General features: G+C 40.3%; 2 protein-coding genes and 1 non-coding gene across 3 annotated transcripts in view; 2 read left to right on the top strand and 1 right to left on the bottom strand.

Moving 5' to 3' along the window:
* Positions 1 to 24,222: 24,222 nt before the first annotated feature.
* Positions 24,223 to 38,477, bottom strand: LOC139668121 (sodium/hydrogen exchanger 2-like). The gene is made up of 13 exons (XM_071511980.1): positions 37,888 to 38,477; positions 36,837 to 37,162; positions 36,015 to 36,152; positions 34,505 to 34,755; positions 32,157 to 32,374; positions 31,446 to 31,645; positions 30,756 to 30,845; positions 30,339 to 30,409; positions 29,320 to 29,487; positions 28,146 to 28,251; positions 27,380 to 27,496; positions 26,799 to 26,883; positions 24,223 to 26,279 (listed from the first exon to the last, which is right to left on the bottom strand). Exons 1-13 carry the CDS (start codon positions 38,171 to 38,173, stop codon positions 25,825 to 25,827), a joined length of 2,511 nt encoding a protein of 836 aa, XP_071368081.1. The 5' UTR covers positions 38,174 to 38,477; the 3' UTR covers positions 24,223 to 25,824.
* Positions 30,466 to 30,539, top strand: trnat-agu (transfer RNA threonine (anticodon AGU)). The gene has a single exon. It is a non-coding gene; the product is annotated as a tRNA-Thr (tRNA).
* A 16,555-nt stretch (positions 38,478 to 55,032) lies between the features above and the next one.
* LOC139668089 (inositol polyphosphate-4-phosphatase type I A-like) overlaps positions 55,033 to 67,488 on the top strand; it is a 60,543-nt gene continuing 48,087 nt past the window's right edge. Inside the window, exon 1 of the mRNA XM_071547556.1 lies at positions 55,033 to 55,131. The gene's annotated coding sequence lies outside the window, so the exon portion shown is untranslated. The remainder of the gene's footprint in view (positions 55,132 to 67,488) is intronic.

Genomic DNA, 67,488 nt, shown 5'->3' with positions numbered 1-67,488 from the left:
CACACTCTACATACTGCTGCTGTCAAACCAAAACTACAAATCTAAAAAAAAAAAACAACTCAACTTTCCAGGAATAAAGTAACGACTGCAGATTTCCCCGCTGACTCAAATGGGCCCAAATGTCATGACACTCACTCAGCACACAGCACACAGCCACGCTCAAGAACCCCCCCCCCCACCCCCACCTCCCCCCCCAAAAAAATAAACACTGAAAAATCACCGGTGTTTTCTAAGAATAGCAGCAGTATTGACTCCTCACCTCCAGGAACCTGAGCTCTGGGTCCATCATGCTGACAGCCAGACGGCTCCCCGGTCACAGCAGCCAGGCAGAGCGCGACACTGAAGAGACGCTGCACCACAGCACCAAAAAACCCCCCCTCTCTGCTCCATGTCCTGCCTCTGTCACATCCAACTGTCTCAGCAGAGTACACAAGTTCAAACATGGAGCGGGGGGGGGGGGAGAAGGAGTCCAAAAAAATAGAAAAAATACATGTATGGCAGCAGTGGGAAAAAGGAATAAAACAAAACACTGAAACACACAAAAAATAGTAGGATTCACTTGTTCAGTATCTGGCTGTACTTTCTGTTCAGAGTAAACAGCCATCTGGCTAAAAAAAAAAAAAACCTTCTGTTCCGCTTTTTACTTAAAAACGGTGTCATTCATAAGTAAAACCAGTCAACCCAGTTTCGCTTGGCAGAGGCATCATCCCACATCGTTAGTCTGCTAATCTAATTATGTCTGCTGCTGACACTGTGGCCTGCTGAGCTGGATCCACCCGGGTTCTGTGTTAAAAGGCCGAGGAGACCAAAGGAGCGAGGAAGAAAATCCTCTTAACCCCCTGAACCCTGATTTTCCCCCCTTAAAAAGTAGCTTCAAACTTAGAAGAAACATTATTTTTCCATATTGTAGGACAGTCTCACAAACATATTCTGTATCGGCTCGTTTCAACGCTTCATTGAGAGAAATATTCAAATCCAAGATGCCGTTTTTTATGGCTGCAGCATCACATCAAACGGAAAAAATCTAGATGTTTGTGCATCATTTTATACACATTTCCCTGTAATTCAGCCTGACATGTTTGGTATCTTTGGAAATCTTGTGATCTTGACTAGAATTTGAAATAAAGTTCATGTGGGTTTGAACAAAGCTTGGCAACGCAACATGTATTTGTAATGAAAGTGCTTTTTTTCTCCTTATTTTTGTCTTAAGAATAAGTCATTAAGTAGTTTCTTGACTTTCTTTTCATTTTGCTCACTAAGAAATAAAAAAAAATAAATGGGATTCTCGAAATTCTCAAATTAGTTTTTCACTTTTCTCTTAACTTTAAGATAACCTCCCACCTGTCTTAAAACTGTTGCAGTGAAAAGTTAAGCCTCTACATTCATTCAATTAAACACTCACTTCAGACAATTAACCTCTTCAGCCCTAGCTGCCGCTCCCACCGGTGGCTCCATCGTACACACATGTTGCGCCGCCAAGCTTCGTTCAAACCCACAGAACTTTATTTAAAACTCTAGTCAAGATCCCAAGGTGTCCAAAGATACCAAATATGCCAGGCTGAATTATAGGGAAATGTGTAGAAAATGATGCATAAGATATCAAGAATCTTTCTATTTGATGTAATGGTGCTTCATTCAATATAAGCTTTAATGAAGTGTTGGAATGAGCAGATATAGAATATTTATGTGACACTGTAATACAGTTTATGGGAAAAAATATGTTTTTCTCTAATTTTGAAGCTGCTTAAGGGGAAATCGAAGGGGGGAAATCCAAGTCCAAGGGGGTTACAGTGTTTTAGGGTGGATTTTTCCTTTAAAAAGCCCAATCTCCACCATGAAAGTCTGGTGTTCAAAGCCCTTAGTGCTCAGTCTAAGAAGATTAAAAGTAGCATTTTGCTGATATCTATACATTAGCGCATGATTGAGGCAGCGGGAAGTCTGACACACAGTCTGGAGGGGGTTTCGATCCGGAGGGAGCGATCTTACCCACAACACCGTCTCTGCATCCCGAACAGGAGTTCAAAGCGGAGCCGCCCCGCTTAGACAGATTATAGAAATTAAAGGAAGAGCTTGCTGCTGCGCTTGAGGAGGAGAGAAGCACACTTGTGTCGATGTCAGACAGTCAGTCTCAGTGATAAAGTCCAGACTCAAGACCCTTTTATTTAGTCCCACCTCGCCCCTTTTGTTGCACTCCAAAAAACCTCCATCTTATCCAGTCATTTTAGTCTCATATTCAGCCTTTAAATCTCATTTTTCTTAAACCAAGAGAAACATTCTGTTGTTTCCAATGTCCACCGTTTCCAATGCAGCTTCACTTGTTTCAGGAATTTTCTAGAAATGAGTGTCAGTATGTTGAAACCAGTCAGAATAAGGCAGATTACTGAAAATGACACTTAATTCTATAAAATTCTTGAAACAAGTTGATTTGTATTGGAAACAAGTGGAATTATCTAACGCCACTGGCAGATGTTTTCACTTATTTTAAGAAAATTACAAATTTAGGACTCAATAATAGACTAAATGACTTGTTAAAATGGAGATTTGCATGTCACTCTTGTATCAACTCACACACACGTATCTTAAAATTCATAATCAGCTTGTTCTTTCTTCTTTTATCGTTTGTTTTTATCTGTATTTAAGAACTTTGTGATGAAGCCGCAGGCCAAAGCCCACCAAACTAAACTTTATAAATAATTTGACTTGCCTTGACACTGCTAAGAATCTCAGTGTGCGCCTGATGAAAAGCCCCTACAGGCTCCAAACACTGTGCTTTTTTCTCAATAGATATCACTGGGAGCATAAGCTAGTGTGCGAGTGCTATACTCTCTTTCTTGTTTTCAACCAGAGGCGGTAGAAGTTCACAAATTCCCTGCTCAAGTAAAAGTGCAAATACTCATCTAGAAATATACTCTGGTAAAAGCTGAAGTGCCATTTCAAATCCTTAACTCAAGTCAAAGTAGAAAAGTACATAGTCTTAAATTTACTTAAAAGTGTATCAAAGTAAAAGTAGTCTACTAACCCACTGAGCAAAAGACGTGATTTCAACGTTGCGTCTATGCTTTAGCTCTCATATAGCCCAGGATCATTACGGCTATGTATAGACCTATTTTAGACCAAGCAGTAAATACATTATTACAATGAATAAACATCTGTAAATACTAAAAATATGCACCAGAGAAGTCCTGTAGACTAGCCTACAAGATAATTATCTGAGCACATGAAGTAATTTCAACATTGCGTCTATGCGTAGCTCTCATATAGTCCAGGATAATTTTGTCTATGTATAGACATCTAATAAACTTTCACTTTTCAACCCCATCTGATTTCTACCAAGTCTGTTTTGAGAATGTAGTGAGTAGAAAGTACAGATTTTTCTTTTGAAATGTAGTGAGTAAAAGTGAAGTTTTAAATGACAGTAAAGTACAGATACTTGAAAATTTTAAGTATAGCAACAAAGTAAAAAATACTTCCCACCTCTGTCTTCAACTCAACACCCAGAAAACTTATGATGTGACTGTGTATGTCTACCTGAAACTAAGAATTTCTGTGTAGCTGTGTAGCCACAGCTCTCTTTCCTGTCTAACATCACTGTGAGATCTGTAGAGGTCACCCCAAAAAAAAAAAAAAAAGTAAGAGGTGGACTTGTCTAGAGCTTGACATTTCTGTCCAAACCCAGTGAGACCCAACTGGTCCCAGTGGGCTTTGAGTCGGGCTGAATTTCTCTCTTAATTTGGGTCAGGAACATTTTTTTTTTTTAGGGGTTTTTGGTCCAGCCGACTTGAAATTTTCAGGCCCAGTTGAATCTCAACACCGCCCACGCTTTAAAAACTGTCTTTAAAAATGATTTTTTTTTCAAAGAGAGACTCTCTCCTCTTTCTTTATCTTGCCCTTCCCCCACATCTCCACACACACACACACACACACACACTTTTCTCCTTTAACTCTCTCTAACCTTCCCATATTACCACCTGGAGAGAAGCCATGGATCACAGAGTTCATTACTGATTAAGAGAAAAGCTTTAATAGTCAGAGGCGTTACAGAGCTGCTCTGCCCTTCCTTATCTCTCTCTCTCTCTCTCTCACTCTCTCTCTCTCTCAATTCAATTCAATTCAAGGAGCTTTATTGGCATGACGTACATGTGCATGTTGCCAAAGCATAGATTCAAACATAAATGAGATAGAAATAAAGTAAAATAAAATGAAATAAACTGCATATTAAATATATAGATTCATCACATCGACTCATACATACATTACATACACAACATCACATATATTCATCACCTCTCTCTCTCTCTTTCTCTCTCTCTCTCTCTGCGTTTTTCCACTCAGTTCCACAACTGCAACCAGTGGCCATTAACATGAGATCCGTCTTGTTTTTGTCTGCATTTATTTCCTTATATATTTAATTTGTGATGTTGAATGCATTCCAGGAGTCCTTTTGTGATGAAGTTGGGAGGAAAAACGTCTAATTATCTCATCCTATTAACATTTGTTTCACTCCATTTATTTAAAAATCAGATTCTAAATCCTCAATTCTGGATTAAATGGCTCACTAAGATGAACAGCAGCCATGAGAGTGAGAGATGAGGGTGAAAAAATCACCATAATAATGATAACTTAAGCTTGACATCCAATAATGAGGGAGAAGGTACCATTACATAACAGTATTTGGCTGGTTGAGCAGGTAGCGTCATTGGAGAATTTAGGTAATGCGCATATTTTGTGGTGATGAAGACGAGCCATACTGACTGCAGTGAAAATGGGGATTGACACATGGGAGAAATTGGATGGACCTGTTGATTTCAGTGAGGAATGCTAACGATGCTAACAAGCCACGGTAGAATAGCTGAATGAAAAATATTAAATATCCGTTTAGGGGGGAAAGCGTCATCACCTGAAGTTCACCATTCACTATCTCCAAAAAGTACCATTAAGGTTATTTTCATTTAATGCTATCAGTCATTTTGTCATTTTTCGAAGGCTGGATGCCTCGTTTTAAACATTCAGTCAGAGACGGTGGATTCAGTGGCTAACGATGCTAACAAGCCGCACTAGAGGAGCTGCAGCACACTTCTGTTCCAAAATTAGATAGACACTATATAACAGGACACTGATGCTGGCAAAACGATTGCGGGCATGAAAGTGAAGCACATTATATGGCACTGTTTAAGATTTTTATGGTTTTATGGATAGAATCATCTCTGGTTTCTCCGGTTGCACAACTTTTCCAAAATGTATATATATCATTTTGGAATGAAACCCTTCAAATTTAGAAACTTTTCCTCCTCAACTTTTTCCTCATTATGAGAGCAGCCTGGTGAGGAGAAATAACCAAAAATCTAATTGTCAAGGTGTTCCTCAGTTAGTTAAACACTAAAGAGCCAAAAACTACATTCACATTTACATTTTAGGCATTTAGCTAACGCTCAGGTTGGGGTTCAGTGTCTTGCTCAGGGACATGGATGGAAAGACTGAACATATATATACTCATGTTCAACAACACCCTACTTTGCACTCATAGTTTACTCACTCACCATGTGCTTTGAGGTGAAGTACTGTAACACCCTCTGGCGGCCATATTGGAGGTCCTGGGCATCAATGGCTGTGAACAGCTGATTGCGTTCTGTCTCAACAATAGACATGGTTAATTTATTTGCTGTTTTTGACTAGGAACTGATTTTTCCACTGATCTGATCAATTCTGTGTTTATTTAATAGCTTGCTACCCATAGTATCTGGTCAGCGAACCATCACTGAACCATCATTGTTGTAAACGCATCTGATATGTGCAGATTAGCTAACATATCCAGCAGAAGCTAGCGTTAGTAGTGGCTTAGTAGCATGTTAACATTAGTTGCTTTGCTAAATGATCCTGCTGGCTAGTTAGCTAGCTAGGAGTAGAGACTAGGGCTAAAGAAAAGACTAGAGAGTCTTTTGAGAGTCAATCTTTGTCGGCTAGCTCTCTTTCTATAACCCAGTTGTTATCCTATTTAGCCATTTGCACACAACTAATTCTCCGATGGACCTCCATGATGGCACCAAATGTGGTTGCTAGGAGATGTGACCCAACTGTAAAGCCTGTATATACTTACATTATCTGTGAATACAACCCCCGTTTCCACATCTGGTGCTTGACATGATGGAGAGTGGCTAACTCTTGGCCCCTGACCAGCTCCACTGACACAGCTAGGTGTTAAGTGCCTTGCTAAAAGGCAGTATAGCAACAGTTGCTAAGGGAGAGCAGATAGTTTCTCCTTCTCTCTCCTCCTGCAGATTTTCTCAGCCAGCCTGGGATTTAACACACTCTAGCCTCTGGCCTCCTGCCTTCACAGCAGTGACCTTGGTTCGGGCAATTATATTTTGGGGCCGTCTAACCTGAGATGATTCCTCGTGGTTCAAGGCGCTCTGTGAGCCAGAGTCTGACTCACTGCCAGCTTATCACCCAAAAATAAAACACACCAAAAGCAAACCAAGGGCAGGAAAATTTAAAATAAAAAATCAGCTGATACTGAAGCTATTTCCTCATGACTACTGACAGTGCTAAGTAGGTCTACAACTGCCAGCTGTGTTTTGTCAAAGAGAGCATACATATGGTTTGGATGGCTCCAGGGATGCAGTGAGTAACTCACCTTGATTCACCTGTTTATTTGCAGAATAGAGTTCATCTGTTAAGACTGACTTAAATCTTTATGGGATAAATTCATAAAATACATCATAGTCAGTAGTATCCAAATAATGTAACTTATATGCGTATAGGGTCTTTTAATGGGGGGGAAAAACATGATTTAATGCTTTTCTGCACATAACTTAGATTTTGTTATTATTGACTATATAACTGATTATATAATTGGAGGTCATAGTTCAACCGCCCTTTTTTTCCCTCACTCCAGTAGAAATCTACCCACCAGCCCTGGCAGTGTTAGTGCAGCACGTGTGTCTTGTGTGCTGCTGCCCTCTACTGACAAAAAATAGACTTGCATTCATTCATAGATCACTGTATGCTCTATTTATAAATGAATGGAGTGACAATGCCACCAGGCGTTGTTCTGGGGTCAGTTATGCTATCATTATTATTAGCAGTAGTAGTAGTAGCTGTTGTAGAATGAAAAGAGGGATAACTGGCAGTAAGTGACACTGTATTTTTGTGGAAGTTCAGGTTATTTGTTCACAGGAATTTGCTCCTCTCTGTCATGCAGCAGGTATCTGTCATGGTTTACATGGTCTGTAATGTGGCAGTGGATCCTCCAGCCCCCAGCTCTCTTGGCCTTTCACATGATACAAATGCAAATAAGTCACTCAAAGTGAAGAGATGAAGAGATTTTAAAAGTAGGGGACCACTAGTTTATTTTTTTCATTTTAATCTTTATGCTTTTTTCCATCTTTTATGTTGTAGAGGCCGGAAATCTTTGATTTTTATTATGGGCACTAGCTCCAGGTTATAAGCATGCCTCTAGTATAAATAGATTAGCTATAGTATAAATCTATACTATATTCGGCTTACGTTAGTAAGTACACAAGTTGAACCATCTTATATACCATTTGCAAGGGCCAGTAATGACACACTAAACTATGTCTTAAATAATTGATTTGATGGTCAGTAATTTTATTTACAAATCAATACATACTTTACAATAGCAGAGTTTGTATTTATAGTGTAAGATGTACTCCTACTACACATGACCCTATCTGTACTTTAAAACTTTACATACAACAATCAAACAACCCAAAAAAATCAAACAAGCAATGAAAACAACTCAATACACATGATGTGAAGTCATTTTCCTAAATTTCAGCCATTGCAGTATTTCTATTGTCACCTTTTCTCTTTGAAGCTCAGCAGACAGAAATGATACCAGCCAGGAAGTCTCAGTGTCCTGCAAACTCCAACAGTCTGCCAGCCTGCCATAAAAATGTCTGCCTGCATAGTAATGAAGCCAGGAGACAGTCGCAACAACATGCTGGAGGCCCGTCTGACACGCCACTGACAGCCAGCTGTTTTACAATAGCTGGTGGTTGTTCTGCAGGAGGATCGAGGACCGGCTCCTCAGAGCTGTTCCACAACACTTTGCATATCCACATGCCGACCTGTCTGCTCTACTGTGGTGGAAAGAGCACTAGACTGTCCTGCTCAAGTAGAAGCACTGTTACTTTGCTGTTATTTTACTGAAGTAGAAGTTAAAGGACTGGTGTAAAAATCTAAGTAAAAGTAGAAAAGTAGCTAATTTAAAATGTTCTCAGAGGTAAAAGTTACTGAGTTAGAAAAGAGAATGTGTCAGCTGTGATCTGTTCCATGTGATTCTAACAGGAGAGAGGACAGAGTTCAAACTAGATTTTTTCAATTGGAAAAAAAAAAGTTGAAATTACAAAATAAAGTGCAGAACCAAAGTAAAACCAGATTCCTCTTCTCACTGTGAATGGCTCCACAAGTTGTCAATTTATATCGATCCAGTTTCTGATGCTTATGGAGAGACACAAAGTCTGTCCTCTGTAATGGATCGGCTTTAAAATGTAGCTAAGTACAATACTTCAGTACAAACATAACTAAGTAAAAGTAAAATTACTGACTTTAAAAAACTCAAACTCAAAAAGATACAAGTCCACAAAAAAGCTACTCAATTACATTAATGTGTGTAAAATAAATTAATTACTTCTTGGTTAACAGTTTATCCAGATCACTGTGGTGAAAGGGAGACAGTGGCTGTACTGTGTGTTCATCTTCTGAGGAGTTTTTCAGATGACACCTGAACATCAGGTTTCACATACACAGTCCCAACCTGTTGTCCCTTCTAACATTCTGGCAAAATCAGCACCGTAATCACATGGCCGCATGGTATTAAGCTGCCGGCTTTGCTGAAACTGCCTGGCTAATCTGAACCTCAATTGTCCTGTTGTTGTTGTGGTATTTTCCCAGCATTCCATTCAAACCGCTCAAATGAGAAACACCAGAGCGAACACACTGGCCCATAGTCCGGCACGCATTCTTCCAAATGAAGGGCTGCAGTGTGACGGTCCAAACAGAGCGGATCCACAAACTTGGAGAGAAACGCCTGCAGGAACCCATCTGCTGTTTCTGCAGCAGAGAGTAAAACCAGCCTGCACACAGTCACTCCACACATCACAGTGTCGGACATCAATACGTCCTTTCAGGCAGAACAAGAGAGGAAATATTGGATCTGTTACTGCAAATCCGATGGCATCATAGTAGAAGTTCTGGCCATCTTATCTTACTCCATACTTTCTCTTCTCTTCTCTTCTCTTCTCTTCTCTTCTCTTCTCTTCTCTTCTCTTCTCTTCTCTTCTCTTCTCTTCTCTTCTCTTGTGAGCTGCCTGTCTTGATCCTCGGAGGCATGTGGGCTGCTGGGCCGGGATGAAAGGCTCAGATCGGCCCAACAGCATCCAGTCCAGCCGTTCTGCCTTCTCTTGCCCAAACTCTGCTTTTAAAATATAGTTTTTTTTATATGGTCATAGTACTGCGTGTACTTCTTGCTTGTCTGGTTTATGATGCAACTTTCTTTGGAGTTTTATGGTATTTGGCAAACAACTTTTTGGTGCATTACCACCACCAGCACCATTAGGTCTGAATTATAAATTCTTAGTAATAAAAAGGGTGTAACTAAATAGTGAAATAAAAAGCCTCAGATTCTTTTAATCACTTCTGTGTTTCTCAGAAAGTATCATTGTTTAGACCTTATTATTATTTTTTTAACGATTCTCAATGTTGTGCACCAATCCTGAATAAAATAAAAATAGTAAAACAAATCAATAAGAAAAAATAGAGTACAATAAAATGAACTGGGATATATTATATAGCAAATTCAATTCAAAATTTAATTAAAATACATCTTTTTTCAGCAAAAAAAAAAGTGTTTTGGGGGGTTTAGTTACTCTTTAAACAAATTAGAGTATGCTGATTTCTTTTTGGTGACGTAAACGGCTCCGCCAACTGCACGGTGCGTCACGGATATTGTTCATCCAATCGTAGCCAAATGCGAAAACATCTACGCCCAGTGTGTTTATACTGTATATCCCCACGCACGTCTTCTATCTTTGATTTTCACTTTGGCAACATATTTGGAGACGACTGACAATGGCTGGACGAGAACTGCAATTTTCTTCCAAGGAGACACAGACGAGTAGCGGGGAGAGGCAGCCGTTCAGCCCGGCAACTCCTTCAGAAAACAGTAACCCACGACCAAGACCTGTTCATTATTTCACGAATTAAATCATGAGTGCTTTTGTTAAAATGTTCAATCTTTCTCCTCTAAATGGAAACTGACTTGTTGCAATATGTTAAGTTACAAAGACATATTGAAACCAGGGGTCCCCAAACTTTTTCAAGGATCCCTAGATAGATAATGTTACGTTTTAGAGCACAGACCCCCATTTGATAAAGGGTTTGTTCTAGGGCTGGGCGATAATTCAATATTAACGTTTATCGTCTTTCAGTGGAATCATATCGTGATGATATGAAGATATTTTAATATCGTGACACATTTCTGCTGTCTAAATTGATGATGACAAGTAAATTTTACTTAAAAACTCTCATAATGAGGAGGAATATTATTTGAAAATTTCAGTTTTGTTTGACATCACACCTAACATCACCATTCAGTTCAATGAGATGAACATTAATTTGATTATTTAATGTGATTTTGCATACATGAACCATATCGTGATATATATCGATATCGAGAAAAATCCTTATGATTATCATGATATTGATTTCAACCATATCGCCCAGCCCTAGTTTGTTCCATTTGAGAAGTTGTCTGTCTCTACTTACATGTTATGACATTTAAATCAGCTACTACTTATCATTCACTAGTCTGAATTATTACTAAATTAATTATGGAATTCAAATATTTAAACTCCCTTTGATGAAGCAACCTAACCCTTACGCCAGTGATTCTCAACCTTTTTCATATCAAAGACACCTAATTTAGTCCACATTAGGGCCACCGACCCCCATTGAGATTGTGTCTCTTGATCTGAGAATATTTTTATTGATATGATTTTGTCCAGAATTCCATTTCTTGTAGTAGAGTCAAAATAGTCATTCTTCTTCTACATTATCTAAATATGTTAACTTCTTGTAAATGAAATAATGGAAGTTGAACAATTTCACCTCTCTTTCCTTTCTTTCTTTTCTCTTCTGATGCCAGATTATGAACTTTTTAAGGATTTCTGCTCTAAGATTTTACATTTCTGATGTGACAGAGTTGCTGCACCCACCAGAAAGACACTGCCGTGTCTTAAAAAAAAAAAACACTGCTGACAACGTGGGTTGGCTTTATATAACTGGGTGGCGAGGTTAGAAGTCATGGATATTTTGGGCATGATTATTATGTTACATAGACGGCATTTTAGCCCTTTGAGACATAATTTCACTGCAATTAAAATTGTGCATCCTGCATCAGTGGCAGAGGCTCATTTCGTGCAAAGACAGCAAGCGATCACCTGGAAAGCAGAGAACAGTTGCAGCAGAGAACAAAAACAGGATAAATTTAGAGACAGATTATTGCTAGAGGCCTCCTCAAAGAGGAGGTTCTTCTCTAGACATGGAGCGGAAACAACAACTCCACGATGAGGAGACCATGGATCCCATCGAGCTAGCCAGGAAGCTGAAGGTGTGTGAGGCAGAGAAGGCGGGAATTCAGCGGAACTATAAGGAGCTGGCCTCCGAACACGAGGACCAAATCCACGCAAATATGGGTCTGCAGCATCAACTGAAGGCACTCAAGAAAGAGATGGCCAAAAGCAGACGAGGTGGGGGTAAGGCAGACAAGGACTACGAGTTCCTCTGCCAAGAGAACAAAGACCTCCGCAGGAACCTGAAGGAGCAGGCCGTTAAACTGGAGGCCTGCGAGAACTACAATATCGCCGTCCAGAAAGAAAAGGAGAGGCTCAGGGAGCAGGCCACGAACATTCACGCAGCGGAGGAATGCCTCCGCCGGGTGAACGAAGAGCTCCGCAAAGACATGAAGGATCAGGCCATGAAGCTCTGGGCTTGTGAGAGGGAGAATATGGCCCTCCAGAAGGAATGTGAGCAGGCCACTAACCCTCAGAGAGAGAAGGAGGAATTCCTCTCCAGAGAAAACGAGGACCTCCGCAAATAAATAGAGGAACTCACAGAAAGGCTCCATAACACCGACGAGCTGGCCGCGAAACTTGAGACATATCAGTTGAAGACGATTGACCAACACCAGGTGATACTGGATAAGGGACGTCTCCTGAGAAAGATGGGCCACTGCAGAAAGCAGCTTTCCACCGAGCTGATGGCAAAGAAGGAGGAGAAGCAGTTCCTGAGCCAACAGAACGAGGACCTCCGCAAAGAACTGAAATGCCAAGAAAATCTCCACAGTGCCTATGAGCTGGCAATGAAAAACAGGATCTGTGAGATGAAGCATGCAAACTGGCAGGAAATCCAAAATCTTGAGAAAGAGATTGCCACGCAGAAGGATGCCATCCACCTGAAGGAGGAAGCCCTCAAACGAAAAATGGAGGAAATGGTCAAGAAAGACCATGAGCAGACCATGAGGCTCAAGGCGGTGGAGGAGCTGGTGATCAGGCTGAAGCAACAGAATGAGGAGGAGAAGGAGAAGGTAGAGGAGGCCTTGAGCAGCCACAATCTTTCTGGAGAGAAAGATGGAAAAGAGGTGGGAGAAGAACTCCACAAAAATTCCAGGAAGCCTTCCATGATGAGGAGATTTATCAAACTCATTACCCCAAAGAGGAAGGAGAAGAAAAAGAACAAAAAGGACAAGATGGAGTCTGCTTGAGTTGCTTCAAGCCAAGGACCTTAGCACACTGACACCTGTGCTCACTCCCTCTCCTCACCCCATCACCCATTTGCAACCCACCACCTGACACCCCCTCCCCCCTTTACCTTGTATTTCCCCTTAATATATGATATCACCAATGATATCTTTAAAATAATGCACCGCCTGTATTGTTTTAATTCTGTAAGTGGCTCTACAGCCGACATTGTATTTAAGACAGCTGGACATACAATGTTGTAGAGAAAATATCAAAGCAGTGTTGGATCTATAGTTGTTTTTATGTTTTTATTTTATCAACTGTTTGTGTGGTTTTGCAATTTAAATGCTGTTGTCAAATGAAAGTGGAACTGCTGTAGCACATTTACCTCATCCTGATGTCACATCATGACCCTGGAATAATAAGGTCCCATCTGACATTTTAGTCAAAAATAAGTTATTTATATAATGCAGCTCTAAAACATGTCTTAACATATTGCTGAATATAGATAGGATAAGTATGTGATTGAGACAGATTGAGACTTGATTTATACAGAGGATGGTATCGTTCCTACACTACTGTTACTCTTGCCACCCAGGTAAATACAGTGAAATGAGCAGTTTATTTCACATCAGCTAAATACTTGGGTAGCGGTATTACTGGGTGTTGTTACAGTCCGTGGCCACTAGATGACAGCCCTGTTCCAGAGATCCAAGCCCCGGTCGCTCGCCGTTCGCCGGACACCCGATGACGTATCGGCGTCGGGACCCCCGCCGAAATCTCGGCCGGATCACTGGGAACAAATCAGCTACCGGTACTGGCTGGCACCGTGCCCCCGGGAAACTCCTGTCAGGGCTGTCAGGTGGACTGAGCTCGCGCATATGCATCGTAATAAACGCCGATATGATATAATTGTATAGATTCTACTTTAGCTTCAGTTAGCTTCAGCTTACATGCATGATATTGGTCAGCCTGCTTACTGTGTGGGAGAAACGGGCTCCCGATCTCAGCGGAGAAACAAGATGGCGGAGAAAACAAAACTTAAATTTCTGGCTCTGTGATCCTTTGATGTGCCATGTGCCACGGCCGACCAATGGTGTAACTTCATCACTCAGTCAGTCAGTCAGTCAGTGAGTGAGTGAGTGACAAACATTTGCGTTTATAGGGCTGGCCCCGCTGTTGCGGTCCAGCCAAAAAAAATAGTGTCTTGGTTACCATGGTTACGTTATTAGTTCAGTGGGTTGGAATGAACCGGTGAAAAAGAAATGGAGAGTTTGAAGATAACCGTTTCTGTACTACATTTTTACTGTTGTTGAATCATAACAATAGGCTACACACTCACCAGAATGCAGGAAATATCGTGTCTCTTTGGTTTGGTTTGCTGTGGCAGAGGAGGCCAAAGCAAATCAAGTGGCGTCTTCGTGTCCTTGCTAAATCCGCATCAATATGATCCAGAGCAAGGGTAAGTTTATTATAGCAGCCTGTTTTCAAAATCTTTGGTGTGCAAAAGTACAAAAAAAAAAAAAAAAAGTCACTGATTAAACTCTTCTTCCCACAGACTCGGCTCTGAGCACAGTGGAGTTGTTTATTGATCCGGACCTGACTGTACAGACTGGAAGCCTCCTAAAAGTTACGACCTAATCCTTTCAAAAGACATTATATACCTCAGGCCAACATTTGTTTGTTGAGGACAGACTGGAAAACTCTTTTTGTTTGATTTTCAGTGAACTTTATTTTTTGTTTTTTTTCCTCCTGATACTTTTTTACTAGTATTAGGAGTTTTTACTTTTTATATGATTTTCTGACTTTTTAGGAGGCTAATAAAAGTGTTTGATTTCAATTTGTGTCTTGATTTATAGAATGCTGTTGTTTAGGCTATCATATGAGAAAGCTATATATAATTTGGTATAAATATATTTTGTACAATATGAAGAGGAGTTGTTTACATTACCCAGTGAACCAGTGCTCAAAGGGAAGGGCTAACCATTTTTGTGCAAATCAGAAGTGACTTTATTTGAAATGTTTATGAGTCCAGACAGGATTAGTCATGGCGTTCCTGAGAGCATTTCTCACCTCTCTGCTGCACATCCATCTCCATGGTAACAGGTGGCTGTGACGACATGGGTGTAAATGATTCGTAATCAGTGATTTGACAGTGAATGGGAACAGTGCAGGCTGTAAAGTCCTGTTCTCTGCTAACAATCTGTTTAGTTTCACAAGCTTGAAAGTTGAGCTCTCCGCCCATATGGTTCTTTCTGAGTTTTATGAAGTTTGAGTTTTCCACATATTCATAATCTTTGAATATCACTTTATGCTTACCGTGTTTGAAGAAAGACAAACAATAAACAAACATGGACGTCCTACAGCTTAACAAGCTAATTCAACAAACTCAATTCAAACAAATGTTAGTCTTGGCTAACTTCAGACTTGCAGTAAAGGAGCATCTATGTGTTTTCTTACTGTTGACTGACACAAAACTTTATTTTTTTCCTTGTTGAGAAGGTTAAAGGTCATCATTTCATAATAACTCGGAAACGCAGGTAGCAGAATTTTCTCTAAGTTTCCGACTTAATCATTCGACTTTGGAGGGAGCTCATGTAAAATTTCCAAGTGAGAACTTGAACAAGTGTAACACTGAAATTCTTCCGGCCAGATTTTGGTCCAAACTGAAAGGATTAATAACCATAAAGACAGAGATTCACTTGAGCGACTACTAGTTCTTCTATGTATTGTCAGAATCTGCTTCGTTCACGTTTGTTTATGTGCCAAAAGTGTAATTTGGCAGTGAATGGAGAGAGAAAAAAAAAACACAATTCTCCAACACATTCTCCAATTGTCTCTACTGGAGCAACAGATAACAGAGAATCACTGATTATTTGTTACATCATGTCCAGGAAGCTACGCAAACCAAGGTACTGGCAAAGTTCAACATCACTTTATAGAGTTGAACTAAAGTAAGACAGTCATGATCCAGTCCTACACCCTCATAATGCAATGAAACATCCCTCTAAATGAGTTGAAAACATAATAAAAACTGTTCAGAACATCTTCAAACTGATACTGTAATAATTATAAAGTGACACAATTCTTATAACTGCTGGGAGATTTTACTCCATTTTGACAAGTTTTTACATTATCCAGCAGTTATTACATTATCAGTTGTTCTGGATAAGAGTGTCGGCTAAATGTATAAGGCTCAGTGTGTTGCTCAAAGGCACTTCAGCAGGACACACGGCTGTTGATGGACACAGTGACTGTTGCAGGGCTTTTGCTTCCATTTCCCTCCCGGCAGAATGTAAATTCCTACACAAATGAAATCTCAGCTTCGTCTGAGTTCCGACTTTTCTGAGTCAGACTTTTCAAAAGCTAATTTAATCTGCTTTCAATCATGAATTTATTGAATTGGCAAAATAAATAAGCAAGACGCACACACTTCAAATACACACTTCATAGTCAGTGTCATTGGGTCACTGCCAGGGATGTCAACATAAGTTTTAATAGATGAAGATGTTATAAATATTACAGGGAAGTGATGCTCGGCCCTCCTGAATCACTGCAAACTGCAGTGTATGAACACACTCCCACTCTTCCGACCTTGTGCAAATGGGATTTGACTGATGTATATGATAAAATGTCTTGGAATAACAAGTTACTTAGCAACAACCAGTGTGATGAATTTCCATAGCAGCAACTAAAAATGAGAAGAGAGAGAGGGAGAGAGAGAGGTGGAGATAGAGAAACGCTTATTGTAATGACAATGTACAAGTAAGAAAAATGTATCTTCCTGAACTCAAAATAATAATTGTAATAATAGTAATTGTGAGAAGCTTTCCCCAGATGAAAAACTACAATAGGGGAAATCGGAGTGAAATGAGACGCTTTTGTGTGTATTTCTTTTGAATGATATTTCTGTGTCACCTATACTTCAGGTTGTTGGGTATTGATGGAAAATCTAGAGCTAAATACAGTTTTAGAAGTACGACCCATTAAAAAAAGTCAGTCTTTTGGCTGCTTCATGCAGCTAATCAGGCCCACAGTTACGCTAAGTTTATGACTTCATATTGTAACTTAAAAACCCATAAACTAGTACATAATAAAGCCTCAAACATATCTGCTTCCATTTAGATACAAGAAAAATCAAATTTTTTAACTGGCTCACCACTTTTTGCATGTGCTCTCTATTACACATTCAGGAAAAAAATATGAATTATTCTTCCTAAATCTGTGATCACATGACTTATTTTGTGTGTGATTGCTTGGATACAAGGGGCGGCTCATCTTACCCACTGGCTGAATGTACCCCTACCTCCCCTATAGTCTAGGAGAAGAAAAGAGTGAGTGTGCCACACTCGCAGCAAAATATGTTTTCACCTGCCACAGCTTCACACATAAGGGCCAGAAAATGTTAGCAATGCATATTTTATGTCCCTAGTTAAATTTGTACATTGATGAATTGATGGCCAATGGTTGCTAACTCAATCTGTTTATTTGTTATTGTGCTCTGGCAGTGAGTTTGTATTTCATGCCACTAAAGCACCTTTGAATTGAAGTTGAGAGGGAGATGACTGACATTGCAGTAAATCTGTTTAGAGGCTTTTTTTTTTTTGTTCTAATGCAGTTATGACTTATGAACTGAAGGCCACTGCAACCGCTCTGTTAGGCTTCAGTTTACAGCGTTTACAGGCAATGAATGACATGCAGTACAGTATGTTGTTCCAGAGTGCATTGCTATTAATCAGATTTAGACTGATATATCAGACCGATATTGGTCTTTTATTAAATATCAGACATCAGTCAGTCATGTTGAGGCTCCTCCTGACTCAGCTACGGAAAAACAGTCTGTAAAACCTGCAATAAACTATTTTCTTTTCACATTTTACTTTTTTTCTTTTAAATTAATTCCTCAGTTAAAGGCAGTAATGTCTCCCAGAGTTTCTGTACCATTGAATAGGTGTGGTGGGTCTTCCTGCCTTAAACAGCTGCTAACACTAAAAGAAATTCATCAGTCTGGGTTTCAGTGGAGAGTTTTAGTGTCCCATGATGGTCTAAATGCTGTTTCCACCATGACAAGAAGAAAATAGCTGTGATTTTGTGGCATGAAGATGGTCAAATTTAAAGATATTGAATATCAGCTCAAAATATTGTCTAAAAATATCAGTATCGGCCTTCAAAAGCCCATATCGGTTCAACCCTATTGACATGTGTTGCATCACGGGTGTGGTGGGTGCACTCAGCATTTTTGAGGTAGGCACAAATACACACCAATCAAGTAGAGAACATAAATCTGAACGGGTATCAGCAGCTTGGCGGTGGCTTGGCTTCTCATAAACAGCTGCTGTGTCTCTGCTGGCACCAAATTATTTTGTGGAAGAAGCTAAAACCGCGAGGCAGGAGGAGGGCCGATTACTGAGCTGTGATTTACGACACGGTTAAAAACACCCAGACTAAATAATACATACCACAAGCATTGAAAACACGAAAATTATTGGTATTATTTTATATATCACTGTCATGTGCAAACCGCCAATCTTCATCCAGACTTTTCATTTTTTAACGTCAGCTGAAGGATTACATGTTCCTCTATGAGTGGAGAAAATTCTTCCGCTCTTGGTTCTTAAGAAACCGTTTCAAATCCCATTGGATAGACTCAAAAAAATCATGGTGGTCGAGCTTTAAAGGCTGTTTTTCTCCTAAAAAAGTCCTAAAAAGTTTGGCGATACAAGCTTTTCACTGAGAGATTTTAGATATCAAAAATATCTGAAGAGAAACAGACCTAAATGTACGTTATCCCAGCCAGATGTGTTAAAACTGACACATCCTTTTGAGCGTGTAATGCAGCTCCTTCTTTGCATAAATTGAACCTAATATCGCCGCTCCCTCCTGCCAGATTATTCCCATCATCCCGCTGTGGTGCGACAACAGCATAGGATTGTATGGGATTATGCTCAGACTGTTCGGCTCCCTGTCTGCAGGATCTGCTGGCAGCTAAGAACTAACTGCTTTGCATAAATTGTGAGCAATAATGAAGTTCTTTACTGTTGGAGCCTTTATTCCGCAGTGTGTCTCTGCCTTGTTCTTTACTGTGGAAATCAGCGGCAAAACATGAAGAGGTCATTTATACTGTACTCCATCTATTCATAGTATTCTGTTACATCACCACACGGCCATCTTGGTAGGAAGATAACAGGCGATTGTAATAAATTAACAGCTAATTACAAATACAGCCAATGAGCTGTGTGTATTGTAAAGCGCCATCTTGGTAGGAAATGCATGTGACATCATGGGAATACTATGAATACTTAAAAAAAATGATTGGCCATTCCGTATCACTGAAATATAGAGGGTCCAGTTTGTAAAAGTGGTATTATTTTTGTCAAAGACTTGAGTCACCTACCATCCTTCCAAATATACAATGCACTTTAATTTCCTTTGTCTCAGTCTTGCGTTATGAGTCATTTTTCAAATGGTGGATATCTGATTTGGAAAACAAAATCACATAAACACCTGCTTTAGGGTCTCAGTCCATTGCTTTTCCCATGAGCACTTTAGAGACTTTAGCACTTTAAAGATTTAGACCTTTAATTTGTTGTCAATGGGCAAACATGATAGATAGCTTCATTTAGCTTCATTTATTAGGATATTAAAATGATAAAACACAGAAAGAAGAGAGAGGAAGAAGAAGAAAAATGAAATTGACCACGCAAAGGAAAGGTTTATAACAACATCTCTCCCTCAAAAAAAACACCAACATCTAAGGTCCGTCTGCAGTATGTAGTTTTGGGTTTCAGTGTTGAGGAAATTCTCTTATACTGATATCTTATTATTGTTTAATATCGGCTATATAATATACCGATATCAGGCTGGAATACCGATACCCAGTATCAGTATCGGTGCTCCCTACTGACAGCATGGTTTCTTTTATATGTCACACCACTCATACCCCACACACACACACGCACACACACACACACACACACACACACACACACACACACCACGCTGTAGAGTCAAGCACAGTGTCTGAAATGTGCAGTTAGTCACGACTCGGATTTACATTTACATTCACTTTCAGGCGTTTATCCAGAGCGACTCTGATCCGTTTACGCTGCTTGATCAGCGACATTACAGGCAAAACAACAGCAAGGAGCGCAGCGCTCAAAGACTCGCTGTAATTGCTTGTCTTATCTGAGTCAAAAGGGCAATTTTGCAACCGGTGTTGACGGAATACACAAAGGCAATTTGGGAATGAAGCAGTTCGATGATGAAAGAGAGATATGACGAGTCTAATTCAAAAACAAAACGGCCACTTATCTTAGAATATGATTTCTGGCATGAGAAACTCATAATGGAATACTATTGAAGTTACCAGACAGCCGAAGACTTTTTATCACAAAATAACTAACACTTTCCACCATGAAATCAACATTACTCTTCTAATACTAACTATGGAATTACAGGCAGCAGTTAGTATTTTCAAAATGGGTATACACAGCATTTTGGAGTCAAACCCTTCAAGATCAATCACAAAAACAGCACTTTTATGATTTTATCTCCAACTACACTCCCAGTACTGACAGAATATAGTGCAAAACAAACTGTCCGGCTGCGTAAAAGTACATTGAAACTTAGGCGACTGTTTAGTATTCATACGCTGTCCTTCTATACTGTCAGTCAGCTGAGATGAGAGTGGTGCAATGATGAGAACGAGTGTGAGTAAGAATTAGAGCGAGAGTGAGAACGAAGCCATTTTGAAGATGAAAAAAAAAACAAAAAAAAAAAACAAAATATAAATCCGTCCCACCTTGCCATCCTTGACCGGCTGACACTCGATCTGATGAGACACGGACGCTGTTTGGTTCATCTTCGCTCCTCTGGGGTTTTTTTTTCACAGAACGTCCCTTTTTTTTTATCTGAGCTGAGGGATGCAAAGCTCTCACTAGAATCCCTTTCTGATAAAAAAAAATAAAACGGCTAAACACTGATTCACAGATAGTTGTAGACTTCTCGCTGTGGTCCCAGCGGCTCAGTTTTAGTTTCCTCCGACTCCGGAGCTGACCGAAGCAGAAACTCTTGCTGATGCTGATGATGCTGTGAACTGTTGGACTGCAGTGCTACTGTAAGTCTGAGATTGAAATCGTCCTCCTCGTCCGTCCGTGTCGCAGCTTCACTTTATTACCCCGGCTTCACCAGCAGCAACACATTTGCACATATAGGATGATTTTCTCTCTCTCTGTCTCTCTCTCTCTCTCTCTCTCTCTCTCTCTCTGTGTGCCTCTCTGTTTCTCTTTCTGCCAGTAAATGATTCAAACTCCACGTCTGAATGCAGTCTCTCCCTCCCTCTCCTCTCCTCTCTCTCTCTCTGTCCTCTCTCTCTCTCTCTTCTCTCTTCTCTTAGTGTAGCTGGTGCTTTCTTCATATGCCGCCTCATATGGAGCATCATGCCACAGGAGCGGCTGATAGACAGTTTGTAAACTAGGATGTTTGCCAGAGCCTCCCACATGGAGACGCTTCTTGGTCAGAATGCAAATTTCCTTGAGGCAGTGATATTGCAGGCGTTTGGTTTTGGTTTGAGCATTTTACATCTTAGGCATTTCTCCGATGCTGCGATGCAGGGAGACTTACAGTGAGCAGAGAGGGGTTTAGCGTTTGGATCAGTCGAAGGACAATGTTTGGGCTCCAACCTGTGAACGTTCAGTAAACTGTAAAATTAGCCTGACCAGGTGAATCCAGCTGAAAACTAGGATTGCTTATTGATTTTAGCTTTCAAATCCACTTCAGTCATAAAGAGGAGATGTAGATGAAGAGGAGGAAACAGGGAAAGAAGGGATTGAGTCTGGAGACAATAGAGAGAGGTGTACCTGTATATATACTGTTCACTCAGTGTATGTTGGTGCTTCTTTGTCTTATGGTGACAGGAGTTCAGTTTATTGTCAGTTACCTCTGCTAAGTAGAATATGTTTTCATTCCTGTCTGTCTGTCTGTCAGCAGGACGTGTCAAAAACCTCTTAACTGATTTCCAAGTAATTTGGTGGACAGATCGGCCTTGGACCAAGGAACAGTTGATTAGATTTTGGTGGTGATTAAAATCTGTGATTTCCACCGTTAGATGACTATTGTTGTTTAGCCATAACTATGAAACTAACAGAGATAGAGACTTGATTGTAAATCCTAAGTGTATTTTTGCAGGGCCAAGAAATCAATTTAATGTAAAATTGAAGTGATAAGAAAGATGTGTTTGGGTGCAACGGCAAGTTGGTGAATTGTTCAGTGCCTTCTAGTTTATAACATTTTCCCCACATGACAAAGGTAAAATCCCATATGGTTTTTCCACTGCACACATTTCCCGTGCTCTACCCATACTGCCATAGTACAATATGTTTTTCCTTTGTTTTTTGTGCAATGTTTGCAGCAGATCTCCCTCCAAATCCAACCCGGTGGCTCACAAAGTAAACTGCAGAGTAGAGACTGACAGTCTTCTCCATCATGGTCTCTTTTGCTCACGGAAATTGTTTACTAATGTCTCTAAATTAACGCGGTAATGATTTATTGATTTTTAAAATGCAACCTGCTGCAGCTTTAAAATAAAGAGGATGCAGCATATGAAAGTGTTGACATTTTGTCAGCCAAGGACTTATCAACTATCCTTTAAATTGCTCTCACTTTGTGCCATCAATCATCCTGCAGGAATAAGTGAGACTTTTTTCCAAATGGTGGATGTCTCTCTTTATAATGAAACGCCTCGCACGCCGCTCGTACATCAGCTGCTGACAGGATGTGAAGCGTTGATGAATGCCTTTCGTACCCGTATGTATGTGTATGTGTTGGATCTGCATCACCTCTTCCCAGATTTGTCGTTATATATTACAGTAAATTGTTGTTCCCATTAAAAATGCAAGACCTCCACGATACATATTTTATGAACCGGCCATTTTCCATACCACTAATCATATTTATTGTAGTCTATGATCGCTTTCATTGGGCACATGCAGCTTTTAACCCTATAAACCCTCATTGGCTCCATTCCCTTTTACTTTCCATTTGCTTTATGTGCAGCTTTAATACTTTATCCATATATTAGCTCAAACTGCAGCTCATATTCTATATCTGTGGATTTATATTGCTTCAGCTGATCCACAATATATGGAGTCATTAACTGTGAGACATCATTTTTTTATGGCAGTGCAATTACTATATACACAGCAGTTCAAAAGTGATGTTTTGGTGAGGGTTTGACCGATATGGATTATAAAAGGCTGATACCGAAAGCAATATTTTGTGCCGATATTCAATATCTTCAAATTTGACCATTCTTATGCCCAAAATCTACAAGTATTCAGTGTTTCACAGATAATTTATTTACTTTTACAGGATGGAAAAGCCTCTGAAACAGCATTTAGACCATCATGGGACACTAAAACTCTCACTGAAACCAGTTATTTTATTTTGTTTAGCAGCTCTTCAAAGCAAGGTGTCCCACTGCACCGATTAAATGGCAGGGAATGTCTGGGATACACTACTGAATTAATAAAAACAATTATCCCTACTGCCTTAAAATTAGCAATTAACAGCAATGAACTGAATTCATAAAATGTGCAAATCAAATTAAATTTTCAGATTATTTCAGATAAAAGGTTTTACAGATTATTTTTATGTAGCAGTAGTCAGAGAGGAACCTCCATTATTTCAGAGGTGGACTATATTAACTAGCCAATATCTGATATTTAAAAAAGCCCAATATCGGCCTGATATATCAGTCTAACCCTCTCGTCTTGATGCCTTGAAGTCAAGTCAAGTTTATTTATAAAGCACTTCGAATGAACAGGTGTGTCGTAAAATAGTTTACAGAGAAGAAAAGGACATATACCGAAAAAAGTATAGCTAAAAAAGTTTTAGCTAGAGGTTGTGTGTGTGTGAGTGTGTGTATATAAATTGTCATATAAGATGATCATTATGGTAATTGTTATGGCCATGTCACGACCTTGAACCTTTGACTTTTCCATTACAGGACAGTGTCTTGAACCATCCTGCCTCCCTTTTCCTAATCAAAGAAAGCTGGAAACAATGTGTATATGTTGAAATGTCTTTGTTTTTATGCTGCCTTGATAGGCGTTTTCCCATTTAATTTTTTCCCTTAAAAAGCCAGATTTGAAGAAAAGAAGCAACATGGTAAAACAGGGAGTGAGCATGCAGACTTCATTCTGCATCATTTCCCAACAAACCTCTGTGTTACGTGCGATATCCAGTTTGTATTTAAACTTAATGCTGCTCTCCTCTAGTTTTAATTGGCATATTTATCATCATATTTGCACAATATTTGTGAGTTTCCCTAATCAGAATATTCCCAATTTGTACATTTATCATAACTTTTGTTTGTTTTTTAGTTTCTTTCCCCATTATAAAAATTGTTAATTTCATACCGTGGTGATTTTCGGTAAATAATGAAATCCTACTAATCGTGGTGGAACATCTTTAATTACAGCAAAGCAAGAGGCGAGGAAGCTGAGCGTAATCAAGACAAACACTTTTCCAAACCAGGGTGGAAGTGTTATTAGCCTGCTGCAGGAAACCACAGCGCCTACCTTACATCTTAAAGGGGAATGCCACCCATTTTTAGAATCCACATATATTATATCTTTGACTCAGGACAGTTCAGTCAGTGTTTCTGAACTTGCACCACTCTTTCCTAAAGCTAGAAATCAAAGAGAAAACCTTTAATTTGTGATGTCACTGGGATGTAAAATTGCTCCATTGACAATGAATGGGACACTGACTTTGTTGTCGTATATGATTTTTGTGTGAATTCTTGCACCCAAATGAGGTTTAAACTGTGGTTCATACCTGTTAGCAATGCTAGAATATAAACTTTAATTTGGTGTGAAAACTCAACTTATAAATATAATCATAAAGTAAGAAAAAGCCCAAAGTTGCAGTTAAATCAATTAGGTGATTTTTCCATGACAGCAGCAATATGCTGCAGTTTTGGTTTGGCAAAGATAGTACTGGAAATCAATGCAAAGTAGAGATTGGGACAATTTATTTCAACAGGCAGAGGCTGGAGGTTGTTTCTAAAGTCAGTTGAGGATCAATTATCTGCGTAAAATTGTGATTAATAACATAATTACACATTATACCAACCTGAACCTGGTAACAATCTTTGTACTGTACAAATATATATTTTTTCTGTAATATAAAGTTAGTGAAAGATGGAAATCATTGGATAAAATCTTTATATAAAAATACAGATGTAATCAAATACACACACACACACACACACACACACACAGATAAGAACTGATATAGAGACAGACACATGAACAAAGACAGAGGAATGATAGGAATGGAATGAGTGTGTGTGTACGTGTGAGTGCGTGTGTGTGTGCATGCATGCGTGTGTGTGTGTGCACCAATAGAGAACATTATCCACCGGCCATTGCATGTAGTGTGGCTAGCTGTGTCTCAGATTGTAGTTTTAGTCATACAAACATTTCTCAGAAGCAGAGCTGCTCTGGAGGCAGAAATAATCTGATTGGTTGAGTTAAACCTCAGTGGGCGGAGCCAAAGAACCACAGTTTTTCTGGCTAAGTAACATTAGACTGAAGCACAGTGAAAAAGACAAAAGGTAAGAGAGGAGGAAGCTAATATTATGAAGCCTAGCGCTCAACTGAAAAAATACAGTCTAGCCAAATTATTTTTGTTAGCTAGTTAGCCTAGCTGACCTTCCAAGTTCAAACTAGCCATACTAGCCTATAGCTATCTAGGTAAGATAGTTAGCTAGCTGCTGACCTTCAACATCATGAATCAATGAAAAAAAGAAGTCATTGCCATTTGTATTTATGTTTTGACCTGAGTTTCTTCTTTGCCATTCAAGTTTGCCAGTTAGTTAACTAGCGCTCTCCAAAACTATGACTCTTTGAGGTTTCAACCAATCAGATTCTTTCTTCCTCCAGAGCAGCTCTGCCTCTGAGAAATGTTTGTCCACCTAAAACTCCAATCTGCAGCTGTGTCATCCACCTGCCAGATTCCCAATACACTGGCTTGCTTATTGAACTCCTGCACACACAGTCTGTCAGGGTCTCCGTGAGCCTCGAGACCCCAGTGAGGAGTGTCTCAGTAGGGGGTTTCCTGCCCCGTCTTCCCTGGGACCCTGGTCCTCAGGCACCCAGCCTCGAGGCGGCGGTAGCGGGGGAGGACGCACCGCCTCCTCTGCCTCTCCAGACCCCTCCAAGGCTTCGTCTTCATCAACCCGATTTGAGTGGCGCCTCCTCGGGGTCGGGACCGGACCTTTCCTGCCTCTGAAGCTCGAACCTCCAAGACTTCCAGAGCCCCCCTCATCCACAATGTCTATCCCAGGGGATGGTGAGCGTGGGCGGGCAGCGGCGCCAGGCTGCTCCCCTGGACCCGTCACCTCGCTGAGGGTGTCGAGCCTCCGCAGAGGAACCAGGGAGCGGGACGAGGAGCGGGCCGATGGGATGGAGGAGGACTGGAGCCGAGCTGAGAGACGGTCCACCTCACCACTACCACCTAACACGAGACAAGTACTTTAGTTTAGGTTAGGTTAGGTTAGGTTAGGTTAGTTTACCCTGCACTGCAAAAGTATGAGAGGACAGAGTTTAACTAGATTCCTTTGGTTAAAAATTAACAAAATAAAGTGCATAAGCAAAGTAAGATTGTCGAGTTTCTTGTTTGTAGTTAGCCAGACTATTATAACTAACATTTGTTTAAATGAAGCTTGTCAAGCTGCAGGACGTCCATGTTTGTTTACTGTTTGTCGTCTAGGTTTGATTTTCCCGACAGAATAGCATGTGAAAGCAACACTGTTTACCAGCTGACTTGGAAGTCCTGGATGTCCAACTTTCCTACCGGCGCATGAACATAGGATGAGTGTTTTTTTTGCATGCCATCTTGATTTATTTGTCTGATTTTTGTTTCTTTTGAGGTCAGATATTTTTTTTATCTCTCTTGTGCAAATGTGTTTTTATTTCTCTCATCTCTTTGTGTTTTATTAATATGAGAAAACAAATGAAATGAAAATAAACTAACCGTGACTTCGTCTTCTGATGGGGAAAGCAGCCTCCAGGTTCCCACCAGGCTGCAGGGAGAAGTACTTCTGAGACCTGGGCACAGTCTGGGGGAAGGAAAGGTCAGGTCAGACGGGTACGAGAGAGTACCAAGTCAAATCAGGTCAACTTTATTTATATAGCCTTTTAAAAGACAAAACCAGTTTATACCAAAGTGCTCAACAAAATAGGGGGGGGTTACAAAACAAGAAAAAAGGGAGGCACAGAGCAAACTAAAGACATACAGAAAATAAGAGCAATAGAGCATAAAAGAACATGTCAGACACAGTGAAAGGCCAATGAATAATAATTTTAAGATGAGTTTTAAAAATTCGGATGGCTTTGGCTGATATGATGCTTTACCCCCATCACCCATCAGTCTTAACCCGGGATCTCAGGACTGCTAGAAACCCCTGATTAGAGGCTTTCCTTTCTTTACCTAGCACCTTTCGAGGGAATATTGTTTATCTAAGTCGCTGTTGCTTTGACCCTTGACCTCTTTACTATCTGTGGAGGAACTATTCCTCCAAAAACATTGTTCTCCCTCAGTAAAAATTCACCCACCGGGTCACGGAAACTTCCGGCGCGAATGCTGCGCCTGATGCTCGGGTGTCGGCGAATCAGAATCTCCCTGGCTCGGCTGTTGTCGGGCAGACTGTGTTTGTTGGTGTAGGCCATCGTCTGGACAACATAAAGAGACATACATTATGTATTATAGACATTATTGCAGCCACTAAGACTGATAAAGATATTTGTGCGGCACTTTTCTTAACAAAGTTACAAAGTTATGTGAAAAAAACGGCACAAACTTGGGGAAAACTTGCCTATTGTTTCTCTTTAAGGTTCAGAAAAGTTCAGAAACCATATTGCAGCATAATAAGATTTAAAAGAATTTAACAGAAATGCAAGTTGAAAAAAAAAGAGATTTCAGTTGTATCCTCAAAGTACAGTTTGGTTGGCAGCTTGCTCCAATTTACCAGGCACTGTTTCTTTTCCCAACCATCTGCTTTGTCATTTATTCAGTGAGAATGTATGCGGTGTAAAAAATCTTCATCTGAACAACCGATTTAATCTATTGTTGAATCTTTATTTTTTCTCAAAACAGGCTAAGAATGGGGTGAGGTAATTTATCTCGCTTCTGAAAAAGTGTAATTTTCTTGAAACAAGTGATACAGTATTCCATATTTCCACATATTGTCACTTGGTTCAAGAAAACTCACTTCTCATCCCTCTGGCAGTTTTTCTACTCGTCTTAAATGAAAATAGGATTGAAGACATGGTTAAATCCTGTGTTAATAAGGGTAATTTTTTGCAGCGTGGAGTCTGTTACCTTCTGTCGGATCTTGTACATGTTCTTTGACAGGATGTCGTGCATTTTTCTCACATCGGCAGCCAGGAACTTGGTCTTGGGTCTGGAGGCGGCCTTCCTCTCATCGCTGGCAGGAGTTGAGAGCAGTGAACAGTGAATAGGAGATAGCAGTGCCATCTCATGCCTCGCTGTTACTATTGAGATGTGTGCTGCAATTAGGATGGAGATTTCCATCTGGTGGTAGATGGTCTCAATCAGCCATGACCGAATTACATTTTGCGTTAACGTTTTATGCGTTTAGTGAGCAGGTAGGGGTTTAGTGTCTTGCTCAAAGACTTTTCATGTGTCCAGCATGTGTCCTAACCCTAAAGACCATTACGTAAATATCTAAAACGTTAATGGAAACTGAACCTATAACATTTTAATATTACAGGACTAAGCTTAAAGCTGCTCTGTTTGAGAGTTTTATGTTAAAATGCAAGTCACAAAGTGGGGCCGCAAAAGAGAAGTCCTATCCTCACTAATTGAGATGCTGTAGATTTTCCCTTTTTGCCCAAATGAAATTCTGGTGTCGGCAGGACTGTAGTCAAGACCACCTTAGTCAAGTCCAAGTCAATTCCAAGACCAAGTCCAGTTGAGTTCAAGTCTAGACCGAGTCCAAAGGGAGTCGAGACCAAGTCAAGACAGAGAGCAGAGCAAATTGAGTCCTATTCAAGACCAAAATAGACAGTAAATAGTGTTATTTTCCTTCCAAATGTAAAGAAAAGACACAGGTGTAACTTCTTCAAATGTGTAGTGCTGAGGAGAAAAGAAACAAAGGTGGACCAGGTGGAGGACAACAAAACCTATTGTTTGGGTAGATGGGAAAAAGTCGAGCCAGCATCCATTAGTGGCCGAAATCCAGTCTCCTAAACAGCAGCAGAGAAACCTGGACTCACCAGCGTTAGATCTTCTCCTCTCTCGTCTCTTTGGTTTCTTTGGTATAAAGCATCATGTTGGTAAACATGAGCGAGCTGTGTGACGTTTACTGACCTCACTGCACAGGATTTCTGGGTACTGAAGTTCTCAACAGTTTTCAAACAGTTTCCTCTCGCTGCCATTTGGAGCCGCCAATGTGCAAATTTGCCTGGGGCAGCTTTAATACATGTAATAATACAGTAAACTAAAAATAAAAAGACCAATCTGTAGAACTTACTGTAGAGAGACGATAGATGGCGCTGCGCTGATGTCTCCCATGGGCGTGTCCAGCAGCTCGATGGCGTTCTGTAGCTCCAGTTTCTTGTACAGGGCCACGATGCTGGACTCGGCCCTGCTGTCCCGGATCAGGATCCGCCTCAGAACACGATCGTTGAATTTCTTAAACCTGATACACAGAGAGAGAAACAGAGATTACATCGTGATGTGTGTTCTTAATGCATGGTTAATGTGAATTAGTGAGTAAATCACAGCGGATTAGTCAGGATCTGTAGGAAGGAATCCATTTATTTATATGAGAAAGAGAGAGAGAAAGGAGAAAGAAAGGGAGGTAGGGAGAGAGAAGGAGATGGAGAGATAATTCAATTCCAACAAAAATTCAATGAAAACTTGCCATTCCAAATTAAAATATATGAAATCAATAAAAATGTCTGGGTGTGTTAGTCTGGCTTTGTTTGATTGACAGAGACGAAGAAAAAGAGGGGAGTAAGGAGAGAGATAAAGAGACAGAGAGGCCATTCAATTCCATCAATGAAAACTTGCCATTCCCAATTAAAATATCTGAAATATAGCAATTATAGCAATAAAAATGGCTTTATTCATTTGTCATTGTTTGATAAAATTAACAAAACTTGCATAACTGACTAATTGGCTAAATGACTAAATGAGCAAGTAAATAAGTAAAAAAAAAGTAAGTAAACATACAAATAGATAGATAGATAGCAGACAGACAGACAGACAGACAGACAGACAGACAGACAGATAGATAATTGGTAGATAGATAGATAGATAGATAGATAGATAGATAGATAGATAGATAGATAGATAGATAGCAGACAGACAGACAGACAGATAGATAGATAGATAGATAGATAGATAGATAGATAGCAGACAGACAGACAGACAGATAGATAGATAGATAGATAATTAGTAGATAGATAGATAGATAGATAGATAGCAGACAGACAGACAGACAGATAGATAGATAGATAGATAGATAGATATCAACACAGTTCCTACTTGTCTTTCCAGTAGTAGTGGCTCCACTGTCCACACAGATCCTCAATGCCAGAAAGAACATGCTCCATCACCTGGAAGAATCACAGTCAGCAGCTACAGCAGGAGTCAGATAGCAGAGTCTGCCAGCGGCGCTGTGGCTTAGTTGGTTAAAGCGCCTGTCTAGTAAACAGGAGATCCTGGGTTCAAATCCCAGCAGTGCCTTTAACTAATGGGATCATTTAAAGTTTCTATTGATCGTCACATTACGTCAGCTTAGAAATCATGTTGCCAGCATTTGAACTGTGTCAGTTGGTGAAGAAGAGAAAACTAAAACCACCACAGGAGCATGAACACGATGTCTATGAAATCCAACACTTGTACGAAACAAATGAATAAGTAAAAATGAGAGAGAAGGAAAGAGGAAAATGTGATAAATACCCTGGTGTGAACCTCGACGTTGATGGTGTGCAGATCTTTGTTGGTCCTTCTGATGTTTATATACTCTACTATGGGACGGATACTGATGCCCTGGAAAGTTAATAGAATAGAATAAACATTTTGATTCCATAGAGAAGGGATGAGTGTGGGTGTCTTTGACTGTTTAAAAGACAAAGCCAGTTTAGCCAAAACCAAATAATGATTCAATGCAGTTCAGTCAGTGTCAGTGACAAGCTGATGCCAGTTCTGTCTTAATGTATTCTACTTTAAGATACCACATAAACCGAATTAACTGGTATAATTATAGGGAATAGATAGTGATGGAAACTGACAATTTTGTATAGAAACTATACAAAAAATATATACATGTAAAGAAGTGAGTTTTAAGAGAAGTTAAGAAGTCGATTTTACATACGTTGATCAGTTCAAGTTCCATTATTTGCATTGTGTTGTCTGTCCTTATGAGTTTTAATGAGAGTAAACGTTCAACCAAGAACTGAAACTGGCATTAATTTGTTTTAACTGACAAAGCTTTAATTTTACCATCTTAACTAAGTACGTTGACGTTTTTTTTAACAGCTTTTTTTTGACAGTTTTTGCAGAAGCAAAGTTGGTCTCACAACTTCAAACAGTAAGTACTCACCTCTATGAGACACAAGACTGACCTAACTGCCCAGCCAAACTGCTCACCTGTATGAAGACGGTGAATATGATGATGGCGATGGAGGCGGTGACAAACAGGTTCCTTCTGTTGATGTTGTCGGGCAAGGTGAAGACCAGGGCGAAGCAGATGGCCCCTCGCAGGCCTCCGTAGGCCAGGCCAAACTGGTCCTTGAAGTTGAACTGGATGGTACGGAACGGGTTGACGATCTGGGTCAGCACCAGAACGCCTGGAAGAAAGGGAGAGGAGATTAGGAGAAGAAGAAGAAGACAGATGAAGGAGAAGAGGAACATAGCAAATATTTGAGGTTAAAAGAAACTGAGGTTTAACTCAACCAATGAGAGAGCCCCTACAGCAGCTTTGCCTCCGAGAAATATTTGTAAAACTTCAATCTGCAGGCACTGAACTCTTATTGCATGTAATTTTAGTTCCCTGCTTTACCCATTGAGCTATTTAGAAGAAGAAGAAGAAGAAGAGGAAGACAAAGAAAAAGAAGAAGAAGAAGAAGAAGAAGAAGAAGAAGAAGCAGGAGTAGAAGAAGAAGAAAAAGAAGAAGCAGAAGAAGAAGAGGGAGTAGAAGAAGAAGAAGAAGAAGAAGAAGAAGAGCCATTTGGTGGACACATTTATCCGAACTACCTTATATTTATTCATTAGCATGGGTGTCCCCAAAGGGAATTGCACTACCACAACATACAACCACGCACACACACACACACACACATACACACACACACTCTCACCCAGTCCTCTCCAGATGAAGGCAAACAGCAGTGTAAACAGGATGTAGGCCCAGTTCCACTCGTGGTCGGTTGTTATGGTGACGACGCCCAGGAAGAAGAAGATGAGGGTCTCAGAGATGGTGGCCAGCATCTTGACCACATGGCGGATGGTGGTGCAGGATCGCTGGGACACGTTCTCCTCCACGTAGTACTTCATGGTGATGGCGCACATTATAATGCTGTGGGAGGAGGAGAGGTCTGGTAGAGCAGTGTTTCTCAACATGGGGTCCGGGGACCACCAGGGGTCCTTGAGGGGGGTTCCAGGGGGTCCCCAGCAAATTGATGAATTGTTAAACTTCACCATTATTTCATTTACAAGACGTTAACACAACTAGAGAATGTAGAAGAATGACTACGTTAGTTTCACTTCTATCCTAGTTGTTATCTCTCTAGATAATCATGGGATTCTGGGCAAAATAATATCTGACAATAGAAATATTCTCAGATTTGGGTTTGAGAGACAAAATCTCATCAAATGGGGGTCCGAGGCTCTAATGTGGACTAAATTAGGGGTCCTGGTTATGAAAAAGGTTGAGAATACAACATACTAAAACTGCTGTCACCGTTCCTGCAGTACCAAATACGTTTTAGAAATCTTCTTGCATACCCATACGAAATCAAAAATATTTCTGTCTCTGGAGGCAGATGAGGAGGCGGGGATTTCATCATTTCGTGGGGAATGACATTTTGTCTTGTTTCATTTGCCTTATTTAATGTTTTGTTGCTCTGTACCATTTTCCTTTCCACTCACCTTGTTGGGTTTTGATGACATTTCTGTGTTTCTCAGCTTAATTCTTCCTTTTATACTTTTCTCTTTTGTCGTGAGCCTGAGTCCCTCTGGGCGTTCTGTCTCACCTTGACAGTTTGCATTTCTTTTGTACTTTTTTTTCCCTGACAGTCTCATCAATTGTAGAAATAAACTAAGCTGAAAACAACTAAAATGCTCAGGGGCACTTCAAGTGATGGTGGGCACAGTATAATACAAGCCACCCTCTGAGTTGCCAGGTCTCAACAGGAAAATCCCCCTCCGTCAGCGTCGGGGATCAAACCGAGGAGCTGCAGCTGCTTTTCAAATTCTCTCGCTTCCCTCTTGCTTGTGGCACAGCGCTCAGTCACACTTATTTCCTAAGAGGTTTGATATGACAACTTTTCTCACAGAAAGTCTAACTTTTTGTCACCTTTTCTCTCAAAAGTTTTTCAGCATTTGGATTTAGGAGAAAATCCGAAAATCCACTGCTGAATTGAACGTAAGTTGAACCCACTCCTGGTTTGTGGGTTTATATTGTGATTTGCTTTGACTGAATATGACTGAATATGATTTTTAACATTTATTTGTCCAGGGAAAGGTGACTGAGCATGCGCCCTGTTAACACATTAGGGAACTACAACCCCAGTCTTCTACTATAGACCTTATGCCCACAGTGGCCATTTTGAACTTATGTCACACTCAGGGTAGGAAACTCTGCCTGGAAGAACAAGTACAGCCCAGCTGCTATTGTTGTGTACCGAGTCACACATATATATCAGACATTTATCATTTCACAGATTCCCCACTGAAAAACATATTAGAACACATTTTAAGGTAGTATATTTGGTCCACTATAGCTACCAGCATCTAGCCTTGGTAGCTAGCTACTAGCAAACAAGTTCCCTGCTAAATTCAAGCAGTTGTTCTTGAGAATGTGAGCTTACAGTATTTATACCTGTTAGGTCTATCTCATCTATTTGTTGAAGTTACATTTGTTTTATTATATCCCCCCTTCCCCTGAATAACCGAACTCCTGACTATATATATACAGTACATATACATATGGATACGCATTTACTATTATTGTTTGCATTTATTTGCATTTTTGCACTGTCTCTATAGTTTTATATTATGTACATTACCTTTATTTTTTTTTATCTTATTACCTCTTTTTATTATTTTCTGTACTTATTCTTCCCTGGTACTGTTCTGCCAGTTGCTGCTACGGCACCCGAATTTCCCCAAGGGGATTAACAAAGTGATATCTTATCTTATCTTATCTTATATAGGCTATTAATCTTTTGGGTAGACTTTACCACCCTGACTGTGATGAAGTTCAAAATGGCCACTGTGGAAATAAGGTCAGTTGGCCGCTCACCTTGACAGTATAGAGGAGAGCATTTCTCATTCACTCCAATTTCATTTGGGGATTTGAACCAGTGACCATTTAGCTTCCAGCCATCCCCATGTTAATATGAATTCTGATAGCCGGGGAAGCAGCTTTTTACACATAACTCCTTTTTCAGCCTTGTAGAGTTCTCTGTGTTAAGCCTCCACTCACGCCATGATGCTGGATATGGCGAACAGCTCAGCCACCAAGTAGGCCAGGTAGCTGTACATGAAGACGAAGAGGGGCTCGATCTGGCGGACGTTGGAGGTGAAGCGGGTGGTGAAGGCCGCCACGAAGCCGAAGAGGAAGCCGAACAGGAGGCCGCCCACCCCGACCACGAAAAACCTGGCCACACCCAGGAACACGTCGGTGGACTCGACGGCGGGCATGTCGGCCACGAAGGTGAACATGTTGTAGAGTACCTGGGGAGGGGGAGGGGGGGAGAGAGAGAGAGAGAGAGAGACAGAGACAGAGAGAGAATGAAGGAGGTAGGGGGAAATTATAGTAGCTTTGTCAAACAGGAATTCAAAATAAATCTACATAAAATGCAGAAATGCTAGAGGCTGCATCAGGATATAGTTACTGTAATGTCATACTTATGGTTGTATTCTCTCTCTCTCTTACTAAATAACACACACACACACCCACACCCACAAGTGTAAACCTGTTTGGCCTCCACATGGAGCAGGTTAGACTAGAGTTAACAATCCCAGGCATCTGATCTAATCCGACTGCTGTTGAAACTCTTTATCCCTTCAGGAGGTGTTGGTTCACTGTCAAACTGTAATACATTACCTATTACTGTAAAAATGATCTTAAATGATTGATAAGAAATGCTGTTTTGAAAGGAGAAATTTATTTGCTTATATTAATACACATTTATCTATTTATGTATCCAATTCATTACATATTAGGCCACTTACCACCTGGTCAAAGTATTTATTTATTCATTATTTGTCTTCTTTCATTAAGTCAGTTAAAGCCAATTCTGCTCTGTAGTACAAACTGTGCCAGCACAATGTTGCTGAAAAAAAGTATCATTTCTGTTTTTGTTTTTTTTTGGCTGAAATTTAGTGTTATAATTCCAACATCAATTTCTTTTTCAGAAATTGGAAATAGGAGGGCGTTGGAGGGAATCACTGCCAGTTATTTGTGAGTGAAACTTGCCTCACAAGTGAAACCGCATGTCAGCAAAGTCAGGTTTATTATAGCCGCCACTTCCTTTCAGCTCGGGGGAACCGGACAAACTAGACTGAGATCTACTCTGGATGTTTCTACTTTTGTTTAACTTTTCAGTGTTGTCGGTGAACTCCTTCAACCCCTCCACCCTTAAAAGCCACTAAGAGGAAATTTAGGTCAGAGGAGTACATAGTTTACTGATGTCATCTTACATGTTTTGTGGGTATTTGGGATTAGAAGTTATCTTTTGCTGCCAGTTGGGGCTGCCAGTGTGCAAAATTGCTTTGTACAGCTTGAACTCTTCTCTTTTCCCCCTCCACATGCAGATCAGACTTCAGCAAGACGGATACTTGCAGAAATGAGGGCTTGAACCCAGAGCCTCCAATTGAAGGACGACCTCCAAACTCACTGCACCACCCTGCCTCCCATTTATCAAGCATCTGTATGACACACACACACACACACACACACACACAAACACACACACAGCCCCGCTACTCACCACAGTGACGGCATCATTGAAAAGTCCTTCTCCAAATATGACTATATACAGCTGCTCATTGACTCCAATGTCCTCAAACACATTCAGCACAGCCACAGGGTCCACAGCCGAGATGATGGCAGCAAACAGCAAGTTCTCCTGCAAATGAACCGATGGATGGATGGATGGTAGAAAGAAAGAAAGAAAGAAAGAGAGGAATGGAAAGACTGAGTTTTTATTTGACCCCTATAAATCATTCTTTCTTGTTCTATCAAGTGGGCTGTTTAAATAGCTACTATTATCAAGTAACAATCAAATCCATTACTTTTACTGATCAATATAGATGTAAACCATTACTTTGGGGACAAAAACAATTGAGATTTAATCAATTTCTCAACATTTGGAGCGCTTTCACATCCTTTTATATGTGACAAAGGCAGAAAATCAAGTTACTTTGCATTCTACGTGTGGCTCTTGGTGTCATGTTTTATTATTGGGGATGTTCTCCAATACAGCTCATTTTCATGTGACACCTCAGACGTTTACATGTAGGTGAATCTTTTATCCAGAGTGATTTTGTCTGCCAAAGGGCCTTACAGTACCATGAGTACATTTTTTTGAGTTGGGTTGGGAATCGAACCCTTAACCCTGGCAGAGTTAGTTCCACGCTCTACCCATTGAGCTCAAAGTAAGAGGTTTTCGTGCCTTGTTCAAAATCTCTTAAGCAGGAAACATAACTATCAATGGACACACTCCAATACAGCTTTTGCAGGACTTGAACCTTTGACCTTCCTATTTGAAGACATTCTCTTGTTATAACCCGGGACGATAAAAAAAACCGACCTGCAGGTTGATATCTTGAAGCCCAAACACCTCGAACTGGCAGATGGCGAAGAGGGAGAGGCCGATGCCGATGCTGTTCCACAGAGTTCCCACCACGGCGTACCACAGCACCGTGCCCACGTTCTCGAAGAACGGCCGCGTGGGCATGAAGTAGCCGTTGTCGAGGACGATGGGCGGGAGCATGTAGAGGAAGAAGACGTTGGAGTCCAGGACGGCGGGGGGCTCCTCCTTCACCGAGTGCATGATGGCTCCGACGATCAGGCCGATGGAGATCAGGAGGCACGACTCCGGGATCCAGATGGTGATCTTGTGGTAAACATGGAAACCTGTTGGAGGAGAGGAGAGGAGAGGAGAGGAGAGGGAAATAGAAAGTGTAGGGGAGGAACATAGAAAGAGGGGGAGAGGAAAGGAGAAAAAGGGAGAAGAAAGGAATGACCATGGATAAAAAGGAGACGAGAGAAGATGGAAATAGAAAAGAGGAGAAGAAAGTAGGAAAGGAGAAGAAATGAAAATAGAAATTATGGAAGGAAAGAGGAGAGGAAAATAGAAAAGTGGAAAGGAGAGGAGGAAGAGGGAAGAAGAGGAGGAGAGAAGAGAAAATGAGCAGAGGGAAATGGAAGAGGAAAGGAGAAGAAAAGGAGGAGAGGAAAATAGAAAAGAAGAAAAGAAAAGACGAAAGTAGAAGAAAGGAAAGGGGAGAGGGAAGAATAGGTGAGGAGAGGAAAGGAATGGAAAAGAGAATAAAAGAGGAAAGGAGAAGAAAGGAAAGAGAAGAGGAGGAGGGGGAAGAAGAGAAGATAGAGAGGAAAATAGAAGAGGAGAAGAGAAAATAGAAAAGGGAATAAAGAGAAAAAAGAAGAGAAGAAAAGAGGAAAATCAATGAAAAGACTCTGGACTCTTGTTTTGGCCTTTAACCCAGTCCTGACAAATTACCATCTTCCCTTCATGCACCCTCCATACACACGCACACACACACACACACACACACGCTCAGACCTCCTGTCACATCCCATACTTAACAATCACAGATTCACGGTTAACGCAAACATACCAATTTTGGCGAAGGAGGCCAGCAGCACCCACAGAGTGAACTCGAAGGGGACCTGGATGCGGGGGTAATCCATGGTGAACACGGGCATGTTGGCCTTCTCCTGGTTGGGGAAGGCCTGCGGCTCGTCCTGGAGAGGCTTGACCGCTTGCGGGGGCTTGGCCGGCGGCGGCGAAGGGCTCGATGACTGAACCTCACATTTCCCTCCAACGCAGAAGAGCGAGAGGAGCAGAAGAGCGCCGAAAGCTGCTCTCCCCATCCTCAGTCCGGATAAAATAAAGCTCCTCATGTCCACAGGTCAGCCTAGGTCCTCAGGAGGTGTTTGCAGTGTGAGCCATAAAACACTGAGAATATGAGTCCCGAAACATTAGAAAAGTGTTTTTTATTCAGCTTCAGCAAAAATAAAATCAATAATAGGCCTAATACAGGCCTGAAAATGTGACGTTTGTTTGCTCAATGCCAACTCCTGTACTCCAATCCATGTCAAAAACAATAGAACCTCAAAGGCAGCCTAACTTTAAAAAAAATCATATTAAGTTTGTTTGAGTAAATAAAAATACAAGTGCTCGTCCCTCTCAGCAGTCTTTACTGGTTTCTATCCGTGCTGCAATGCAGTTCTGGTTTGGACTGTTGCTTAACCTGCTTGTCACTTCACCTCTGTGCCTTGCCTACTGGGTGGAGCCCAAGTGGAGCCACTGTCCTCAATATCAGGTAAGTCCAGAGTTAATACAGAACACTGCTTCACTGTGTTGTTGTTGTTGTTGTTTATTAAAACTAAATCTAGCACTGACTCTATATAAGTAAATGTACAAGTCAATCATATTAGATGTGGACACTTTTAACTTGTGGTCAATAACAACCCAGGAGGATTTATGTCAAGCTGGATCTTCAAGTTAGAACCTCAAACACACCTGTGGTGAAACCTGCAGTTATAAATATTTTCCACATGATGGCGACACACGGCCATTTTTACTGTGGGTCCTATTGGAGGAAACAGATGCACCTGCCATGAGTAGAGTACCACATCTGTCAAAGGGATGTTAAAGTAAGAACACATTTGGAAAGAAAAAAACCCCACATAATTAAAGTCAAACTCATTATTATTATTATTATTATTATTATTATTATTAGTAGTAGTAGGGTTAGTGCACATAAAAGTTAAAACACACATAGATAATAAAACAATACATGACACTCATATTGCACATAGTATGCAATTTTTGTATGCACACACAAACAAAATTACTACATTGTCTTATATACCTTTACTGCCTTTTGAATTATTTACATAATACAATATTTTTTTAATTGTTTTTATCCTATAACATCTTCATTATAAATATTGATGATTATGTGATATTGCTGTAGCCTACATGTTTTCAAACCAACATTTATACAGTCTCAATATAATATTAAATTTGTTATTTGTAGGTTTTTATTTACATTTTTGTATACAGATTACTTTGGCGATATTGTTTTTGATAAACAGCCATGCCAATATAAAGTAACTGAATTGACAGAGAGAGAGAAGAGAGAGGGGACTACTAACTGGGCAGGGTTTACGTACGCTACGCGATGACGTCAGCGGCGTGCCACGGAGGAGGCGGGACCCGTCACTGCAGCGACTGTGAGAGAACTGGAGAGGGAGTGAGCAGCGGCTAACTAACGCCTGCATCACAACAGTTGTCTTTCATCTAAATGGATATTTAATCACGACTTAAACCGTAAGTAACGTCTGTTTACCGTGTATTTCAAACCAAAACACAGAGCGAAAATCACGACTTAACGGCTAAAGTAGGGGCTCGGCTTTATCGGTTCATTGTTGACTGTCAGCAGCAACTTCGGAAACGGAGACGTTAGTTTGTTTAACGTCTGCAGATTTTAGTAAAGAAATAGAGTTTAGTGACATACATCTTATTTATCTTGTAGAAACAGAAGAGGACGGAAAACAGTTGAATAAAGCAGAGTAACGTTAGGGCAGGACCCGGACAGCGGCGAGCAAGATAGCGTAGAAAACGGACAAAATGGATAGGATAGGATGGAATAGCATTGAATAGAATAAGATAGGGTAAATAGGAATGGATAGAATAAAATGGAGTAAGTCTCCTTTGACAGATATGAAACAGCCTCCTTGAGTCTGGCAGGTCACAGCCTGGAAAACACTGCTGCCGCTAGTATTACGTAACTTAGTTAGGGAAACGTGCATTATTCCTTCAAGACTGCGTGAGTGTGTGTGTGTGTGTGTGTGTGTGTGTGTGTGTGTGTGTGTGTGTGTGTAAACATATTTATTGCCGTGTGGTTGGAAACATAACAGCAAACCAGCTGTACCACAGAGGTCAAATAGGTACACGGTGATCATGCTGGTTTTTGTTATGGTTATGATGATGTTGGAGCATGCATTGACACACACACACACACACACACACACACACACACACACACACACACCCCATACACATCCCACGCCATATTTTATCAGCTGTGTGAATTAAAGTGTAATGTGTGCATGTATAGATCGGTGTGCACGTTCTTGTGTGTTTGTGTGTGCACGTGCAGCCTTCCTTGTGTGTGTCAGGGTGTGTGTGATACTCCTTATGTACATATACTGCATGTGTGCTAAGTGTGTGTTTGTGGGTGTGTGTATGCACGTCCCTCCTTTTGTGTGTGTGCGTGTGTGTGCATGTGTGTTACACTCCTCATTTATACTGTACTGAGTGTGTGTGTGTGTGTGCACTGCATGTGTGCTTGTATTGCTTGCCTGCTGAGTGCACGTTTTTGTGTGTGTGTGTGTGTGTGTGTGTGTGGGCAGGCACATATCCATACAGTTCCTTGCAGTCACTGTCGGTCATCGATGGTTTCGAGTTTCTCCGTGTGAGAGTGAAGGTCAGCTGGACACACACACGTAGATTCAAAGAGCTGATGATGCTCAGACGAGGAGGAGTGTGACCTGCTTGAAAATGAGGCTTTGACTCTGTGTGTGTGTGTGTGTGTGAGGTGCTGTATAGAACGTAATCCAAACTTTACCATGCACATACACAGATTATACCTTTCACATACGAGATGCGTACATATTCAAGTGTAATGAAACATTCTCACATACTCAAGTGAGAGAGTTTCACGAGTGTGTGTACAAGCATATTGCATCTCAGTAGTGTGTATGAGAGTGTTTCCAGTGTTTCCCATACAGTGTTACTCTTTGGGCGACCTGAGAAACTGGTGGTTCTCACTGTTTCAAACAACTGAGATTTAATGCTGCCAAGTGCCAAAAGTGTGCTAGTGGACTACAATCACCATACTTCATTGCACCTATGACTATAGGGCTGCAACTAACAATTATTTCCATTATCGATTAATCGATCGATACGTTTTTCGATTAATCTTTCAGTCTATTAAATGACAAATGGCCATCACAAATTACCAGAGCCTAAAGTGATTCTTCAAATCAGTCTTACTTCCTCTGACCAGCAGCCAAAAAAAACCCAGAAGTTACATTTTCTAATGATGTGAAACAGAGAAAAGCAAGCGAATCCTAGCATTTGTGAACCAGAAAGTGTTTGGTGTTTACTTGATAAATGACTAAAACAATTAATTGATTGTCAACATTATAATCGATTAATTTTCTGTCAATCGATTAATCGCTTCAGCACATTAGAGCTGCAGCGATTAATCGATTAATCCATTAGTTGTCAACTTTTAAATTAATCGCCAACTATTTTGATAATCGATTAATCGGTTTGAGTAATTTTTTAAGAAAAATAAGTCAAAATTCTCTGATTCCAACTTCTTAAATGTGAATATTTTCTGGTTTCTTTACTCCTCTATGACAGTAAACTGAATATCTTTGGGTTGTGGACAAAACAAGACATTTGAGGACGTCATCTTGGGCTTTGGGAAACACTGATCGACATTTTTCACCATTTTCTGTCATTTTATAGACCAAACAACTAATCGATTAATCGAGAAAATAATCGACAGATTAATCGATCAATGAAAATAATCGTTAGTTGCAGCCCTGCTACCTATGAATCAGCCCATCTGCGGTCCTTCTGTGCCGACACAAGCCGAATGGAGAGACAGTTTGAAACTTAGCCTCAGTAATCAGGTGGGAGTATAATAGTCAGCTAATGTTGCAGTGCCGTTTGTACTAGACTGAAAGATGTTGGTGCCTGAGAAGATATGAGTTACTGGGCTCACTAAATCAAATGTCAATAAGAAGTTTATCAGTAACCCCCTCCTCCCACCTCTGCATATATAAACTGACAACCTGTGGGAAACACTGTGTTTCACTTGTGTTTACAAGCATAATGCATCTCAGTAGTATGTGCTTCAACAGTGTGTATGTGAGGTTTCAGTGGTGTATTTGGGTACCAGACATTTCAGTAGTATTTATGAGTGTTTAGTGTATGCGAGAGGTTTTCAGCAGTGTATGTGTTAGGTTTCAGTTGTATATTTGGACATTTCAGTGGTATTTATGAACGTGTTTCGGTAATATATGTGAGAGTATTTCATTACATTTGAACGTGTAAGCATCTCCTCTGTGTCTGTGAGAGGTAAAATGTGAGAATGTGCAAGGTAAAGTTTGAGTTACGTCCCACACAGGAGTCCAGCACAGGAGATCTGTATAGTTTTATCATAGTGACTTTATCAGAGACCTTGGCCAGGCAGAGGCAGCATGGTGGTCTAGTGGTTAGAGAGAGCGTCCCGTTACAGGAAGTGCACGGGTTCAGCCCCCGCTACAGCCATCTGTCCTGTTTAAACATCTTTGACAAAGACACTGAACCCACTAACTGTTCACTGGCTCCAAGTAGGGTTAGACTTAGGGCTGGGCGATAATTCAATATTATCGTTTATCGTCTTTCAGTGGAATCATATCGTGATGATATGAAGATATTTTAATATCGTGACACATTTCTGCTGTCTAAATTGATGATGACAAGCAAATTTTACTTAAAAACTCTGATAAAATGAGGTATGGTAGGAATATTATTTGAAAATTTCAGTTTTGTTTGACATCACACCTAACATCACCATTCGGTTCAATGAGATGAACATTGATTTGATTATTTAACGTGATTTTGCATACATGAATCATATCGTGATATATATTGATATCGAGAAAAATCTTTATGATTATCATGATATTGATTTCAACCATATCGCCCAGCCCTAGTTAGACTGATATATTAGTTTGCCCATATATCAGGTCGATATTGGCCTTTTATTAGGCTCAATATTGGATATCGGCCAGTCATGTCTTCCACTGCAATATGGAGGTTTTTCCTGAACACATATAAAAACAGTCTGTACTCTCTGCACAATTTATGGGTTCATGTGATTCCTTTTTTGTGAATTCATATTGATACTATTGATTAGGTTTACTAGGTCACTCTGCCTTAAAGAGCTGCTAACTCTAGTGGAGAGTTTTAGTGTCCCATGATGGTCTAAATGTTGTTCAAGATTGAGATTGCACTTTACTGACGCTAAGAACAACATAGGCTACATCACACATCACACCAAACGGATATTATCTCAAGACTGAAAACAACATCCAAAAATAATATTACATATAAATTACAGTATTCAGACAAGATACACATTTCCCACCTGTCTCCCTCCTGCCTCCAATTATGGGGGAAACACTGAATACATTCAAAATGATTGTATTCACATGATCACATTTACAGGTATTGAATGTTGGCACAAAATATCTCCTGTTCTAAAAATATGAGTATCTATAATTGGCCTTCAAAACCCCATATCAGTGGAACCCTAATTGTAAATTAAGCTGAATAAGAGCTCAATTCTTACATGTAAATATAGCATTTATGATGACTTTTGCTCCTAATCATCTTTATAAACAGAGTTTCTGATGGGAGGTGAAACCTATTTAGCAAAACAGGCACTTCACACTGTCAGGGCCGTATTGATGGAGTGTAATTGCAATTTCTGATTTGTTTTGAATTCACGTGGTTGGTGCTCTCCTCTGCCTTCTATTCACATCTATTTGTCTGTGTGTGTGTGTGTGTGTGTGTGTGCGTGTGTGTGTGCGTGTGCATGTGGTGACTCATCTTTTACTCTCCCACTCAGCACAGGAGGGTCGAACAGCAGCCTGTTGATTCATCCTCATTTCACTTTCTCTCTCTCTCTCCCTCTCTCTTTCTTTCTCCGTCACTCTCCCTCTCTGTCACTCTGTCACTCTCTCTCTCTCTCTCTCTCTGCCTTTCTCACTCTCTTGTCATCATCACACACGTGCTCGTTGTGCACGTGTGTGATGGCTGGTAGCTATTTGCTGCTGTCTTATTACCAGTCCATCTTTTTTATAGACAGCGGAAGAGAAGCGTAGCCTACATAATGAGGGGGATAAGGGAAATGCACTCAGTGGGCCGTTAATGAGCTATACCAGCCCATTCACCAGAATGGATCGCTCCCAGTCAAGTAAGGTCATATTTATTAATAAAGCGTGTTAACAAAAAGCTTCTTCTCAAAGTGCTTTACAGAGGACAAGGGCAGAAATACTGATAAAAACAACATTCAGGGCCAGATGTAAGAGTTTCATTCCAAACTGCTTTTTGGAAAATATGTGCTACCTGAAAATCATCAGGCAGTATTTGAAAAACATAAATGATTCTGCCCTAAAAATGAACTATCTTAATTAGCAAATGTCTTAAGATGACTCATAACTTCAATACTAACCCACAGTGTGTTTAACGTTCATGCCAGCAGTCAACATGGGAGAGTTGAGTGTCATTTGTTTTCAATGGTTATCTCATTTTGGAACAAAATTCTTTATATATATGCTCGTGAATGGGAATTTTATCCAAGCTGACAGATAGGTGTAGTAACGATGACATGAAAGGCTACAAAATGGAGCACTTGTCCTGCAAAAACTCAACTACAGTGCTTGAAAAGTACTAGTGCCGCTGTAGTGCTACTGTAGCAGTGCTACACTGAGAGACACTGTTATGCCTAAATGCGCCGGTTTGCCTGAAATTGGGATTTAAGTGATGCTTGGGCTGTGGCTATTAAGGTGAGGCTAGTGGCCACAGAACAAGGAAGTCATAACAACAACAATAAAAAAACTGTAAAAAGACTATACTTCCTGCCTGAAGGGGAAAAGTTGTATATTGTAGCTTTCAACGGGACACCTTTGCTGTGACCTATGACCTTTCGGTTACTGAACCACTCGTCCAATCTGTTGCTGTATCGGACAAAACGCTGATGGACTCAAATTAAGCAGATTTGGGGAATGAATCCGTCGTCGTAGTTTCTCCTCAGAGCTTTTCTCTGCTTCCTGATCCAGCAACTTCACACTTTATTAATAAAAGAAGACACTCCCTTCCCGACTGAGAATCTCTCTGCTAAATGTCCTTTTATAAAACATCTTCTTGTACATCGTGCACCCACGTGTACAGACACACACACACTCTCTCAGACACACAGGGATGCTGCGTGTGTTTGATGCTTGCTCGTACACAAGCAGAACTCCATTCTCTTTACTGGCTGCATACACACACCTTGCTGATGTGTGTGAAGTTGAGGTTGTTTGATACACACACACAGACACACACACAAACACACACATGCAAACTCTTGTCTGCTGATGCTGGGTGCCCTTATGCAACAGCCTTATGAATTATTGATAAACGTCAGGGTAAATGGAGAAGCATCAAAAAGAAAAGTGAAACCTGGCTGTCTCCCTGTCCTATGTGTGTGTCTGTGCGTGTGTGTGTGTGTGTGTGTGTGTGTGTGTGTGCGCTCGCGTGCACGCTTGGCCGTACTGGCTGTGCCGCAAAGGATGGGACCCCCAGAGGGACAGCTGGGGCATGGCTGAAAACGTGATTTGTCTCCCTATGACAATCCATCCCCAATGTACACTGTAAAAAAATGTTGGTTGTAACAAGCATTTTAGTCCTGCAAAAAAAAAAAATCTAAAATTTGCTTAAGTGGTGAGATAGTTTAGCGTGATTCAATGTGGTTTTGAAGTATTAAAAAGGTAAACAAAGTTAGATTTTAAGAGGAAACACAAAGGCTTAAACCCTGGAATTGGGCATTATGTGCTTATTAATAAACATTATTATTTGGCATTTTTGATCTTCTTGAATGTAAACACAAAAAATAGGCAGAGATGTACTGGAGGGCAATCCCACCTATACTCAGTTTATTCACCTTTTTAACTGCAGAATAGAGTTTAACCACTTTTTTTAGACTGTCATGAGGGAGTAGTGTCAAACTGATCTGATGTAATATAAGCAGGGAAAAAAACACAAAATTAATACTTTTCTGAAAGGATAAGTGATATTTGTTTTCCTTATGATGATCACCAACAGGAGATTATACTTTCCCCACCTTCTGATTTACAACTACATCACATAGCGTGCATATAGCCCTAAATCCTAAAGTTTTAGAATGAGTGAGGAATTCAAATTTTATTTTTTAAACCAATATCTCATTAGGCTGGCCTTCTCTGTCAAATGGAAGATCTTTTTTTAATTTGATAAATGTTAAAAATAGTATTCTCACGATCAATATGAGATTAAATTACTTGTCAGGATGGCCATTGTCTCCTTTGTGGTCTCCTCCTGCTTGTAAATCGTGTGTTTGCTCTTTAGCCACAGCAGAGCGGGCTCCATCGATCTGCTGCTGTGTGTAACGCTGCAGTGGGACGGAAGATGAAAATGGAAAATACAACAGGGAAAAGGGAGGAGAGAGTAAGAATGAGACGGGATGTAATGTAAATATAGAAACCTGGCTTGGAAGTTAGAGGAAAAAGGGGGATTATCAAGTGGACTCCTCCAATCACAAATGTTTTATTGAGTAGAAAGCTTTCAGGTGATGTAACGCGCTCTCTGGTGGCCATGTTGGAAGTCCTCGGCTCTTGGGCAACATTGGCAACACTTTATTTATTCATTTAACTGTTTGATTATGTTGTTTTGTGAATTACTACTTCTTCATTTAAAGGCAGTAATGTATCCCAGAGTTTCCTCTACAATTGAATAGGTGAGGTGTGTCAAATAATTTCATTAGTTTGAGTTTCAGTGGAGAGTTTTAGTGTCCCATGATGGTCTAAATGCTGTTTCAGAGGCTTTTCCACACTGACAAGAACAATATTCTGGGGGAAACACTGAATATTTGTCATATTTTGGCATGAAAATGGTCAAAATTACAGATACAGTTGAATATCAGCACACTAGATTTTAGACTGTGACTTTTCAGTTTTGCATCCAATACTGAAAATATCCAATACTACAATACTGTAGCCTTCAAAAGCTCATATCAGTTGAACCCTAATAGACTCACATAGTATATTTTAAATATTGCACAGCTGTAATGAATATGAAATAGAGAAGCAGGAGATATAAAAAGAGGCTGAAAGAAAAGCTTTGGTTATATCAGTATGGCCAGTGATGCTGCAAATACAGGCAGAGAAAGAGTTAACTGGTTCGAACATGATCGGGAAGCAGTGAGCTGAGAGAGAGAGAGAGAGAGGGTGAGAGAGAGAGATGGAGAGGAGGAGGAGGAAGAGCAGAGCGAGGGCGAGCAGCAGCTGCAGTCTCCTGGCCTCGTGACGCCGTCTGCAGCGTGAGTTTGTTTACATCCATCGCCAGCAGACAGAGCGGAGCAGACATCCTTTGGGGTACGTGCGGAAACTCAAGCTGCCGGGGGCCGTTTTCGCGGGTCGTTTTCTCCCGCCGTCGCCCAGAGATTTTAACGTGGTACAAACATACGTGACTACAGATTTTGTGTCGGTCGTGTTGTGTGTTGAGGGTTTTATGTCTGCGCTGCTCAGTGTTTAGGCAGCAGGGGAAAATGCACAATCATGCTGTGTGTGTGTGTGTGTGCTAATATGTTTGTTTTAGCTCTAGATTTAGCTAGCCATCGCAGAAATACCACTTTTTATATGTTTAGGAAATGTTTGGAAAATCATGCTGTGCTAATACAGGATAGATGCATGATGGTGCATTTCTACCATGGTTACCGCTGTAGTACTATTTCAGGACTGAGTGAAGGGACTTCTACCATGGTTACCACAGTTTACAATGCTAATGATGAGGAAGATGCAGGATGGAGAGCATCTTTTGTAGCTACAACTAGATTCCTGTGATTTTAAAAAAGCATGCTGCCTTTCTTGGATTAGCATGGATGGGCGAGGAGGAAAGAAGTCAGGAAAAATGATAAAAACTTAACTTTAGGCTTCATTTTAGCTGTTTTGCTGATGCTCATGCCCAGAGTGACTTGCAGTGATTGAGCAGTTTGGGTTCATTTTGGTAATTTTTGCCTATTTCTCTAACCACTAGCATATTTTTCTTCCTGTCACTTCTCTAACATACGTGATCTGTTTCTGACACTTCACCTCCTGAGTATTTGTTGCTGGTAATCTAGGAATCAAACCTTATTCTCCTGTTGCACTCAGTGTAAGTCTCTGGATAAGAGCATCAGAGAAATGTTTATAATGTGAAATGCAAATGTAAACCAAGAGCTGGCAAATGCAGCTGGGCTGCAAGAGCACAAAAGGCTGTGTCACAGCGGTCAGCGAGTTTGCCAAGACACATGTGGACGTATGGGCCTCATGCAAAGAGCTGTAGTGTTATACTTTGGTCATTGATATTCTAAAGAGAGACCATGTAAATAAATGTTGGCATTTTTTGATCTTCTATGCAAAGAGAGATGTGTAAACATATTGTAGGTCCTGTTTTCCCTGAGCCCGTACAGTACTGTGCAACAGTCTTAGGCACCCTAGTTTTTTTATATAAATTTCTTAGAAATCTTAGATGTTTATTTGTTTTCTGGATTAGTGTGTCAGTAGACTGCTGTTTATTGTACATTTTTGATATTCAGAAACTTTTCATTTCATTAGTTTTGAAAGCATCTTTGCTTTATGGATTTCTTTGACATATGCCTAAGACTTTTGCACAGTACTGTACATGAGAATGTGTTGACAAAGATGCCATATGTATGCGAGATGTAAAAGCAGTACATTCTGTCATAACTGAATGTGTGTGTGTGTGTGTGTTTGTGTTTGTGCATGTGTGTGTGTGTGCACTTGGGGACAACATGCTGTGTGTTTTTCCAGCACGTTTCTAGTTAGTGAGAAGGCCCCGCAGCCCTCTGATGTTAGAGCGATGCCTCTGACAAATGAGGCAGACAAATGTCGGTTCCTGGCAAACAGCATTATCATGGCACAGATGGTTGGACACTAAATCACTGGCCTCTCATGCAAACAGTGAAGAGAGCCGATCCAAATGTACTGGAGACCTACAGGGCAATGAAGCAAACATGATAGATGGACTCTGTCTGCTTTCATTCTTAGTTTCATTTTTGTAAATAGAGAGTTTTGCTCCAACGTAAGATATCCATCATTGGATATCTTTGTTTCTTCAGTCAGAAGTTTTCTCTCTGTCTTTACTAAAGAGGATCAACATGTTGGAAGTGATTTTTCCATCTTTCTTTCCCTCCTTCCACCATCTGCTGCCAGAAACTCTGAAAGCTTTAGCTCCGTTTGCTCTGGAAGAACAGAACCTCTTCCTGTTTTGTGCCGTAAAGCGATCCAGCAGATTTCCCTCCAGATCTGACCAGGGGGCAAAATCCAGTGTAGAGGCTGCTAGAGGCTGACAGTTTTCTCGGCGATGGTCTTGTTGTTTACAGTAATTATACCAATGTCTCAAAATGAATGTGGTAATGATTTATGGATGTGATACAAGTTGCACCTTTAAAGGATAGCAGCTAACTTAAAACCTTGGGTTATAAAGTGTTGGCACTTTTAAAGAGTCGATCATCTGTATTTTTGAGGTATTGAACAATGACCTTCAGATATTTGTTGTCAGAAATCGAATAGAACCACAGTATTTTGGAATAGAAATCTTCAAATACGTGTAGATTTGCCATAGCCTAATTGTATGTCTCGTCTGTGCAAGTTAAGTTATTAAATTAGGGGATTTGCCATTTTCAAATAAACCTAAAGTTCAATGAACAATCTCCGATCAAAGTTCAGATCGTTTTCATGTAAAGAAAGTCATAGTTAAGATAAAGATAAGACAAATATTGAAGCTGAAATACAGTATCCTATTTTCTTGTAATTTTTTACACTCATAAAGTGGTATTTTAAGCAATCAAGTGAGAAGTCTACCCTGCGCTGAATATCTTTTGTTCTCCTAAAATTGTGTCATTTGATCGAGATGACTCACTGGTTTGTGTCGCACTTTGGTTTTTGCCGATTCTGATGATTCATTGGCTGATGCTCACATCTTTTCAGACCGGATGAGGTCACTCTCCTGGATTTATCTGCTAGTGTTTGTCCTTTGTGAAAGAACCGTACTGCAAAACATATTCAGTTTAGTGTCGTATTCAGTCTTAATTGTTTTTTCTCTAAACAAGAAATAATCTGCCAGTGGAGTGAGATCATTTCACCTTTTTCCAATGCAGAATTTTCTCAAGTGACAGTATATATCTTGAAGCCAGGCAGATCGCTCCACTGTTACCAAGATCAAGTCACTTGATCCATGTCATTACAAGTCTGTAAACAAGTCTGCACTGGAAGCTAGTGACCCATTTATTCACTGGTTTTAAGAAATACAAGATTTTAAGACTCAGTACTAGATTAAATGACTCAATGGATATTTTTGCAAAGCACTGGACCTGCTATGGCTATAGTACAGAATCAGCACCCTTTGTTTTTCTACTGGAATAATGAACAGGTTGGTCTTGTTAGTATAGGAGAGGGAAATAATGAAAATACCCCAGCCAGCAGCCTTATGAAAGTGAATTAAAATCAAATAATGTTTTGGTGCCTAATCAGCACACTTCTAGTAAACCTGTACCAACCAACCAACCAAACAAAACCCCATGGAAAAAACATATCATTCTCTGCCAGTATTGGTAGACTTTATACTTGTAGGCTAGTCCGTGGAAAAAAAACCCATATATGTCAGTCAGGCTCAAACCCTCACTCATCATCGCCCCAAAGCGGCTCATCATCCAGACTCATTAGAATTAATTCTGTCTGTCAGGCTGATTTATGACGGGTTTCCATTAATTGCATCAGTAGGCGAAATGGAGAAGATCATTGCTGTTGCCCAGGATCTGATGTAACTGTGCCTCATGCTATGAAACAAGGGAGAGCGTCTGTGTGGAAACTTGGCCTGGAAGTTAAGAGGATGAAGGGAAGAGCAGGTTTGTCACATGGTTTATCAAATAGAAACCTCCCATCTCATATCTTATGGTGAATTTGGCTCAAAACTCGTCCACAAGGCTTGAGTAGATTCACTAGAGAAATGTCCTATAGATGTCTTGGTGATCCTGTGATTACCAGCAGGTCCTCAGTGATTGCTTCCTTAATATTTGTGGGAACTGGGCTTTGGGCTTTTCCTCACGGCCAGTCAAAAAGAGACTTGCTGTTTCAACCTGACAGCCCACATCAGCCCACTTCTGCTTTCCCCACGTCTCCTCAAACTGCTCAAACTGTTTTTTTTTTAAGTCCTGTTACATGTTACACTGCAAAAAATATCCACCTTAACACGCCATTTCACCTAGTATTGTTTGTATTTGTTTCCAATGCAGTTTTACCTACTGCAAGGTCACTTTTTTTCTGAACGTTGTGAGAAAATGTCTAACGATACTATGTTCTAAATGTTCTAATGATACTAGAAAATTCTAGTCTAAACAAGATTATGTTCATTGGAAACAAGTGAAATTATCTCACCCCATTGGCATAAATAACTTTTTCAGTCTCAATACTAGACTAAATGATATTTTTTGCAGTGTATGCAGTTTCATGAAGTGCGAAGGGATTTGGACCTCTGATACCGCAGAGGGGTTTTACTGGAGTTTCTCTTCAATGGGGAACTCAGTGGTGTGTGTGTGTGTGTGTGTGTGTGAGGGAGAGAGAGAGAGAGAGAGACAGGGCCACAAAGAGAGAGAAAGGGACGGAAACGATGATTTGATGGCTAGTCAAAGACACGCTCCAACCATGCTGACAATTCCCATAATGCACGGCGAGCTGGACATTAATGATTCCTATGCCAGTTCTTATGGTAACCAGGGAGACAGTTAGTGATCTTTCTTGCCTCATCCTGTTTTTCACGCTAATGTAATGTACACTACTTTTCAGCCAGTACACTGCAAAAAATATGAAGGCAGTTCAACTTAAAAACACAAGTTTCCTTGCTGCCTTAAAATTGTGAGTTGACTGAAGTAGTACTGAATAGTTAGGTCAAAGATCATTAGTTAGTTGTTCTAATGTAGAAAAGCTAACTGAGTGAACTTAAGACAATAAGTTCAATCACCAAATGTCTAGTCATGCTGATTCGTGTTTCCAAGTTGAATGCATTAATTGATGAACTGAAATCCAGTGTTATTTATTTTTTCACAGGGTTTGCTAGGTTTAAGTTTGAGTTCCTCTTGTATCACATGATTAATACACAGTTCAGCATATAGTCTGCAGCTGCAATACACTTACTTGTAGTGGATTGTACTTGCTATGTGCATCAGAGAGAAACTTACTTGATTGTGAATTCCCAGATACATAGATAAGATAGATAGTAGATTTTATCATGTTTTTTTATTTTATAATTTTTTTTATCTGAAATTGATCTATGATTCACCAAACATACATACATAACACGTCTCTATCCTGTAACTTCATTCAAACCAGAAGAAGGAAGAGTTTCTGGAGAGTTAAACCGAATGCAATGCATACTGGGAAGTCTGCTAATAAACTAACAGTGTTGAGTTTAGTGAATGCTTTATAAGGTGTTGTTTCACCTCATGATTTTAAGTCATGAAGCTCATAACTAGCACTTTTAAGTTGAAATTGACAAACACATCTATATGCATTGTGTTAATGGATAAAGATGAGTTGATTTCACTAAAGTTTTTACAGTGTACACATGCGGAGGCTACCGGTGTATAAAAACAGTCTTTACTGTGATTATGACGGTGCAGGTGCAGATAGATATAAGATGCAGCCGAGCATCTCTGTCTCTTTGATATACTGACAACAGCTGTCTGGAGGTTACTGCTAACACTGATTCAGGTTCTTTGAAGAACTTCCTGAATCAACAGCAGGAAGTGTTGCAAACTAGTGGAAGGCCCAGTTTTAGCGCACACACACACACACACACACACACACAAAGCAAACAAAAGTTTTTTCTCACTGTTTTATCTACAATGCGATTAGATATGCTGGGCCTTGCACATACATTTCCGCATTTTTTTTAATCATTTCAAACATTTCTATTGTTATCAGTTTTCAGCCCTGTTAGTTTTTCTGTCTGTTAGTTAGATATCTCAAGAACGTATAAACGGATTTCCATTCAATTTGGTGGACAGATCGGCCTTGATTCAATTTTGGTGGTGATGCAGATCTGGGATTTCAGCCATTAGATAATTATTGTTTTTCAGCCATAACTATGAAACTAACAGAGATACAGGCTTGATTCCAAATCCTAAGGGCGTGTTTTCAGCGGTCGAGAAATCAATTTAACTTGGAGTTTAAGTGATTGGAAGGACGCCCGTGGGTGCAACAAGTTGGAGAATTGTTCAGCGTTGGCGGAGGTTTGCACTCTCTAGAGCCTTCAAGTTGTATCTGTTTTCATTACATAATGTTATTCACTGTCGACAGTTTGTTGCATGCATTATCTTGTGTGGGAAAAGCTCTGGAGCATGAGATGCCAAGCAGTTTTCTTGTGTGAACAGATCATAAAGTGCACTGGCACAGTATGACATGTTTTTCCATGATGTTGTGAGCACAGTTTGGTTCACTTCATTTTCTTTAAATGTACGTCTTCTCTGTGAAAGTGTTACCATTTGTCAGCCAAGAAGTTAAGCTTCTCACTGTCCTTTAAAACGCACTGTCAGCTTTTGTAAATCTTGCAGGGTTCCTTCAGTTTATACAAGTGTGTTCCAGACTCGGAAAGTCAGGGAATTGATTCATTCTCTATAAGGGATGTCAGGGAATATCAGAGAATGAGGAGAAAGAGAAACAGGTCACTTTACAGGAATATACGAGAATGTGTTTAACAAATTTGTTGCATTACCGGTAGATTAGATGGTTTTCAGCCCAACTAAAAGGAGTGGAAACCAGACTGAAAAACAGCACTAACAAACCAGGAGGGAATTTATATATATATATTTTTTTAGGTCACGTAAGCGCTCAGATTTAGTCTTGAAAGGCCTTGGAGTTTTACATCAGTTCACTGTGGGAAACCTGGTTTTGGCTATCAGTCATTTTGTAAGAGTAGGAGTCACTTTTTCAATTTCAATGCATTTCTCATCATGAAATGAAACCCAAATAAAAAAAATGGATGATTGTATAGCAAGGGTGACATGGCTGATAGTGAGGGGGAGAAAACCAGTGTTGCTCTGTGTGTGTGTGTGTGTGTGTGTGTGTGTGTGTGTGTGTGTCAGAGGGTGTGGGCGATGCTCATTTTCATGTGAAAAGGCTACAGCTGCTCCGTCCCTCTAAAGAAATTATTCATGCTCTGTTCTAATGGGGAGCCCAGAGGGTCCACACACACACACACACACACACACACACACACACACACACACACACACGTACGCACGCACACACACACACACACACACACACACACACACACACACACACAAAATTTCTTTCTTCCTTTCTTCCTTTTTCCTTCCTTCCCCCTCTTCCTTCCTTCCTTTCTCTCTTCTTCCTATCTTTCTCTCATCAATCTCAGTCTCTCTTCATCTGTCTCTATCACACATACACACACACACACACACACACACACACACACACAAGTAGGTGTCTTAATAAACTATAAAAGATTTAAAGCCTTCCAGAAACACAAGCAGGTGGGAATAAAAAGTATGAATATGTATGAAAAGATTAAAAAACAGTCACCATCATATTGTTATGTGCTGCTTGGCCTAATCAATGTGACCACAATTCATTGAGGATTCATCCAGCAATCTCAAATCCATGATCATTATTGCAAAATATGCCCCAGTGGGCTGATTCAAGACTCCCATGTGAAGCATTATCGTTATCTTTTACATAACAGTCCAAATCAGTAGCTTACGAGCTAAAACAACATCCATTCATTAATATAAAACAATGGAAAGATGACAAAATCAACCAAAAAATAAAATTATAATAACAATTATTTTTCTTCTTCTTTCTCTTCAGATTGTGAAGGAGTCACTGCTCTTCCTCTGTCTGGAGGTTTCTCTTCTCTGACCCTGGATCAGCTGTCCTGCTCCTCCCCTCCATCCCAGCAGCAGACTGTGAGTAGATATAAACTGAACTCAGAACTCATAAGCCCCTTTTCACACATGAAACCCGCAAAAGTGCCGGATTGAGTTTTCCGGTAATGGTAGCAGTTTGTCAGCAGCATTACGCCTTTTTTTAACGTAATGCTGCCATTCACACAACACTGGAAATACCATTACATTCCACTATTGTCATTTCCCGGAAATTACGTTTACAAACTGCTACTATTACCGGAAAACTTAATCCGGCACTTTTACGGGTCTCATGTGTGAAAGGGGCTATACAGTCCATACTGAACTTTACTTGTAACCTTACAACATCTTGAGCAGGGAAATTGGAAGAACTGATTTACTGGCATTTCCATACCGGCTCCTGTTCACACATGACCCCCCGTGCCGGTGAATTTACCGTACAGGCTGCATGTGTGAAAGGGGCTATAACACGTTCACAGCCTTGATACCCTCAGAATGTCATATCACAGCTGTTGGTGATAAAGCTCAATATTGTGTGAGTCACTCTTGTTTGCACTGTAAAAAGGTCCAATTCATTAAATTTAGGATTCTGTCCAAAAACCCCACAGGGAATTTCACTTTTTTCCAGGATTTTTCTGAATCACATATTTTGAGTAACATGGATCACTGCACTGAAAGTGTTGAAGCAGATAAGAAACATTTGAAACAAGTGCAGTTTTCTCACCCTGTTGGCAGATTTTTTTTCCACATATCAGAATAAATACATGATTTAAGACTGAATACAAGATTATATTCCTAACAAGTCCATTTAAGTCCTAAAATCTTATCTTTCTCACAGTAAGTGAAAATTGTTGTTTCTAATTGATTCTGATTTCCTATTCTGTCTTGTTTCAAGGTAGTGACCCTTCTAGAAAATTCCTCAAACAATTGAATTTGCATTAGAAACAAGTGGAATTATCTCATTACATCGGCATCATTTCTCACTTGATTGAAGAAAAATAAGATTTTAAGTCTGAATATGAGAGTAATAATTGTTAAGATACACATTGTTTGCAGTGTATGATCCAAAACCTCCCAAAACCTGCAGCACAACTGTTTAAAAGACTTAATGTACACTATTTTTCTTCTTTTTTTTTTTAAAGGTTTAATTTCCCATTTATTTGCACTAGCGTTGTTGCTGATAAATTAAGTCGGAGGCCGGTACCAATTTCTCACAGAAACACGGACATGAAAATAAAAGAGAAAGAGAGTGAGACTAGAAAAAAGCAGGCAATCAGACAGAGAGAGCGGGGCTGGAATGACTAATCATTATTGCAATCGATTAATCAAATAGTGCTTGTTTTGATTAATCATTTCTCTGTATTGCAGTGTCATTGTAAACCGCTTTAGCAAGAATATTGTTCTTTTTTTGACAGTCAGGCCATTACAGCTCCTTTAACCTGACAGTGAAAAGTGAGAGAGAGGACAGAAGGGACAGAGAGCTGCTGTACAGTCGCATCACGTTTTCCATATTAGTCTGACCAGAGCAGAAGCAGAGCGCCGCTTTGTTGTTGGTGCAAACAGACACCGATACGTTTTATCACTGCTGATGCTGAACTTCAAGTAACGGCCCATACCAAGCACTGATCTGATGTGTTACTTCTACTGATAGACTTGGACCATTAGTTTGGGGTTATTAAGGAAAGATCTAATTGAATCCCCTTTTTTGTGATGATCCAACATCTTTGAATCTATAAAAAAGGCAGAAATTCAAGTTGGTTTGGTTTGATTTCTGATATGTTACATATGGATCTTGGTATTGGATTTTACTATTGAGGAAGTTCTCCAACAAACCAGTTTTAGCTTGGTATCGGTGTGAGAGAGACGGAAAGAGAGAAATATTTAAGACCTATGAGTCTACAGAGGCTTGTTCCTTCATAATCAGCTGAAATGATTCAGCTAAAGCCTCTTCCACCTCAAACAAAGCAATAGCCTTCTGAGAGCAGGGGGGATCTAGAGTGTAATCATTTCACTGCAAATGTCCAAAAAAAAAATAGTTTTAATATGAGTTTCTTCCAGCTAGCAGGAAATTAAAAATATCCTTTATCAGTGAGGAAGCTGGTGAGCTTTGAAAGTTGCTGCTGTGATCTGAAATCCAATAGAGCAAGACTGGGAGACTGTTCAGAACTGTGGTGAAAATGGTCTTATTTGCTTACTGCAATTATACCAAGGTATCACAAGTAATTTGACAATGATAGATTGATGTTTAAAAATGCTACATGTAGCACCTTCAACATGTGCCTTAAATGGAATTTTGTCATTTTTATTTAGGGCCTCCATTCATAAATATTCATAACAATTCATAACTGTAATCACTCAGTTGAAGAGTTTTGTTTCCAAATAAGATATTCATCAAAATGTGACACCTGCTCTGGATTTTGTATCAGCTAAATTCTTATGGACAACTCCTTTTTGTCATTCCTGGCTATGAGAGACATTTTCAATCCAGTTTGAGCTATCCATAAGGCATAAAGATTACTACCTCTTTAAGCACCATTCAAATGCAGAACTAACCTTGTAGCACCGCTGGACCTCCGTCAGACCATAATTCACCGTAGATTTATTATGTCCAGGCAGTGTAATGGAAACTTGCTCCTGCACATGCAAAGGGTTGGTGTTTTAACCCTTATCTAACCTGCCAAGCTGAATAACAGCATATCACTGCTGTCAAATGCATCTTAAAAAAGTCAGCTTTTCTGGAATTTAGAATTAAACAAGTTGGATTTCATGTTGAAAACCATGTATTTTTTAAATGTTATCATAGGTTGTGAGCAGGCTTGCTGGGCCCTAGGGTCATAAAACTTTCTGCAACTTTAACAGACTTTATGAACCTTCCACTGAAGTTAAAAAAGATGAAAGTCTATCACATTAATAACCAATCCAGCTCTCATCATCAAAAAAGTTTTCATACCAGTATTTTTTTACTCCTGAGAAAACTGCCTGCCAGTTCATTTTTGAAAGTGAGTCAGTATCAAATATCATACCCATACTGAACAGGACTATGAGAATAACAAGCAGTACTGTTTGAAAATGTATGTATATGGCATGGTACATTGATGGTGGAAACAATATACAAGGAAGCGTCACACAGAGAGCGCCAGTAGACGTTAATATGTATAATAGATTAACGTTATAACGTTACAGTTTACCGGTACATCCCGCTACTCCCGCAATCTTCCTCCAAGCTGCCGACTTTCATTGGTTATCCTTAAATAATCTGTGATTGATGGCGTTTTTTTTTTTGAGGGCCATTCATAGAGTGAATGAATGGATATACTGTACTGGATAGCCTACATTTATTTGATTTACTAGGCGATCTTTTTTTAGATGGAAAACAAACGTCAGCTGACAAAATAAAAACGAGTTATTGTTTTTAAAATATTAGATGGCTTGCTACTTCTGTTCACAATGATAAATTTCAAGCCGCATATCTAATATTGATTTGTGGGTCTTGTTCTGGGTTTAGTAGCAATAGTGGAAAACACGATTGGCGCTCCAAGACTCTGAGCAGCACTGGAAGTCGTGGCTGGGCGCCGGCGTGTGGCGGTGTTCATTGTAAACACTGGTTTTGAATTTTTGGACTCTGTATGTCGTCCGCCAGACGCGTCCGGTGTGCGACCCCCTTTTTTGCTTTTTTGCTTCTTTAAATCTTGCAGTCTCACCTAAGACTGGGATTGGCTGAAGGGTTGAGGAATAAACACCAGCAACATGCCAACTCTTCCTATCCACTGTATAGTTTGCTGAGTCACAGTTTAACCTAAAACTGATTCTTGTGTGTTTTTTAAATGTCACTTGAGGGACTTCCTTTCCTTTCCCTTTCCCATGCGGCATCAAGGCCCAAGAGTCTGCAGGTTTTCATCTCAACCAAACTCTATAACAGCTCATTTCACTGATTACCCCCCCCACACACACACACACCCCCACGGTTGAAGCTGTGCTAATCACTGGAATTAGCTGCTGTAGTGTAGTGTTTTCAAACGAAAACGACTGCTGTAATACATAAGTTGATCAAATACAAGAACACTAAATCGATAGTTGTGTTCTTGTGGAGAACGATCTTTCCAAGTTGTCTTGGAGAGAATTAACTTGTCAAGAAGGTGAGAACAGAGAAGCATCTTTACAGTTTTAATTAAGACACACAGTTCTTCATTTTCCCAGATGTTTCACCTGGCATTTTACTGTAGATTGTTGCGAGTTTTGGGCATGATGCGTTGTTCTCACAGTGAATCTTGGGGCTTCCCATTTGTTCTCGTTGGTCAAGCCACCGTCAGACACATTCTTGGTTGGCAAGTGGACTTTCAGGATCTTTATCTGTTCTCCGTCCTCGTATTCTTTTGTTTTGGAGTCGTACTTCAGCTGTTCAATGTGATGTCAAATGTGTCATGGCGGACACAACAATGCACAAGAAACCAAATTGAGAAAAAACCCTCGTCTCATCTGAGAGGAGACACAAACACATACACACACACACACACACACACACGGTTTGATGCCTCGTCTCCAGCGCGAGAGGCCTCTTGGCAGAGAGTGAGCTGTAAAATGGGGTTTCACCATGTATGGTCAACTGGACTCTCTCTCTCTGTCTGTGTCTTTCTTTCTCTCATTCCTTCTTGCCAGGAGGTGAAACTAAGACACACACACACACACACAGACAAGATGAGCACTGTCTCATCTCTAGGGAGCGTTCAACCAAACATAAACAGAAGAGTGTTTAGAAACTAAACCGGGTTGTAACTTTCGGATTTCTCAAACAAGATCCTGCCTCCCCAACAAATCAGCAGCAGTTTTGGCAGCAGGGTGGCCTAAAGGTTAAGAAAGGCCGTCCTGTAATGCAGAGCACAAACTACACGACTGTCAAACACTTAAGATCACTGTACCGCTCACATTAAACAAGCTTTTTCCTGTAGTTTCTTGTCACACGATGCAAAACATGACTTTGTTTTTCACCTGATTGTGCTAGAATGGAGTTTGAGAAGGGAGAGCAGCTCATTGCCCTAAGCTGGAGGAGATAAAGCCATAATGATGATGATTGTGTTGTTTTATAGTTTCCGCCTCTTCTGCCTGGTTTCCTCACAAGCCCTCGTTGAATTTTGCTGCTTACCGTTCTCCAAACTTGTCCTTACATATCTCACACTACAAGAACATGGCAGATTTTGTGCTGACAAAATCAAACATGTTTGAAAATCTCAAACGTGAGATTTCTGAAGATTTCTGAGACTGCTCAAAGACGGTTGTGCGCCACCGAGAGACCGCTCTGACGTCGGTATTTTATCTCAAAAACCTGCATGGGACAGCTAAATTGGGCATAAAGTCTTGCAGTGTGTGTCCAGCTCAACCGAAAAGCCACCGATTCGATCCCCACAGCAGTCATGTGACCTGTCGATGTGTCCTCAAGCGAGACACTAAACCCACCCACTGATTGGAAGTCGCTCTGGATAAGAGTGCATAAAATGAGGTGAAATGACCAAAAAGTGGCACCTATTCTTCACGAAATGATTCACCTTTTGAAGCATAGAAAGTAATTCAAGTTCTTGGTTGAAAACATGACACTTTGACAGACTGGAACCTCTATATTTTAAGACACATTGGATGGTGAACTTTAGGGAACGTTTTCTTTTCTTTTTCTTGCAGTCTCGTTGAGGAATAAACATATTTTTCATGGTCTATATGTAAAGAGACATTGCATGGTGAAGGGAATTCTGTTTTTTTCCAAAATGGAGATATCGCATTTTGGAGTAAACCTCATTAAATGCACTTAAAGGCTCTCCATAATTGCTATTGTTCATGGATCTATGGGTGCGTTTATATCTCTAATAAACCAAAATCCGCTTTATGAATCCTGTATTGTGGTTTTATGTGTCAGGAGCTCTGGCTGGGATTAGCCTAGGCCTATACAGCATGCGTGAGTGTGTGTGTGTGTGCCCCAATTCATGTGACTCACAAATCTACACACACACACCAGGCTAAATTTGGAGCACCTTATATGGCAGCTTTTCCCCTCTGTGAAGTTTCCGTGCAGCGATGGATTTAGAGAGGAGTTTGACTTGGACTTCCTTATCGTGGCGGCTCGTAACCTTTTTGGCTCCGCGGCAATGTTTGGCAAGGCAGTAAATTCCCAGGCTCACCGAATCACTCGATTGGTTGGAAGGTGTAAAGTCTGTTTACGCACCATCTGTTGTAGCTCTTGCACCTTCCCCTTGCACTGCATGTAAGGTGTTATTGCCTCCGTACTGTGTGTGGCAGTATGCATGGTGAAAGGTCACTACAGAAGAATAATCAAATTACTTTACTGTGATTTATTAGAAGTTACACACATCCCTTAGTGCCATGGGATCAGTAATGTAAACTCTGTTATCTGTTAATATGCCTCTGTACCAGTGTCATCAAGAAAAATTTATAGATTTATGGGTAGTACATGGAGATTAAAGTGAAGTCTGATTATGATTCCCATGTCAATTTAAAAGCAATTTTGACGTGTAGATAAGGTTCGGATGAGAGTTCCTCCTTTGTTTCATGATAATGGAAAAACTGCAAAATGAATTTGACCATTTCTGGGTACTGAAAAGTTTGACAGTTGCATAAAAGTATTGGGGGAAAAATACCGAACAATATCCTCAAATCAAGTCAGGAAGTTAAGGTCTGGAAAAAAGTATGGAATTTTTTAAAATGGGGAATGTGCAAGAGCTCATTTTTGATCCAGAGAGTTGGAAGCTTAGTGCTAAATTTGTCTCGAGGACTGTCAAACCATAATGTTTTTGGCTTTGGGAGTGGAAAATGTGACTCTGGTTGGCTCAGCGACTGGAAATTTCCCTCTAAGTTTGGGGGAAAAAAAGATCAGAGGTGCATTCAGTCACGTAATTTGCTCGTGAACATTAATGTTTACTTGTTAGATTGGAAAGCTAGTGGAACAAGGAGCAAAATTTAAGGTTATTATGTTCCTCTATGGCAGCAAAATTACCATTTGTTGTATTTATGTGTTTGCTTGTTTGTTCGCTGAACGTTGAGATGTATGGGGTCGAGTGTTTTGCACGTATTAATTGGCAATGTAAGAACGATTTTAGTATTCCAGTACAGCTTCATGAATTGGAATTGGAAAAATAAATATTATAAGATCCCAAAGCTAAAAAAAAAAGTCTGCGATGTTGTAATGATACACAGCCTGGAGCTGTTATTATTTTAATTAACAGCGAATACAGAAATGACTAATTGGACTCACAGTGTTGATCTTTGCTTCTGGCTATGGGAGGCAGCAGTTAATATTCACTAGTACAGACTAAAGTGAATGTGCAAAATTTTAGGACCCTTTTTATGACACACTGATGAGGTGAATCCAGGTAAAGGCCAATTATCCCTTATTGATTTCCCTTATTAAATCTAAACCAATCACAAAGGAGGAGATGTAGCTAAAGAGAAGCAGTTATTGAAGGATTTTTAAGTTTGAGACAACTGAGATGTGGATTGTGCAAAACGAGCTGCAACTCAATATGAGGAAGATGTTCTTCATATTTTGTACATTCAGTGCAGTTAATATTCACTACTATAACTGACCAGGGAGAAGGGGATATCATATTTAAAACCTGAAATGTAGTGCTGTTCAACTTTAAGGTAAATTCCACCTGCTTTTTAGTCAAGTCTTGGACAATCAGAACACATACAATGTTACTTTTTAGAGTTTGATCTTATAATGATGAAGCAGATTCAGTATTCTCGAGTTTTAGGCACTTAAAGCTGTAAATATGGGTCAAAGGTTACATACCAAGTAAGCATGTTGCTTAGTATAGGTACTTTTCCATTTCCTCCTCAACAGAAATCCTTGTTGCATTGCCAGAGCGATTTGCAGTTAGTGAGCCGGTAATGGATCAGTGTCTTGCTCAAGGACACTCTGGCAGCACACTCTGGCAGGACACTCTGGCTGTTGTGGGGATTGAACCTGTGACCTTTTCATTACTGGACAGTCTCTCTCACCGCCCATCCACTCTGCTGCCTGCATATGTTGGCACAAGAATCTTTTTATCAGGAAAATTGCTGCTGATGTATCGACACAGAGGAGCCATGATGACTGAGAGCTGTAGTCTTTGATCTGCTGAGTGTGCGTGCGTGTGTGTGTGTGTGTGTGTGTATGTGTGTGTGTGTGTGTATGTGTGTGTACGTGCACACTCCATGCGATTCATAAATCTACCGCCAGCGCTGGAGCCACATTGACTGCTGTAGTCTTTGATCTGCTGAGGTCCGCAACAGCCACGGGCCCCACACACACACACACACACACACACACATTCACACACACACATTCACACACACACACATTCACAAATGTGTAGGCTTGTATACATGCCTGTACAAAAACACACACAAATAGTTTTTATCTGTATTTATGTGCTTTGTTCACTGTGAAGCAATTCCTGTCAAACTTGTTTGTTATAAATAAAGTTGACTGGACTTTACACAGAGACACAGCTCACAAATCAACTGTTGGCTTCTACAGCCTTTCTACCTGATTAGACAGAGCTGGGAGATAGTACACACAAGTACTCTCTCTCTCTCTCTCTCTCTCTCTCTCTCTCTCTCTCTCTCTCTCTCTCCCCCTCCCACACACACACACACACACACAGATATACACTCTTGTACATAAATGTTTAAACCCGCACACACATACATACACGTATGTTCGTCTTAATATACTTGTGCCTTCACTGACTACATTCATTCCCTAATCCTAACCTAATCCTCATTCTAACCTCAAAGGGAAAAATCCACCTTAAATCACTTTAACACTGTTAAAAAAGCAGCTACAATAGAGTTTGATATGAGAAAATGTTTCAGGATCTAAAACATCAGTGGTAAACGTCAGGTTTTGGTGTCAGTCCCTCAGAATCAAAGAGCGAGGGCTTCTTTCTAGAGCCGGCATTTTGCATCGAGAGACGTTCAACAATCATACAGGGAGAAACCCATCGTAGAAGAAGAAGAGAGACCAATTTCTCCACCCACAGGAGCAGGAGAGAGACCAGAATGCAGTGCAGCTACAAGACATGATGAACTTTGAGTAAGGGGCGACTCTCACTTTTTCTCAACTGAAAAAACTCTTGCTCTGCGTAATCGCTTTCGCAATCACAATCACAATCACAATCACAGTCTTTCTCTCCACCTACACATATAACACGCAGCTGAGTGCACTGAGTCCACACAAGTTCTCAGGGTTGTCGCAAGTCATTCTGGGAAATGTTGGAAATCACTAACTGAAATAGAAGCAGACGAGGCAGGTTGAGGGAAAGTGGGTTCACCAAAAAAAGTAGATTACAACACTTCATCACAAAATAACTCCTGGAATGTATCGAACATCACAGATTGATAATATCTAACAATGTGAGAGAATCTAATGGTGGATTTTTCCTTTAACCCTCAACTAACTTAAATCCTAATCCTAATCTTAACCCCAAACCCTAGATCCAGTGAAGAAGTGTGGACCAGCCAAAATGACCTCACTTCACAAAAATGTCCCCACTCTGGGGGTCTAAAACACACAAACACACACATAGACACACACACACACACACACTCTGCTGTGTTTACTGGCTAGTGTCTCTGCTCATCAGCACAACACTCAGCTATCAGGCCCTGCAGCCTGATGACTAAGTAAGTGTATGTGTGTGTGTGTGTGTGTGTGTGTGCACTCTTTCTTCTGTGGCGCAGTCCAGCCCAGTTCCATCTAATCACGAAAGAGTGTGTGTGTTGTGTGTGTGTGTGTGTCCCTGCCTCCAACTCCCTTGTCATGTCTCATGTTGTTAAAGCAGCATTACATAACTGCTGAAACAACTCACTGCTCCCCCCAGTTTAGATTAAACCGGCTACAAACAGCAGTTAAAGTCGGCTGGTCAAGAAATTTAAAAACATATACAGCTTAGATTTTAGGCATTTAGCTGTATTGCTCACTTATGCATTCTAAACATTTTCCTATTGTACTTATTCATCCTCCCATTCTTCCAGTTTCTCCTATTTCTCTTTCTCCTATTCATTTACATTTTAGCCATTACCTTCACCAAGGATGTTTTGTTTCCACTCCTGTTAGTCCTCCATTAGACAGTTGTCGTTTTTTAAACCATACCTATGAATCTAGCGGAGATGGAGACTGGATTCTGAATCATAAGGGGATGTTTGCAGGGTCTGGAAATCAGTTTAGCTTCAAATTTGGGAATGATAGGACTGATGTCTTTGGGTATAAGAACAATTGTTCAGCTTCAGCAGAGGTTTGCGCTCTCCAAGTGCGTTCTGGTTTAGCTGATGCTCTTATCAGAATGACTAACTTAAATTCAGTGAGTATGTAGGATTTCAGTGACTTGCTGTTGATGGACACACTGGTTGTTGTTGTAGGTATTCAGCCTGTTATCTTCTTGTCTCTCTAACCACTAGACTACCATACCTCCCTTCACACTTGTGTTGTTGTTGTTTTTTTGCGCAGAAGTCGTCACAGAATTCCATGAGGAAATTTGTGGAAAGGGGTTAACTGCCCTATTCTCCTTTTTAAAACAAAGAGAGAAAGACAATAATTTGGCCATGGTGCATTGTTGTCTTTCCAAATGCGGCTTTGTTGGCCCATCTGTTGAAAGCATCTGGAGCGTGGTGGGCATTTTTAGCACATTTGGTGGAATATTACAGCGTCCCACCAGCCTTCGTGTCCATGTAGGGTAGTTGCAAAATTTTTAATTCTGTTTTCATGCACTTAAAGTGTAGACTTTTTTTTTCTCATATGCACTAGAAATATGCACTAGAAAAAGTAGAACATTACTGAAATAAGAAGTAATTTTACACTCTTTCCACAGCAGTGCAAAGCCCTGATCAAATGACCTCACTGACAAATGACATTGTATTATGTATTAGGGGCCCAGTTCATTGAAACTGTGGTGGGAAGTGCTACTTGATCCCAATGACACCTCCTCTTCTTCTCCTCTAACATCCAAACAGCACAAGTGGCAGTTACATCAAATAGTTACAATGTCCTGGTTTACATGGTAGTTTCCTGACATTTGAAACTACTACTAGAGTACATTTCAGGGTTTTCTTTGTTAATTAGTTCCTTTTTATATGCGACCAGCAGCTAGTAGGCTATAAGTCACTCGGTCGGTTCCAGAAAATTCCCCAAACTTGATTGTGATGAGTTAAACTCGTTTGGTAAAGCATAGGTTTGCTACAACAGAGATCCCAGTTTCTAATCCCAAGTGAGTCAATTTAGTGCCAAGATAGTCGCAGTTTATCACAAATTAAATGCTTGTTTCTTTATACCAGCCCATGAAAATTTTGTTCTCAAAGAAATGCCCTTGACAACAAATTTTGTAAGCATTTTTTAGGCCCATTTCACAAAATATCTTTGAAGGGAGATGCCTACTTTTACTGAGGCACACCCACTAGTTTTAGATCCTGTGTATCAGTAAATGTAGACCTAGAGGGCCAAGACAGAATAACAAGTGATTCCTGACATTTGAAGCAGGCACATCAGCACCATGTAGACGCTCGGACGAGCTTAATAACACGTGATGTGATTGCTACATCCTGCGTATTGGTAAATGCAAAAAGTATTCAAATGTGCATGTAAATCGACTAGATTCTCCTCCATCTAGTAAGGACTATACAGGTAGTGCTCCAGATGTTTGCACTGACAGATATAGGGCACATGTATTTAGCTGACCAAAGTGGGGCACAGGAGGCACTGCAAAGAGATCAGTGGCGGACCACATATCGGGAATTAGGCCACCAACTATTAACCCAGAACCACAATGAAATGAGGTTACTCTATGGGCCTGTTTGTAAAAGATGCAACATTTCTTGTCCAGCTCTCAAGGGAACTCCAGCTGAATAAAGATTTACTTTGCAGTGTAAACAGACTCAAGGAAAAACCAAGTAACCGATTGTGTTGCTTTATTTTCTTACTTGAATTATGCATCGAGTGAGTTTCATGATCCTTGTGCCCTGGAAACCTGTTATAATGTCATTTTATATTCTAAAAAATAAGAGTTCTTTTATTCACTTATGGTAAACTTACTTTCTGCAAAGACAGTGTTTTTGTCCAACAACAAGAAATTGGTTTTACATTTTACTATAGCTTTGGCATGCCTGTTAGTAGGCAGGTAAAACTAGATTTGAAGGTAGATTTTATTTTTTATTTTTGATGCAATAGTGAGGACTATGGATCTGTCCATACATTTGTTTGTTTGTTGCTACATCATTTGTTTGTTCATCCATGTCTCACATGCAGTATCTCAGCCACCACTGATCACATTTTGAAGAAACTTCCATAAAATGCTGCGTCTCACCACTGGTTCCAGTATTTTCTAAACTACACTGATTGGCCCAAGGGGGGCGCTACAT

Source organism: Centroberyx affinis, unplaced genomic scaffold (assembly GCF_046629955.1).
Source record: "Centroberyx affinis isolate AG114_WGS23_722 - 3 ecotype Tasmania unplaced genomic scaffold, CSIRO-AGI_Caff_v1 ptg000271l_1, whole genome shotgun sequence".
Lineage (NCBI taxonomy): Eukaryota > Metazoa > Chordata > Actinopteri > Beryciformes > Berycidae > Centroberyx > Centroberyx affinis.
The sequence above is the reverse complement of the archived record's forward strand: the minus strand, read 5'-3'. Positions and strand labels throughout refer to the sequence as shown.

Bases quoted from the DNA above. Each gene is read 5' to 3' on its own strand.
- LOC139668121 (XM_071511980.1), bottom strand. From the start codon at position 38,173: ATGAGGAGCTTTATTTTATCCGGACTGAGGATGGGGAGAGCAGCTTTC. The intron at 34,756-36,014 runs GTGAGTAGCGGG...CCCCCTCCCCAG, and splicing joins TCAATGATGCCGTCACTGTG to GTACTCTACAACATGTTCAC. The intron at 28,252-29,319 runs GTAAGTTCTACA...AACTCCTGCCAG, and splicing joins CCATCTATCGTCTCTCTACA to CGATGAGAGGAAGGCCGCCT.